Source organism: Lepisma saccharinum, chromosome 7 (assembly GCF_977018435.1).
Source record: "Lepisma saccharinum chromosome 7, izLepSacc3.1, whole genome shotgun sequence".
NCBI lineage: Eukaryota > Metazoa > Arthropoda > Insecta > Zygentoma > Lepismatidae > Lepisma > Lepisma saccharinum.
This window is the reverse complement of record NC_139235.1, coordinates 7,000,231-7,072,319: the sequence shown is the minus strand read 5'-3', so window position 1 is coordinate 7,072,319 and position 72,089 is coordinate 7,000,231. Positions and strand designations below refer to the sequence as shown.

General features: G+C 39.9%; 2 protein-coding genes across 3 annotated transcripts; one reads left to right on the top strand and one right to left on the bottom strand.

Annotated features, from left to right (window-relative positions):
- Window positions 1-18,916: 18,916 nt before the first annotated feature.
- On the bottom strand, window positions 18,917-38,363 carry LOC145989692 (uncharacterized). Of its 2 annotated transcripts, none has more exons than XM_083124918.1 (3): window positions 38,189-38,363; window positions 29,069-29,433; window positions 18,917-22,737 (listed from the first exon to the last, which is right to left on the bottom strand). In XM_083124918.1, the coding sequence occupies exons 1-3, from the start codon at window positions 38,331-38,333 to the stop codon at window positions 22,591-22,593; spliced, it is 657 nt and encodes a 218-aa protein (XP_082981044.1). In that variant the 5' UTR covers window positions 38,334-38,363; the 3' UTR covers window positions 18,917-22,590. The 2 variants fall into 2 exon arrangements, with proteins under 2 accessions (XP_082981044.1, XP_082981045.1); XM_083124919.1 differs by having other exon boundaries at window positions 22,591-22,737; window positions 29,065-29,433.
- Window positions 38,364-66,026: 27,663 nt separating this feature from the next.
- On the top strand, window positions 66,027-66,986 carry LOC145990077 (uncharacterized). Its single transcript, XM_083125731.1, has one exon. The coding sequence runs from the start codon at window positions 66,027-66,029 to the stop codon at window positions 66,984-66,986; it is 960 nt and encodes a 319-aa protein (XP_082981857.1).
- Window positions 66,987-72,089: the final 5,103 nt, after the last annotated feature.

Below are 72,089 nucleotides of genomic sequence, written 5' to 3'. Positions count from 1 at the left end.
AGTACAATTATATCTTATCAATTGTGAACAGCTCTGCTGCATGTTGTGATGATGAATATTTAGTCCCTAAACCTAACAGAGCTGTGCAGTGATGTTGTTATTGGGAACAGGATTCAAATCCTACACAGATTTATAGATAGGAGTGAAGAATTAATTTTTGCCATGAAATTATATCAATATCCCTGTGCAATAATGCTGTTATTGGGAACAGGATTCAGATCCTACACAGATACAGATTCTTGCTGAGCTTAATAGGTGATTGTCATGGAAGATACTCAATATTTCTGCTGTTATTAGGTACAAAATTCAATTACACAGACACAGATATAATATCTAGATAAATAATAATGCATACAGAACTGTGGTTTCTATAAATCTATACCTGACAGCTGTGCGGTGATGCTGTTATTGGGAACAAGATTCAAATCCCACACAGAAACAGATTTTTGCTGGGCTTAGAACTATTATGGATAGGTGAATGCCATGAAATAATATCCCTATACCTGACAGAGCTGTGCAGTGATGCTGTTATTGGGAACAATTTTAACAGAGCTGTGGTTTTCATAAATCTATACTCAATATCCCTATACCTGACAGAGCTGTGCAGTGATGCTGTTATTGGAACAGGATTCAAATATACAGATCCTTGCTAAACTTAGAACTATGCCATGAACAAAACTGTGCGGTGATATAATTATTGGGAACAAGCTTCAAAACCTCGCACAAATACAGATTCTTGCTGAGCTTAGAGTAAAGATACCAGTGATATAATTATTGGGAACAGGATTCAAATTTTGGAACTATTATGGATAGGTGATTACCATGAAGATACTCAATATTTTTGTTATTAGGTACAAGATTCAATTATACAGTTACAAAAATATTTATTAACAGAGCTGTGCGGTGATGTTGTTATTGGGAACAGGATTCAAATCCTACACAGATACAGAGCCTTGGAATTATTATGGATAGGTGATTGCCATGAAGATAGATACTCAATATCTCTTTACATGACAGAGCTGTGCAATAATGTTATTATTGGGAATTGGAACTTAGGTACAAGATTCAATTACACAGATACAGAAACGGAAATAATATCTAGATAATAATTTTTAACAGAGCTGTAGTTTCCATAAATTTATACTCAATATCCTATACCGTGCAGTGATGCTGTTATTTTGAACAAGCTTCAAATCTCACACAGATATAGAGCTTTGGAATTATTATAGATAAGTGATTGCCATGAAGATAGATATTCAATATCCTATTAGACACAAACACAGTATCAATAAATTTATAATTTAATAGAACTGTGCTGTGATACTGTTATTGAGAACAGGATTCAAATCATAGATAGGTGATTGCCATGAGGACAGATATTAGACACAGACACAGAAATAATATTTATCAATAAATTTATAATATCCCTATACCTGACAGAGCTGTGCGGTGATGTTGTTATTGGGAACAAGCTTCAAATCATGGATAGGTGATTGTCATGAGGATAGATATTAGACACAGACACAGAAATAATATTTTCCATAAATCTATACTCAATATTCTTATACCTGACAGACTGTGCGGTGATGTTGTTATTGGGAACAGGATTCAAATCATGGATAGGTGATTGTCATGAAGATAGATATTAGATACAGATACGGAAATAATATTTTCCATAAATCTATACTCAATATCCCTATACCTGACAGAGCTGTGCGGTGATGTTGCCATGCTGTTATTGGACACAAACACAGAGAATTAAATAATATTTAATAACATAAATCTATACTCAATATCCCTATACCTAACAGAGCTGTGTAATGCTGTTATTGGGAACAGGATTCAAATCATGGATAGGTGATTGCCATGAGGATAGATATTAGATATAGAAATAATATTTATCCATAAATCTATACTCGATATCCCTATATTTAATAGAGCTGTGTAGTGATACTGTTATTGGGAACAGGATTCAAATCATGGATAGGTGATTGCCCTATACCTAACAAAGCTGTGCGGTGATATAATTATTGGGAACAGGATTCAAATCTTACACAGATACAGAGCGGAATTATTATGGATAGGTGATTGTCATGAAGCACAAACACAAACAGATACAGAGCCTTGCTGAGCTTGGAATTATTATAGATAGGTAATTGTCATAAAGAACACAGAGAATGAAATAATATCTAGTAAATAAATTTTTGTAAATCTATACTCAATATTTTTTTGACAGAGCTGTGCGGTCATAATGTTATTGGGAACAGGATTCAAATCATGGATAAGTGATTGCCATGAAGAGGTAAATAATATTTATCCATAAATCTATACTCAATATCCCTATACCTGACAGAGCTGTGCGGTGAAGCTGTTATTGAGAGGATTCAAATCCTACACAGATACAAATTCTTGCTGAGCTTAGAATTATTATAGATAGGTGTGTTATTGAGAACAGCATTCAAATCCTACCCAGATACAAATCCTTGCTGAGCTTAGAATTATTATAGATAGGTGATTGCCATGAAGATAGATATTAGACACAAATTTTATAAATCTATACTCAATATCCCTATACCTGACAGAGCTGTGTGGTGATGCTGTTATTGGGAAGAATCTTTAATACTGAGCTTAGAATTATTATAGATAGGTGATTGCTATGAAGATAGATATTAGACACAAACACAGAAAATGAAATCATAAATCTATACTCAATATCCCTATACCTGACAGAGCTGTGTGGTGATGCTGTTATTGGGAAGAAGCTTTAATACTGAGCTTGGAATTATTATAGATAGGCATGAAGATAGATATTAGATACAGACACAGAAAATAAAATAATATTTAGTATTAATTCTATATCAGAATCAGATTATCAGGGTATGTATTATTCACATCTTATCCATAACATATCAGCAAGGGTAAATAATATTTTCAAGGCAGCCTACACAACACAGCTCTGTTAGAGATATGGATTATGACAATAACAATATCAACAAGGCTCTATATCTATGTGTGAGATTTGTACCTACACAACACAGCTCTGTTAGGGATTCATAACAGTTCCATGCTGTAGAAATATCAGCAAGGCTCTATTAGATGTTATTTCCATAGTAATCACCTGTTCATAATAATTCCAAGCTCAGCAAGGCTCTGTATCTGTGTGGGATTTGTAATTGTTAGAGATAGGGATATTAAGTATAGAATTAATACTAAATATTATTTTATTTTCTGTGTCTGTATCTAATATCTATCTTCATGCCTATCTATAATAATTCCAAGCTCAGTATTAAAGCTTCTTCCCAATAACAGCATCACCACACAGCTCTGTCAGGTATAGGGATATTGAGTATAGATTTATGATTTCATTTTCTGTGTTTGTGTCTAATATCTATCTTCATAGCAATCACCTATCTATAATAATTCTAAGCTCAGTATTAAAGATTCTTCCCAATAACAGCATCACCACACAGCTCTGTCAGGTATAGGGATATTGAGTATGGATTTATAAAATTTGTATCTAATATCTATCTTCATGGCAATCACCTATCTATAATAATTCTAAGCTCAGCAAGGATTTGTATCTGTGTAGGATTTGAATGCTGTTCTCAATAACACACCTATCTATAATAATTCTAAGCTCAGCAAGAATTTGTATCTGTGTAGGATTTGAATCCTCTCAATAACAGCTTCACCGCACAGCTCTGTCAGGTATAGGGATATTGAGTATAGATTTATGGATAAATATTATTTACCTCTTCATAGCAATCACTTATCCATGATTTGAATCCTGTTCCCAATAACATTATGACCGCACAGCTCTGTCAAAAAAATATTGAGTATAGATTTACAAAAATTTATTTACTAGATATTATTTCATTCTCTGTGTTCTTTATGACAATTACCTATCTATAATAATTCCAAGCTCAGCAAGGCTCTGTATCTGTTTGTGTTTGTGCTTCATGACAATCACCTATCCATAATAATTCCGCTCTGTATCTGTGTAAGATTTGAATCCTGTTCCCAATAATTATATCACCGCACAGCTTTGTTAGGTATAGGGCAATCACCTATCCATAATTTGAATCCTGTTCCCAATAACAGCATCACTACACAGCTCTATTAAATATAGGGATATCGAGTATAGATTTATGGATAAATATTATTTCTATATCTAATATCTATCCTCATGGCAATCACCTATCCATGATTTGAATCCTGTTCCCAATAACAGCATTACACAGCTCTGTTAGGTATAGGGATATTGAGTATAGATTTATATTATTAAATATTATTTCATTCTCTGTGTTTGTGTCCAATAACAGCATGGCAACATCACCGCACAGCTCTGTCAGGTATAGGAATATTGAGTATAGATTTATGGAAAATATTATTTCCGTATCTGTATCTAATATCTATCTTCATGACAATCACCTATCCATGATTTGAATCCTGTTCCCAATAACAACATCACCGCACAGTCTGTCAGGTATAAGAATATTGAGTATAGATTTATGGAAAATATTATTTCTGTGTCTGTGTCTAATATCTATCCTCATGACAATCACCTATCCATGATTTGAAGCTTGTTCCCAATAACAACATCACCGCACAGCTCTGTCAGGTATAGGGATATTATAAATTTATTGATAAATATTATTTCTGTGTCTGTGTCTAATATCTATCCTCATGGCAATCACCTATCTATGATTTGAATCCTGTTCTCAATAACAGCATCACAGCACAGTTCTATTAAATTATAAATTTATTGATACTGTGTTTGTGTCTAATAGGATATTGAATATCTATCTTCATGGCAATCACTTATCTATAATAATTCCAAAGCTCTATATCTGTGTGAGATTTGAAGCTTGTTCAAAATAACAGCATCACTGCACGGTATAGGATATTGAGTATAAATTTATGGAAACTACAGCTCTGTTAAAAATTATTATCTAGATATTATTTCCGTTTCTGTATCTGTGTAATTGAATCTTGTACCTAAGTTCCAATTCCCAATAATAACATTATTGCACAGCTCTGTCATGTAAAGAGATATTGAGTATCTATCTTCATGGCAATCACCTATCCATAATAATTCCAAGGCTCTGTATCTGTGTAGGATTTGAATCCTGTTCCCAATAACAACATCACCGCACAGCTCTGTTAATAAATATTTTTGTAACTGTATAATTGAATCTTGTACCTAATAACAAAAATATTGAGTATCTTCATGGTAATCACCTATCCATAATAGTTCCAAAATTTGAATCCTGTTCCCAATAATTATATCACTGGTATCTTTACTCTAAGCTCAGCAAGAATCTGTATTTGTGCGAGGTTTTGAAGCTTGTTCCCAATAATTATATCACCGCACAGTTTTGTTCATGGCATAGTTCTAAGTTTAGCAAGGATCTGTATATTTGAATCCTGTTCCAATAACAGCATCACTGCACAGCTCTGTCAGGTATAGGGATATTGAGTATAGATTTATGAAAACCACAGCTCTGTTAAAATTGTTCCCAATAACAGCATCACTGCACAGCTCTGTCAGGTATAGGGATATTATTTCATGGCATTCACCTATCCATAATAGTTCTAAGCCCAGCAAAAATCTGTTTCTGTGTGGGATTTGAATCTTGTTCCCAATAACAGCATCACCGCACAGCTGTCAGGTATAGATTAGGGATGGCCAAACGGATCCGGATCCGAAAAAGCCGGATCCGTTCGGATCCGGATCCGGATCCAAAAGTTACGGATCTGGATCCGGATCCGAAAATACCGGATCTGGATCCGGATCCGAAAATTCCGGATCTGGATCCGGATCCAATAGTTCCGGATCTGGATCCGGATCCGATAGTTCCGGATCTGGATCCGAATCCGATAGTTTCGTGTCTCAATCCCATTATAATATTACCACACCTTAAAAGGTATTATGATCTTCGATTACAAAGAAATTTTTCATTAGTTAGTCCTACAATAATTTTTTTCAAGTGTTCTTCCTAAAATACTTTGCTACGCATCGGCTAACACACTCGTGCACAAATGTCCGAAGTGATTTTGTAAATGCCATTGAAACGAATATGTATTCACTCGAATGTATTGGAAATGGAAACACACATAAATGTGAGACATTCCATTCCAGGATGAAACCTTTAACACATATAACAAGATAGAAATGTTATACAAATATTATACAATTGTTCTACAGTTACAGTTTTACAAATTAAAATAAAACATTATAATATATGTAGTGTTAAATAATTACAAAGTGTAAGACTAACAAGGGAGGTGTTCTAAGTGTCCCCCTCCGATTTCCATGAAAATTGGCAGGTTCATAGTGGAGCCCAATTGAAGAAATACGTATTTTTTTTTCAGCTAAAATACTGTCTTAGGGGCAAAACCCCCTCAAATGTCAAGATGAGGACAAATTGAAGTGAGGATCTGACCCCTGTGTCCCCCTCCGATTTCCATGATACTTGGCAGGTGTGTGAATAAACGGGCCCAAAGGAAGAAATACGTGTTTTTTTTCGGCTAAAAACTGTTTTAGGGGGCAACCCCCCCTCAAATGTCAATATGAGGACAAATTTAAGTAGGCATTTGACCTCCGTGTCCCCCTCCGATTTCCATGAAACATGGCAGGTTTATAGTGGGGCCCAAAGAAAGAAATACGTGTTTTTTTTGTTTCAGCTTAAAAACGGTTTTAGGGGGCAAAGCCCAATCAAATGTCAAGATGAGGACAAATTTAAGTGGGCATTTGACCCCTGTGTCCCCCTCCGATTTCCATGAAACTTGGCAGGTCTATAGTGGGGCCCAAAGGAAGAAATACGTCTTTTTTTTTTTTTGTTTCAGCTTAAAAACGGTTTTAGGGGGCCAAACCCACTCAAATGTCAATATGAGGACAAATTTAAGTAGGCATTTGACCCCTGTGTCCCCCTCCGATTTCCATGAAACTTGGCAGGTGTGTGTATAAACGGACCCAAATGAAGAAATACGTGTTTTTTTTTTGTTTCGGCTAAAAAACTGTTTAAGGGGGCAACCCCCTCAAATGTCAAGATGAGGACAAATTGAAGTGGGGATCTAACCCCTGTTTCCCCCCCCCCGATTTCCATGAAACTTGGCAGGTGTATAAAGGGACCCAAAGGAAGAAATACGAGTTTTTTTTGTTTCGGCTAAAAAACTGTTTTAGGGGTAAACCCCCTCAAATGTCAAAATGAGGACAAATTTAAGTGGGCATTTGACCCCTGTGTCCCCCTCCGATTTTCATGAAACTTCGCAGGTGTATAGAGGGTCCCAAAGGAAGAAATACGTGTTTTTTGTTTCGGCTAAAAAACTGTTTTAGGGTGCAAAACCCGCCTCAAATGTCAAGACGAGGACAAATTGACGTGGGGATCATCTGACCTCTTTGTCCCCCCTCCGATTTCCATGAAATTTGGCAGGTGTATAGAGAGGCTCTATGCCCCCTGTTTCTTCCTATGCCATATTTACTTAGTTTTGCGGTCAGATCCCCACTTCAATTTCTCCTCATCTTGACATTTGAGGGGGGTTTGCCCCCTAAAACAGTTTTTTAGCTGAAACACAAAAACAGGTATTTTTTCCTTTGGGCCCCTCTATACACCTGCCAAGTTTCATGGAAATCGGAGGGGGAGACTTAGATCTCCCTTGTAAGTGTATTAATTAATTACAAATCGCGCACGCGCACACACACACTATATATATGTGTGTGTGTATATATATATTAGCAGGTAACAATATGTTATAAACACATTCTTACTTTCCAAAGAAGCGCATGTGGGATGGCAAAAGGGATCCGGATCCAGAAGTACCAGATCCGGATCCGAACGTTTTGGATCCGGATCCGAAAGTTCTGGATCCGGATCCGAAAGTATCGGATCCGGATCCGAAAGTACCGGATCCGGATCCGGATCTGAAAATTCCGGATCCGCGGATCCGGATCCGAAAAATTTTAGGATCCGGATCCGGATTTCGGATCCGCCAGGATCCGGATCTGGCCATCCCTAGTATAGATTTATAGAAACCACAGTTCTGTATGCATTATTATTTATCTAGATATTATATCTGTGTCTGTGTAATTGAATTTTGTACCTAATAACAGCAGAAATATTGAGTATCTTCCATGACAATCACCTATTAAGCTCAGCAAGAATCTGTATCTGTGTAGGATCTGAATCCTGTTCCCAATAACAGCATTATTGCACAGGGATATTGATATAATTTCATGGCAAAAATTAATTCTTCACTCCTATCCATAAATCTGTGTAGGATTTGAATCCTGTTCCCAATAACAACATCACTGCACAGCTCTGTTAGGTTTAGGGACTAAATATTCATCATCACAACATGCAGCAGAGCTGTTCACAATTGATAAGATATAATTGTACTCAGAACAAACCTCTATAAGATATGACAACCTGCAACAATTTGGATGTATGAGATTTTATGTTTCTATATTTTTCAAGCTCTGCTGTTACAAACACTTCAGTCTTGTCCCTGTATATGTACTCAGCAACATATGGGCCATCACTGTAATAATATCTGCCACATGTTCTGTGATTATATGCTCTAACAACTTCATAATCTAAACAAAAAAATAAACCTGAAAACATATCTGTAATCTTATAATAATTATTCTTATCGGTGATACGAACATTGTCAATTCTAACAAGTTTAATTTTCAATAGGCTCTTCACATCAGTGCAACAAATTTTTGCAGATTCAATATTGGGCACAGTGGGTTGCCCGCACCTGCTCACATCTGTAATTGTTTTATTGTCATCCTGGAAATACATGCACATCATCAGGTATTCATATTGAATATTTGAGCACAGCCTGGGGAACAATATTATATTTTTCATCATCTTCTGTTATCAAAATTGTAAAATGCTCCATTATATTTGCATAATTTGTAGATAAACATCTTATGGCCTGTTTCTGGTGCACAGGGTCAAGTTCCTGGTCTACAAAATTACAAAATAAGGCCTTGCAATCCAAGCTATACAGGGCAATGACACAAATATTTCCAATCAATTTTGTTTGGCAATATTGATGACTGTGCAGAAGAAGTATCTGTATGTTTATATGTGAAGTATTGCATGCTATATTCTCTATGGCATTTTGGGCAAATTTTTGTGAGAATTCTGCTTTTATCTGGATTACAATTCTTTTGGTGCTTAACCCAATTGGGGCTGGATATATTCTTATTGCATTGATTACAATATTTTTGATTTGGCATTTTTGTTGTTGTTTATTATATACAATTTCTTGGGGTTCAAATCAAAATTATATGCTTAATAAAAAATATCAGTTGGGTTCAGCAGTGTGTTTTGTATATTTAGTGTGTGTGTGTGTGTGTATGTGTGTTAATATTTTTTGGCTTTGGTATTTATATAAAATTTCTTGGGGTTCAAATCAAAACTCTATACTTAATAAGACAGGTTGTAAAGCTAATAGCCTACAAGTGGAAAAAAAAAAATATTGATTCACACTGACCTTCCGCAAATACCTGCACGGACATGCATGCCTAGAATAGCAATGACCTAGCACTGAGTGTTATGTATTGATTTTTGTATAACAGGCTGGGACAGATATAAGCCTGACTCTAAATATAAGTAGATTACAACAAACAAGCTGGATGTAACAAATATCAGACAAAATATTGTTCAATATTTAATATGAATTAAACCAAACAGGCCTGTAAGTATGAGAAGCACTGTAAAAACACATCTGTTCTCCTCAGCCACTCTCACAATACTGGCTGATGCAATTTTGTTTGCACGCAAAGCTTCAATACTCGGGAATTTCTGTAAGCAATGACGCAGAGAAGAACCACTTGAAACATGCAAAGCAAAAATTCAATACTACCGTGTCGGGAATTGTACACACTGACACAGAGGAGAATTACTTGAAACATGCAAAGCAAAAATTCAATACTACCGTGTCGGGAATTGCCCACATTAATAACTTTGATCTAAACAAACACTAACACAGAGGAGAATCACTTGAAACATGCAAACATATAATATAAGAAATAAGAGAGTCACGGAGCAATTCTAGAAGGGCTCTGCATATTGCATTGTTTTAATATTAGATAAACAAATTGTACCTGGTATCCAATTGAACTTAAACCGGAAGTAAATATGTGTATGTATGTATGTGTGTATATGTGTGTAGGTGGGTGTATCTTGGCCTAGTTTTAAGTGTGGCCAAAAAAAAATATCAAGAAGGGCATATTTTTAACAAGCTTATGGACAACAATCTCACAGAAGTGCCTTTTATAAGTGTAGGCAAATCAATCTGAGGGGGTTCATACTTTCACAGGAAATTCCTGAGGGCATTTTTACAAAAATCTTGGATTAGAGAGGGTTCCACACTTGAGCAAAAAGCTCATATGCTCATGTTGAGCTAGTTTTAAGTGTAGACAAATCTGCCAGAGGGGGGTTCATACTTTCTCGTCCTGGTAATACAGTCAATACTACTACTACTAATATAATTGTTATGAAGTGATGCATAAGTAGCTCTAATTTCGAAAACTAATATGAAATTTTCGGAACTTTAGTAAAAAGAGTATTGTAAATTTGTGAATTGGTTCATTATGTCAAGTGAACTCTTTCATTATCCTGACGAGTGTATATTAAAAGCAGGACCCAAATCTTATATATTATATATTAAAAAAAAATGTTATCATCATTTTTTTCTTTACCAGGAGAAGGGGAGAGATTGAGACTGTCCTATTCTCAAATTGTCATGTTCAAAGTTAATATTATTTATGTTATTGATGTTGTTTTAACTTATGCATGTTTGTTTTATATATATATTGTTATAATCATCTTATCACGCTGTATAAAATACAAGAAATCAAATTGCTGTAACCATAGCAACGAGAAATAATAAGTACTAAAAATGGTGATGGAAGTAGTGAGATTTTCTGCGCCTGTATTGTATTTATTTTAAATATAACGGTTATCGTTAATTACGCAATTTTATTTGCATTGATAATCGTTCTGCAAGTTTAAGCGCAGCGACGGTTATCAACATCAAAACAAACAACTTTTCTCAGTAACATTTTTCTCGTTTGTGCGTCGTTTCGGCGCTACAGTCGTTCAAAAAAGCCCGTTTTGCCGCCTGAATGCTGGCAACCACACACAACATTTGATTGCGTTTGTGACGTCATATCCCGTCGTGAAGCGGTTGTTCTGGGTTGCCATAAACACACATACTCTGTGAAAAATGACATGGCTACAATCAGCCACATTATGTACCGTAACACAAAACGAGAAAACACGTTCAGTAACCTAACAGGAAGTAAACAAACGATACGAAAAATGGTAGAAAAGAAAATAGAATTCAAATGGAAGTGGTCATATCGAATTTTGTCTCAGCTTACATGTCAAATATTTGCAAATCTAGTTACAAAGTTGGCATCTACAATTTAGTCTATCCGCTTCGTCCTTCTGATACTAGTTGTCTGTGACACACTGAACAGATGACAAAATAGAAATGAAAGAACTCAAATTCCAAACGTAAGCAACATATAATATAATGTATATTCAGAGCATTATGAGTCAAGTGGCAAAAATGATTGAAAATACAGGGATATAAGTAGTAGTAATACAAGCCCTAAGACGACTATGTGTTTATCTATGCACCGGATACACATGTAATAGTTTGCATCTGTGAACAGGGCAGTATATTCGGTACTAATTCATCATTAGATTGTTATTGTGGTTGTACGTGTTTTAGTCGTAATGTAACAACGTGAACCTCTGATACTTCCGTTATCAGCACAAAAGTACCACATGGCATCTGGACACAAACCTGTAGATATCAACCTTGCAACGATATTTGCAAGTATTTGACATGTAGTTGGGCGTAAACATCCACGTGTAAGCTGTAAGTCCAATAAAATGTATTGTTGTTGATATTTTAGATGTAGGCTGAGACAAAATCCGACATCGACATTTCATTTTGAATACGTTTTTTTACCATTTCTCATATCGTTGGTTCACTTCCCCTTCCCCTGAGATGACTGCTAATCTTCTGGCTGGTAGGCTATGATGTTCGGTCTGCTGGACGCGTTTCTAGCTTCGTTTTACAGCTAATAATGTGGTTGGTAGTTTGTCATTTTTCACAAAATTTGTGTGTTCCTTGCAACCCTGCCGTGCGCTGTTTCGCCGCAGGATATGACGTCACAGGTACGATCAAATGTTGTGTTGGGTTGCCAGCATCCAGGCGGCAAAACGGTGTTTTTTGAACGGCTGTAGCGTCGAATCGACGCACCAACGAGAAAAATGTTACTGGGAAAAGTTGTTTGTTGTGATGTCCTCTATACGAATCTGTGGTCCGTGGGCGCCATTAAAATGACACCCTGTATAATAGCCACATTATGTTGTAGATTCAAATATGAGCATGCACGTTCAAGATGAAATCAGTCAAGTTCATAATTCATTTTAAAAAGAGAAAATCCTTTTAATTTGAACTAGGTATCAAAACGAAACAAGTATTTGATGGAATAAGTCAAAATTCGGACGCACACATACCGTTCTTATTTGTCATGTCTACTGGTCTTGAAGCTCTACCTAAGGTTTTGGGTTCAAGTTCTAGCCATGGTATGAGTTTTATTGTGTTTCATTGTCTGTTTTTTCATCAAACCATAATTCACCTTCATCACCGTGTTTAAACGAGAGAAGTTGAAGATTTAAGTTAGAACATTAAACAATACAAATGATAGTCTTGAATCTATAACTTCTAAAATATCTGTTAACAATGCATTTAGCATAGAAGGGATTTTTTTTTCATTTGGCATTGATTGTTTCGATTTTGTCTTAAAAAGGAAACTTGGAAGACGACGTCGCTGTATTGTCTGATTGACTTTTTCTACCTAATGGATTAAGAAAGAAGCGACAGAAATAAAGATTGGGGATTGCTCGTATACAGTTTTTTTTTTCCTTTCTTTACACAAACGCTTCAAGTTGAAAAACCGAGGGTTACCAATAGCTGTAACTGACAGCTTCATTCGACATCCGTGCAACCCTCTAATTGGTCCGAATGAGGTGACGCACCCACATTAAATTTTTTCCTTCTCACCTCTCCCGTTTAGGGTGCTTGGAACTTGACACTCATCTTGTTTCCCCAGGATGAACCATCAAAGCAATGCGAAGCAATTACTCTAACAGTATTGAAGAACCCTCGAAACCAGGTTTTTTCGTCTTACAGTCTCTCCAATGCCCCCTCTTTCGTTTGTTAATTAAAATGGAAGGACAAACACTTTCACATCTGCTTACTTTTTTTGTTTAAAGGTTGTCTCTTCGCTTCTTAGCTCTTCCTCGAAACAAATCCCTTCACCCTACTCGCTGTTAGGTCTTACTAAAGTTCACATTAAGTGTCAAATTAATCAAGTTGTCTCTGTACACACGCGTGTCGCTAGCAGATGTGTGGAAGAGCGCGTACTGCACGGTTAGAAACAAAAAAAAAAGTACTTCAAGAGGACTGCGAAACGCGTAGCTTCCCGTCATCATAGAAGTCTTTGTTCGTGAGAAGCTTTCTTCTTCACAGTCCATGGCCTACGATGGTGATAAAACGCTGTACTACTCAACGCCCCAGTGAAAAAAGTCAAGTCCGATTCCGAACACCAGTGGCGCTGTGGTGCAATTGTAAATTCAGGGTGGTGGAAGTAAGGAAATAAGCACAAAGATACGACAAAAACATTTAATGGCAGTCTCTAAGATTATTTTTTTTAAGTAATTCAGTTACAAATGTAACTTAGTTACTTTAAAATATAACTTAGTAATGTTTACAATTGTTTGTTGAAAAATGGATAACTCGCAGGACATGTTGCATGCATGACCTACTAGCGAGTTTATTTTATGTTTACTGTTGACCATGGGCGCCGAAAACGGAGGGGTGGGGGCTGGCCCCTCCCAGAATCCGGTTGACCCTTGCGAATATATTGGATGTAATTAGGCGCGTATCTAGAAATATATTTCGGAAGGGTCTTTGAACGCTAAGAATTTCACATTTAATAATAATAATGTCATATTATTATTGTTAATATGTGTATTGCTATTAATGATAATAATATTTATGACAAGTCGATGGGATCAAAATAGAGATAAATAACCTATATTCATTAATTATCTAGCTTACACCTACTTTATACAGTTTATTTCTAGTAAGGTCACAAAGTTATATTAAACAGCTATTCGACGAAATTGTTAGATTTATTAGATAAAAAAGGATATTTCTAGCTAATGATAAATGAACCCTGTGATAATTATCATCACCCAGCGTCGAATAACATGGGTACCTGGGGGAAACCCTGGGGGGTAAAAGCGGTCAGGGGCGTGATGCTGATCACATCACCCCCACTCACGACCGGATCAAGAAAGTGTGGGGCGTTACCCCCACACCCCCTATACGCCTTCATGGCGTGGTGCTATGCACAGGGGAGCACTTTACCTTTTTTATTATTAATACGAATTAATATCCGAACACAGTTTTAATACAAAACTGATTCATCAATCCGATCTTCAGGTACGTTCTGCAAATACGGTATTCTTCATATACACACGAGCGGAATTCAAGTATTTGGTGAACTTAATTTTAGTGCTGAGACGTCCATTTTACTGTTATCCCTCCAAAGAAAGTTATTTAGAACTGTCCTGACCCTCTGGAGCTCTCTAAATATATTCTTGGGTGCATTGACTCTGATCCTTCCCATTTTCTTATTAATGTAAGTTTTGCAATTATTGGCGCATTTAGTGCACATAATTCTTTTTGCTGTCCTCTCTATCTGTGTTGAACCACGAAGCCAGGGGTTCTAGGTTCGAATCCTTGTTAAAAGAAAGGAAGAGACAACACCTTCAAAAAAAAGTAGTGTGAAAGTTACAGCATTTTTACTGGCTGGAGTGGCGACAATTTTAAATTATCCCTGGTGTTAATGTACAGAGGATGGAAACGGACGTCAAATAAGAAGTGCAAATACAAATATGCACTAATAATAATAGAATCATCATCATGCAGGTTAGGTCTAGGGAGCCGGTTTTTCACAACAACGGTTCAACCCGAAAGAGGCTACATGTTCAGTACTGTACTCTGATATTGAAGAATTGAATAGCAAAAAGGACAGTGTTGATAGGCTGTTGAACTTCTCACTTCCACCTGTATCAGCACATTGAAATTGGCCCGCCAAGAATGTATTGATATATGAACCTCCTGGTTATGGCAAAACCATTTTAGCAGAAGCTGCAAGGCATCACAATAAAGATAGCAAACCCGGTGCTCAGGACCCAAATACTGCCCGTGGTATATTTGTTGAAGCGTAACTCCATCTGGATACTGTTTCAAAATGGGACGGTAGCGAGAAGAATGGACACAATTCTATTCCCAAACAGCTCCCTGAAAAGCCACTCTTCAATTTCAATTTCGTTGCTCAGAATAACGTGCGATTTCCTGCCCTGCTGTTTCTCATGCACAGTTCCACTCGCAGTAGCAATTCTTACGGGATTAGCATCGTCCCAATTCAACCCAGTTCGATCAACCACCTGCCACCAACCGTGAGTGTGCAAGGGCAAGCAAATAAAGCCAGCCCACTGGGACACCGTGAACGACTTTATAAAACATTTCAGTATGAAAATGGAACTCATCTTGCGTTCAATTATCCACGCAATCAAATCACTCGGAATTTGAAACCCGTGGCAATAGATGTCCTTAAAGAGCAACGTTTGTCTGAATTTATGAAAGCCGTTTCCGTCCATTGTCTCCATCCAGTTTGAATGGTAGCAATATCCCGTGCTCGATGTGACGCAGAACGGTGTAGTAAAATGCTTAATGTGAGTCGTATGAAGTTCATTGTGCGGTTATATACTAGCCAGAGGGTATTAATTGACCTTCTTCAATATTTATTGTGTTGGTGGGTTCAAAATGTACTCGTTGCAGAGGGAAATTTTCACTCGCGCAAACAGAACTAATATGTAGATATGCAAATCTAACACCAAAAATAAAGCACGATACTTTCTATATCATTATCTTTATCTCATTCATTTTGTTAGAAGATTGCTGTCAATTTTTACTTGACTTAACTGCTTTATTCTGTATTGCCACACTTATTAAGAGCCATAACTTTGAAATTCAGACAAAGTAAGATAGTTGTATTTATTCTTTGGCTTGATTGGCTTCATTCTTTGGCAATTTTGAGACCCTGAAAAAATTTTCCCTCCTGTAGAAAATGTTGAAATTCAAGGGCATATCCCCACATGTTTCATGAGAAGTGAAATATCAGTAAATTTGCAGTACTGCATCTTTCGAAAGCAACAAGCTAATCATGACGGTTTTGCATTTTTGTTGAACTTTCGGCAACATTTGTTGCCCTGCCTACTGGTTTGTTACTTATGGTCTTTTTTCCTGTCTTGGTTTCTTGTTTTGACATTTTCCCTTTTCGCACTACTGTCGTGCCAATAGGGAATTTAACATTGTATTACATTGTAGGAGTTATATTATACTAGAATTAGGTTAAGTAGCTAGACCTGATCATTTCTATTCTATTACAAATATTTGCGTTTGTATTTCTTCTGTAGTTGTCCTAAGTGATTTACTCAATTTATTAGTTACATATTGAACCTGGTATTGCGACGGCCACACATACGAAGATCGAAGAACATCCCAAACATTTGCTTTTATATGCTGTTAATGTAAGACTGTTTGCTTATAAACATTCAATTCTTCTGATGGGGAATTGTTGCTTTCCATTGTTATGTGGCAAAAAAAAGTGTGTCCAAAATGGAGTTTTTGCCTGTTTTGCTTTCTGCCCTTATTATCTTGGTTAAGCAACAATACCCCAAAAATTTGTATGCTTGACTGGAAGCTCACTATTAGGACCATCTAAATGACATAGCACATTACTTGGATATTGAGGTTGTTAAATACTAAAAAATAGCAACTTTTAAAATAGGCTTATCTAAAAATAATAATAATAATAATAATAATAAGCCCAGAAATAAACAAATTATGCCATCTTGTAGCTGAAGATGTGTACTAACATAAGGAAAAGAAAAAAACATTGGACCCTCGTGCAATTTTCGAGGAAAAAAATAAAATGTTAAGAAAAATTAATATAAATTATCACACTTTCTCCCCTATCATAAAGTTGAACAGCCTTTCTTCGCCCTTTCTTTGTTCCAAATGGAACAGTCCATATCTTGGCAACTTGTGTGACTGTCTTTGTTTTTCTTTTTTTGATGGATGGCGCAGTGGTAACGTCGTCGCCTTGTAATCAAGGGGTCCTGGGTTCGATACCCAGTGGAGAAACATAGTGCTTCGGATGCCACTTTAAACTGTAAGTCCAGTCCAGATTAACTACTGCCTGTGCAAAAAAATGGACTTTAAACAAAACAGTGTGAACGTAGAATTTCTAGTGCGTGTGTGAAACAAGTGTATAAAACATTGGGGCCTCCCGATGGTGTAGTTGTAACACTTTCGCCCTGTAATCAAAAGGTCCCTGGTTCAAACCGCGGTGGAGGTACAGCGGCTCAGATTACGATTTAAACTGTAGGTCCAGTCTCCATTAGCCTTCGTAAGCATAAAGTGGACTGCAAACAAACTTTAACAAACATTTTGGCAAGTTTAGAAACGCACATTGCGTCTGAAATATTCACATCGTGTTGTCATTCATGACCTACCACTGATGACGTTACATGTAACCGAAAAGAATCTGCACAGGCCTTGAATGTAAGAAGGTGTTGGCTGTATCGGAAACTATCATCCTCGGAAATGTCTGTTTAAGCCTATGAGAATGAAGTCAACGTGATTGTGAAATCAATTTCGATCAATATAAACTGTAAGCGTTGGAATGTGGTATATGCAGAATACCCACATATGGTGGGTAGGGGAATCAGTTGGACCCACAGTTCCAGGCTATAAAACGGTCCGTGCGACTCATTAAATAACATTAGGGGAGACCAGGGCAAAATGTAAGGTATATTACGATTTCGCATAAACATCGCAATACAGTAAAGACTATTGCACATATGTTTTTGTGCACAAATAATCTTAACTATTATTTAGAATTGGTTTGGACAGTTTTAATCTGAAATGTAACATCCAGTAAAGGCAAATATAAAATGATGCAAATGATCATTTTTCCCCCCCTGGTGTGCAGTGCAATATGATCCTCTGTTTCTTAGTATGTTTTAACAATGTAAATGTCTTGTCAAAAAGTAGAGAACTGAATTGTTACTTTAGAAATGAAAAAATAAACAGCTAGAGTATTGATTGATTGATTTGTTGTTTTAAGTCCACTTTATGCACAGTAAGGCTAATCGGGACTGGACCTACAGTTTAAAGTGGGATCCGAACCACTTGTGCCTCCACCGGGTATCGAACCCGGGACCCCTTGATTACAAGGAGACGACGCTACCACTGCGCCATCGGGGAGGCGTTTATAAGTAGGTTGTATATGAAAAGGATTTTTTTTTTTTTAATTTGGCCATTCCCCCTCCGGGATGAAGGCTCAAGCATTAATTTTTACATGCATTAATAATCTTTAACAAGAGATTTAGACTTGTTCTAATTATAATTAATGTAGTTTTTCATTGAATAAAAATATCTATTTTCTTAATATCCAACTATACCTAAATAGGATAACATTAAATAAATGTTAAGAAAAAGGGGGGAAGGCCAAGAAAAGGGAAAGAATTTTGGATTCGTTATTTTGGTAGATACCCTGGAGATGGACAACTTTTACAGTCTCCCCCCTCCAAAGATAACCCCCAAGTTCGATTCTGCCTCTCAAAATGAGACCCCAAGTTACACCCATGGTTTTGTACCTTTTTTTTTTTACCTTGTATAAAATAGGTTATACAGCTGACTTTGAAAAATGGGAAATATGGAAAAATAAATCATTAAATGCAAAGGTAGTGTTTATTTTATAATAATCAATCTCTTACAATTATACAATCTTTACACTGGTTGAAAGACGGCGGTAGCAGATTCTTGAAGGGTTATAAAAAAGTAAAGAAACACAGAAGCAACACATGACTGTACATAATCAGAGCCTCCACAGCTGCTTAACATGTGAAGGATGAAATCTCACTTGCATGAAAAGACAACACACTTTACAGCAAACAAAAAACACAGATAAGCAAATAAATCAAAAATTATTAATATGTGTGTTTTTCAACCAATTTTTTCTTGTATTTTCTTTCTAACGTAACTCAAACATTGTTTTTTTTAAAGTATGTATTCTCAAACGAAACCTTTTTTATACATAAACAATACACTGACTAGTGATATTTCATACAATAATGAAAAAATAATTATGCACATGGAAAGGCTGAAGAAGGATAAAAGATGCATTCAATCACATTATCGCTTTGATGGGCGAAGCTCTCATGACCATATTTGCAGCGTTTCACCAGGTTATATATGTAAATACACATATTGATTTCCACATATCAGCATGATAACTTTCACACTATTACATTGTATCCAATTTTTTCTAGCACAGAACTCTGGTGGATCTGTAAACATGAATCATGAGAACTACTATACTTATATCCTAAAATATGTATTAAAGTATATTTACATTCAACGTTGTGGTTCGTGGATGGTCAGTCAAGGAACTGGCGCCCGGGCTCGACCAGACTTTTGCAAACAAAATTGGCAGTACTTTATAGCTCAATTGTGAACACATATGCAGTACTATGAAATACTGTTTTTCGACTATTTGGTACTGGGCACTGTTACGGTGCCATGGTAAAGGAGTCATTGCTTATCACCTTTCACATATGAAGGCACAAGGATCTAAGGCACAGTTTTGTTATCAATGCCACACAAAAAATTGACACTAGTAGTATTTCCATGATAATAATATCGTAAACAATTCAGATATGTAACGGGCCATGATTTTTTGCAGGCAATATTGGTACTTTTGAAACTGGTGTTGAACTATGCAAGTATTAACATGTAAAAATTATGTCTCTGAACCAGTAAAAAATAAGTAGTGTCATAAATGTAGTATCTTTGAAAAAAATAGAATTGGTCCTACCTCCACAAATCTAGATATGCATAGATCAGTATCTAATTGTTCCCTTTTTCAATTTTGAGAGCACTGCAATAAGAAATTTCAGATATTTTTGTGTAATAATGAAGACATTGTCAAAATTCAATTGTGGATTGTACATAACGTTTCTTTTAAAGTGCCTCCTATGTGCAAAAGCTCTAAACAACTTGCCAGCTTTAACTGTACTGGTAAACCATGAAATGCTGAAAACTACATGTATATTTACTGCTCTTCTTGACCATATTGCACCATGTACAGCCAACTCTAACTTCCACAATGGGGAAAGAGACAAAAGTTGCGACTAAGAGCATTGAGCATGCCTCTTGGAGCCATTCTATTGAGCGTTGCAGATCCACGAACCAACACCGTATAGCCATTGCAGATTTTAACTTAAGTATTGCTGCCATATTTATTTCTTTTGGCTAAAAAAAATGAAAAAAGATATCAAAAATTTTTACAAACATTTACAAACCATCCTAAGCTCTTCTGCAATGACACAAAAATAACAATATCTACTAAAGAACGTGGCATCAGTTGAATATCATTGGCCTTTAGGTAGTAGGAAGGGCCTTTTTTTACCAAGAAAAATGGGTTAAGAAGATTTTGAAAAGAACACATGCCTAAGGATTGATTTAAAGGCACTTTAAACCTCCACCAAATAACCATTAATTCCCACGTTGCAAATACAATGGCCTCGTCCCTCTTTGCAGAAATATTTACGTATATAAGAACACTTTTTGCCGAACCATCATTCACAATACTGTATTCAACACCAATACAATACCAATATGATTCTACAGAAAAAAATATACTGTTGTCTGTAACTTTGAATACTATATTTCTTTGTGCACGGTGGACGGAGTAAAAAATAGCACATTTTAGAAACGGCCAATAGCTAGTTAACATTGCACCCTGATGGCACTTAGTATTTCCCTTAAGATCATGGTACATTTCTACCATGTTTTTTTTTTTTTTTTTGGTGCAAGATGCAATCACATGAACCACATCTACTCTTTATCATTAGAGAACATATCACAGTTTACACTTCAACTAGCCACACTACATTAGCATTGTGCAGAATATTGTGATACCTTTGCATCCATTGCAGCAAGAATCCTCATCATCAATTCTACAACGTCGAAAAATACTGGACGGTACAGTAACTCGATCAAACCTGGCACTACCCTACAAACATAAATCTAAGAAATTAATAGTTTGGTTTTTCAAGTCTTAACCATCCACTGATTTGAGATCCATCAATTCAACAACAGACTAGATCAGATACGTCGTTGTAGCCATTTTTATGCCTTTCGATGTTTGATTTTTGCCAGTTAGGATGGTTATTGCAATGGATGCCAATTACAGCGATTTGTATCTTGCACCAATTATGATACTTTAACATTGTGTACTGTGAAAAGGGGGAATGTGCGTTAGTTTCAAGCAGCAGAAAGCTCTAAACATTACCAAAATGGTCATGGAGTATGCAGCCAATTGCAACGCTGAAAATTTTAGCCTGTAATCAATGCTACATCGTGAAGAGAACAGTGTTACACTGAATTGTTAGAAAAACGTCATACTTCTGTATATTTTCAGTAACTTAATACTTGTGCAATGCTAACCATTATTTTTTGGCACCCCTATATAACCCTTGCCAAACCATAAACGGGGTGACCTTCTAAACCCAGTAAGGAAAAATACTTCAAAATGGCAGTGAGGTCCCTCCCTCTACCGTAAACACTTGGCCAAGACTCAGTACCTGTGCCACAATCCTATTCTACCTATTGGAGATCAGGGAAAACTTACAGAGACATATATGACTCCCTGCATATTATATGTATAAATGTATATGCCTTAGAAACATGGCAATACTAAAATTACAAACAAAAAAACTTTATATATATTTATATAAAATAAATCAATCATTATTTCCTCAATCTTTAATATTCTTTGATTTATTAAAAAATGATCACCTGAGGAAGTAACATCATCTTTTATTTTACTTTGAATAATGAGATCAACATTTGAAGTCTGTTTTCTTTGGAACGTGCAAATCAAGATAAATGGTGAAAACACTCAAATAAACAATGATAGGTGTTTCCAAACTTAAACAACATAAACTAAGTATAGAAAAAAAAATATTACTGGCAAGTTTCTCACACTATCATCGCCACTGCTATCTTCTTCGATGTTCTTCCAGTACTTACAATCTAAAGCATGCAAACTGAACCAAAAACTCATGAAAAAAATGTCCTGATTACTCCAAAATGCTTCAAAAAGCTTGATCCTTTTAGCTCAGTGTTTGTCTCAAAACAGACAAAAATTGTTCTGACCGCTAGGAAAATATCACTCATCTGCTTATTTTAAAAAACGGGCCTCAGTGCCACAACTGGTCTGGATACACATTCATGAAGTACTTTACAAGCTAGATTCAGCATTCCATTAACGTACTGCGAACTCGCTACTAATTCGGAGCCTTTCCTCCATAGTAATGTTGAAGTCGATGGCTTCCTTCCGACTGTTTAAGGATACCCAAAGCAGATCTTCATTCTCCATCTCAGGAACAACAAGATCACTGTGCCAAGGGAGATGTTGAATGGCAACGGGAGGAAAAGTAATAGTAAAGATCCTGTTACAGACATCTTCTGATCTCTACCGCACTTGTTGTTCTGCAAGTACACAGAAAAGAACTGATTGTTAGAAGCAAGAATGAACTTAAATGATACCCATTAACACATGCATAAGACTTTAGCATAAACATCAGTGGCCGCGATTAGAGGGGGCAGTTGCCCGCCACCTTTTGCCCTCGCATTATGGGCCCTTAATGCTAACTCTTGCCTATCAAGAAAAGGTCCTTGCCCCCAGTTTTGGCCCCCAATCGTCCCTACTGATAAACACTTTGCATTCATACATATTTTGCACGATAATATAAACAAACATCTTATAAACATTAGCAGTTGAAGTTATTCGTTAAAAAATTGAGAACTTCTATGTAGCGGACTAGCGTACTTCTCAGAAAATATCGAAATAGCTGTAGCTAGTGGCACCCAAATGTCAAGTTGGCCATTTTGTTCAGATGGAAGCATGAAAATGGCTCCTTTTAATAACAATTAACGTCATCTAGTCATTCGTGGAGTTATATTAGTGAAACTCTTTAATGTCAAATCACAAAACATAAGATTTCATAATCAAAAGTGACATTGAGAAATATGTCCATTAGAATTATTCTTTATTAAAAAGGAGGGGAGGGTTTAAGCAGCAAATTTCGATTATTTGAAGAGATGGACAATAAGCTATACTGAATGCTGGTTCATACAGAAACAGGTGAATATTGAATTTCAAATATTTCAAATGGAATATTTGATTAGACATGGAGAAAAACTAAACAATAATTTTCCTTCATTTCTAACACAATACATGTTTTAGAATTAATTCGATTTTATAAATAACTGTAGGAATTGAATTGATTCTGCTTAAAAAAATCGACTTTAAAAGAGCACTGCCTATACCGTTTTTTAAGTTTGTATACATTTGTAGACAACAGATACAGCCAATCACAAGCGTTACTGAAGATTTAACTTCTTCACACCACATTTGTTCGGGAGAAATAGGGCCTTGATAGTCGTAGCAAAAATGCAAATCACAATAATACCCCATTGCGCAAAGCTATTGTAAATAACGTCACAATTAGAGATAAAGAAAAATCTAGAAGCGGCGCTTAAAAGTTAGTATTATAGTAATCTTTCCCAAAGGAATATAAAAATCATTATCATCATTACCGTTAGGGTGAGAATTGAAGAAGAAACTCAAACTGATCCAAACGCAATCACTCCCCCTGTCTCTTTTCACCCAAACAGCTATCAGATGACAAAAACCCATCGCTCGGCCATTCAATTGTCATATTAGCGGGTCGCAACCGAAAAATAGAATCTTCTTCAGCCAGCCACAGACAGTACCTAACACCAATAAAAGCACGATAACAATCAAGCGTGCCGATATGCAACCACCGAAAGTCAATTGACTATCAGAGAAACTCGCCAAAATGCACTTCCTTCCATTTCCTATTTCCGAATCAGAAGCTTCCATCAGTGAAAGAGGGGGCGGAGGGGAAGGCAAACAAGGTTGCCAAATCTTAATTTTATATCGTAGCATAAGTGTAACCAGGAATTTACTAAAGGCAGGAAAAAAATGTGAATGCAATTGTGGATCAAATTAACTTCCAAGAATATAAAGTAAAAATGAGGAGGGGCTGAACTTATTATTTTTATTACTTCTTGCATGGAACTTGTTATTTTCATTATGCTTGTTGTGTATACACAAAGTGCGTTCATAAACTTGAAGTAACAGTGCACAAACAAGTCCTGTGTGTAGGGACGTGAGATCGAAATCTGGTTTTCACTATGCAGCATTTGTACTGTGCATTTTATTAACCCTTTTTTATTATTTTTTCTAAACATTATCAAAAGATTACAGGACGAAGACTGGCATCTGGTTGATTGAGAAAAGGAGCCCATAATGCAACAGTTCGTAATCTAAAGCTTGTCCAAGATGGGTGCATGCAGGTGAACCAATTGAATGTGGCGGACAATCATTGGATAATGAAATTAACTCACTTTTGAGGTGTGCGGGGGGATATAACAAAAATGTAAATCTTCACTAAGCCGATCACTCGAAAGCGTATTTTATTGAATATTGTGCACTTGTCTTCCGAATCCTCTTGCACTATTTCCACCCGTCCACCTAGCGGCGCTAGTGATTTCCGTATCAACGCTTCAAATGTAAGTGACGCATCCTATTCTAGTAGAATGAGCGAAACGATGTTTTCTGATAACGATCTGGCAACACTAGGTTCAAGGGCAGTAGGGCCAGGAACTTACTCTCGCCAAACGATGTGGCCAAGCACACCCACGATAATAAACCGCTGCATTAATAGGGTGATCAGCCCACTCGGCCACTCGCAGTTTGTGTCCATTATTGATGAATTATATCCTGATTGTTGGTCTTCACAGTATCGCCTGAACAAGGGACCCCAAATCACACCAGGCTGTCATAAAACTGACCGCGGGAAGGCAAACACCCTGCTGTGACTTACGCGTCTGGTTGTGCTAAGGAAGATTCACTGTTGCACGGGGAAAAAAGCACTTGGAGAGGGACAGTGTACGAGCTGCATTAATACCCCCACGGTAGCAAATGGCGGTAGTTCGGGTTCTTTTACGCCTATGTTGCGTTTTACGAGCAAATAAATTTTCCCGCCAGGAAATGGGGAAGAATATCCTGTGAATTAAGTCCTGCTTCCTGTAAGGGGAGGGGCCTGATACATAAATGTAACTTGATCTGGCTTTTGGTCATTCTGAAGAAGGACTAATCATGGCTTGGCATTGATAGTTCGGTGGCAAAAAAAGAGCACAGATGAATACCATGGTTTGTACCACCACACTTGTTATTATTATTACTAGTGCTAGAGGTGGTTCAACAGGCAGGGCGTCTGACTGTTGTGCCGGACAATCAGGTTCGATTCCCGGGTTAGGTGATCTCAAGTGGGAATTTTTAAATCAATATCCGTGTATAAATAGCTTTAGAATTCACCCAGCCTCTGATCAGCGGATGGCAGTGGCGTGCTCTGGATTTTCGTAGGGTAGGAGTATATTTTCTCACATATTGCAAATTTGTCTTTTTTTTCGGAATGCTGAGCGAAAGGGGCGTTATGGCCACAACTAACCCCTCCTTGGGCACGCCACTGATGGTTGGTTGAGTTTGTAGTCAGCCCACTTTGCGCACATAAAGGCAAATAGGGACTGGACCTACAGTTAAACCGGGATCCGAAACATTGTCTATGTGCCTCCATCGGATATCGAACCGGGACCCATTGATTACAATGCGACGTCGTAACCACTATGCCATCGGGGAGGCAACCCTTGAGAGTAAAGGCGAACGGAGCGTCGTGCCCATCACACCACCAGCACATCTCCCATGTGCCTTCACGGCACGGTACAAGGCATATGTAATATACTTGTGGTGTTTGTTCGAGTGTAAAGTCCATCGTTATGCGCAAACAGGCTAATCGGGACTGGACCTACAGTTTAAAGTAAAATCCGAACCACGAGAGTTACAATATAGGTTGTGGTATGTTACAGAAGTAGCAATTGTAGTTTTTTTTATTGTTTCAACTTGGATTACATGCCATAACTGCTACAACATATACATGTAAGCCTTATACATTGCATAAGCGCATTATGGGAAGTCGGGCCATTGCCCCCGTCTCTCAAAAACGTTTACCAGTATCCAAAGAGCAAGTTACGCTAACCACTACGCCAATGAGGCTGGCAGGATAATTTATGTTGTAAGAGATAATTCGGGTATTTCTTCCTTACATTATTGCTCGCAAATACGACAATCGTAAGATCGTGGGTTATCTGGATTGACAGGTTAAATGGCATTAGTAATGAAAATGGACGAAAACAGCCAAAAATGTTGACGATCTCTGTCAACCACAATACATTCATCATCCAGGAATCTTAAGCTTTTCATTCTCTAGAAATGTTACACGTCACCGAGGAATTTGACCAGGCAGAAATCGACCCACCTGATGTGAACGTCACAGAAGAAAAATGTTGAAAATCGATTTTTAAGACAAGTCACACATTCCACGTAACAAGCCCAATCACAAACATTCCACAGTCCACCTCTCGATTCTAGAATGTACCTAGTTATGGTGTGCTGGGAGTCTCATAAGTGTTATGTTTAAGTGTCGTTTCGGAAGGTCCTAGGTTCGATATCCCAATCCAGGCATGATTGTTCTTTTTGTGTGGCCTCTTCTCTATTCCATCTAATAATTGTGTTTAATTTACCGAAATACAAAGCTAATGTAATTATAAAAATGAAATTTTAAAACGACGAAAGAAGTTTTGATAATGTACGTACAATGGTATACATTACCTACTGGTAATGGTACTGTAATAAGTATTGCTCAGCAAATTGTCCATGACTATTTCCGTTAATTTTTATCTTCATCCTTTTACGTATACTGGTTCACAGGTTCTAAGCAGATTGTTTGGGGGTTTCGAAGCTCTCTTTGCATAACACAAAGGGTATAAACGTTGTGATGAACAATTTGCTTGGCAATACTTATGGATCCCTTGTACAGTGGGATCCATGAGTATTACCGTGCAAATTGTCCATCACCATGTTCGTGTACTTTATTTGACCCAATAGGAGCTTCAAGAATTAAAAGAAAGCTCAAAACAAGCTGTTGACAACTTCTGCACCATTATACATAAAAATCCATCGCTTAAAAACACATGTGATGTAAGATAAAAATTAATTAAAATGGTCATGGACAATTTGCACGGTAATACTCAAGAATCCCACTTTACCACATATGCCAACTTATAACAGTATTGTTCAATTGTTATATGAGCAGAAAGTCAACGATAAAATCCATACATTACTTTGCAAATACTCATTAACATTTAAAGAATATTCATAGGAAAGGAAACGCTACAAGCGATATATTAGTGAGGAAAAGGAGAAAATAAAATCATAATGTAAATCCAAAAACAATGTGGTCGTTAGTAGAAAACCCGAAGATAAATGTGGGATTTCTTATTGACCTGTTCACTAGTGCCACCTGGTGGAAACACTTGAAACTTCTTTTCTTAATTTTCCAAACGCTCCTTTAAAAAAACATCTTTCTAGTGCTAAATAACAGTTAACATTGTACCCGCTGCACCGTAACGGCAAATAGAGGATCGTTACGTCACGAATATTGCACTTTACGAGTGTAAACAGGCAATCAAGACGAGCAAACAACATCCTGTAACGAAAACATTGAGATTTACATCGCAAGAGTCGAACTAGTTCGGCCGCACGCCAAGAGATGGCAGGACGAGCCTCGCTCTGGGACCAGCTGATCTGAGGGGAAACAACTCTACCAGCTGTTCCGTTGACCCAGTAACACCGCGTGTGTGAAGCATGCGTCAGGAAAAGTCGATAATCGCCGCCGCTTTGGGGGAACACCGCCAGAGCCGCAGTCAAACGGTGGAATGCCCGCCTAGAGCGCGAAAGTGTTAGAAACTGCGTCAGTTAACTTTAATAACGCTGAAGTTCTTTTAGTCGGAACTGATTGCGAGAAGTGGGAGAAATGAAAATACTGCTGCTAGATGCCTCTTACCAAATAAGGACAATTTAGTACAATTATAATCACGAATACGTGATCTTTTGATAAATAACAACGTCTGCACTAGAGAAAGTATCAATCCGCCACATCACTTTTATAACGCCCGATGGAAGATTCTTTCTTATAGGCCAACTTCACCCCAGCTTTCAGTAGACAAAACAGTAGCGGATTTATCACTGCGCACAATTGCTGGAAAAATCTGTTGGCAACTCTAGAGGGGGACAAATTATTATCAGTAAGCCTCGGATTTCTATGTATAGACAAAACATGCGAAATGTGTACATCAACTAGAAAAGTACATCGGTCATTTCCTTCATACAAGTACTTACGCTATTTTCGAGGTACCTGGCAGCAAAACTATTGTCATACTAAACATTTTTTTCAGATTTTAAGAAGTTCTTTCGAATGGCCAAGGATTAATTATGAAATGTGACCGTAGAGAACAACAAAGTACACACAGAATACACATTCGTGGCTTTAAAAGATTAGGTGAACGCTAGATGGCGGGCCTTTCACAATTACGTAAAAGTGACTACATATTTGGAGAAATCATATTTATGAATGTCTTTCCAACACAAGTATCTCCAGTACTTAATGAAAACTAGAGAAATTGTTGCAAGATTTAATTTTATGTAAACATTTTGGCGATAGTGATGAAATATATGAAATGTCTCGCGATATGCAACGTAGAACTCTGTCTATATAATTCCGTTCTAACAATGGTGATTCGCCAACAGCTTGGCTACATACACTGCATATAATTCCATAAAAATGCGTTAATGAACACAACAAACACAGAAACCAGAACATAAAGACCTACCTACCTTGTCTTGCGGTCTTCCGAATTCATCGGCTATCTTCCGCAGCTCACGACCGACAGCGATCCACTCGTCCTCCGGACTTCTTGCCATCTTTGCAGGAGGCAACTCCACCCCGGTGGGGAAGGGGACGCGGTCGCAAGCCCCCCACCTTCGTCTGCTGCTGCTGCTGCTTAGAGGCTGCTTCTCGGAGGAGATCCCTCTGGTGCGAAGGCGTGCAATATCGCCGTTCTTCGTAAAGACCCTAGCCGTGAAAACCTGGTGGTTCACGGACTGAACGAGATCTGGTAGCGGCAACTGCGATGGGTTCTCGCTAGATTGCAGCGGTTCTGGTTCGTGGTCTCTCACCCTCCTCCCCATACTATTGCGACCTGGAAGGATAAAAGAAAAATCAAGATAAGAAGTCATCAACGAGTTACTGAAAGTGAAATCAAACTAAGATTTTCACCAACGTCAGATCCTGAACTCAGTAGCGAAGTGTTTTATCACATCGCGCTACGACTCCAGGGGACCCGTGTTGGAATCCCGACCGCCTGGGCATGTGTGTTCTTTGTTTCTGTTCATCAATGTCTCCGTATCACTCATCTTCGTCTTCGCGAGCAGTGGCAGAAAATAGAAGTTAATTCAACCAAATCAATCAATAAAATCTACAGCGATCGTAATACAAACATACAGCAAATTTACTGGATTAATTCGTAGGAAACAGTCCGCCCCTACCAATACAACCCACCTACAGTGCTCAATAGACCAGTTCTCCTTGAAACAGTACCTGGAAAGTATTAGACACAATAAAATAACAACTAATTACAGATAATACAAAGACAAATCTCTCATATATGTTTGTAGGACCAAGAACTTTTCAAAAATATATGTAGAATTGTACTTGAAATTGTTACTGTACGTTTTAATAGTGACCGCTCACCAGCTAAATTTCCAGGTTCGAGTCCCGGTCTTGTACAGGTGAGCTTTGTGAGTGTCCTTTCATCAATTTAATCTAATCATCGCCGCGATTTACCAAAAGTGGCATAAACTAGTAAAAATACAAGTGAACAGCTACGAACAGAAGTATGGACATCATGAAAGTCGCCAGAGCCTCGTCAGGGTGTGCTCTTTCTCTTTCAGTTACTTTACGACACCTCTTTGGTTAATCGCGACGATGAATGATGAAATGAATGGCGGGGAAAACCCGATTCAGCCGTCCCTAATCCAGGGGTAGAAGCCTGAACCTCTACCTTCGTAGCGCATTACGGTAACCATTTCGCAAGACAAATAACGTTCATTAACAATAGTACAAGTTCGCATGCGTTCAATCTCTTAGCACGTTAGTAATCTCAAAGCCAGATCAATAAGTGAATCAGCGAACTTTATCAGAAAATACTGTCGCAATTCGAAAGAGTTCGCTTGATATAAGGAATACGCCCACCTCGCGAGAAAAACTAACAACTGTTGGCTACTGTATGTCATGCAATTTCAACACTAACGGGATATCATCGACGTCATACTCGGCTTATACGTGACATTGTCGCGAATTGAATCATCAACAATTTTATTGGACTTATAGCTTTGCATTTGTCCGTTTACGCCCAGCATACATCTTGATTGGATCATCGCTAGAGAATATGCACTTCTAGTCCAAGGTGTAAACATACAGGTTATCATCCCCTCCGGAAAATTCAACGAACATGTTTGATGACGTCATTTCAAAGAGACGTCTTTCTCAAGAATATAACTTCTAATTATGTAAAACAATTTTCATTTTGCGCAGTTAATTCACCACTAATGCTTCAACTAGGTTATATTAAACTTCGAAACCTTTAATTTTAAAGAAAGGTGTCACAGATGATTGGATTTTTTAAAATTTACGAACCCCTGTAATCTACGTCACTGGAAGATTTCCGAACACAAAATAATCGTGGGACACACCTCTATGTATTGCGCCTTACCAAGATACATTTAGCATTCAATAACACTGAACTGCAACATGTTTGGTAGTGAATAAGTGTTATTATCCTAGTAGCAATAAATTTACTTCCCTTTTCATGTAGTTATGTCACATTTCGAGCTTTATTTAACTATAGCAGTGGCAAATTATGGGAAACTTAGAATTTTTGGAGCGAATAGGTTATCAGAGTGTAAGAAAGTATAGCAAATGACCCAGGGTTCGTATCAGATGGGCTAAAAAGCAATTTAGGTGTGACAAGTTTATTTAAACAAGAAAAAACTCACAGGGTAAGAGTGTAACTTTCATGCGCATGGCAGTAAACATAGGTTTGTTGCTCGTTCAATGACATTTGAACTCAGGAACTAACTAGGACATGACAGGTTCTTCCACCTTCATAAATCTAGTGCCTTCAAAGTGATTTTTAGCTCCTTTTCAATAATCTAGTATTGCAACACTGAAGCCGGTACAATACCGTATTCTATGCAGGTGGATTGCGCGGAATATACTCGACATTTGTATTAACATCATCAATATTTAGTTATCTGCTACTGTTCTTGCAAAGGCAATGAGAAAATGCTAGTAAGGACAACAATATCGATCAAAAAAACTCCAAGATAAGATAGGAAAGTGACGTGACGACAATGTCCGAAATGACCACAATTTTGATTTCAAACGAAGGTCAGTGGACAATCAAGGCCACAGAGGCTAAAAATAATATAGTGGGCGCGCTGGGCGCTGGAACGGACATGCTAAATAAGGGCAAATGCACGAACATCCACCCCCCAGGCACCTTGCGTTTTGTAAGCCCTGGCCTCACCTTGCCCGACGAGCAGTGTTGCCAACAGCATGAGAGAAAAACGGGCTAAATTGCACCCAAAATGGAGCTAAAATTGACATCCAAGGGGCTAGATTTACAAAGGTGCGGCTGCACACTGAAAAAAAATCTGGTTCTTAATTCTTTGGGTGTTTTGGTGCAAAATTTCTGAAACTCAAGAACCACAACTAATCAACTGTCAAGATGAGGGGCATACGCTCAACTAAATTAAATTTTCTTAACTTAAATAATTTATTTCCCCCTTAAATTAAATTGTGGTGCAGTAGATTACACAAAAGCATTACACATTTTCGGCATATTCCTCCTTCATAAATCTGCACACGTACACTCACACACACACAAACGGCCGCACGCACGAACTAGTCTCTGGGCGAGCCTCACTGTTACGAACGATTCCGCACCGCACTTCTGTGAACTTTCAAGAACCAGATGCAATGCAGCTGAACAAAGATTCGCATTTTCTAGAATCAACGTTATCCGTAATTCGCCTGGGGTACACAGCATACCAAAACCAGAAACAAGGGGATAAAGTGACAATGTGCACTTGCTACCTGCTCCCCAGGAGGGGTCGCAGGACGAGCTTGCAGGTGCAGAGGAGGGTCGGTTAAGTGAATTCTTCTTTGCAGTTTACTGAAATGCCAAAAAACATTTCATTACTGAAAGGGCTAGATTTGTAGCAAGATTTCTCTCTGTAGGGCTAAAAAGCCCCATGGGGCTTTTGCTGAATTTTGGGGCTGAGTACGTACTGAAAAGGGCCAGTTCTGGCCCCAAAAGGGCCAACTTGGCAACACTGCCGACGAGCTATCAGCTGACTGCGGGAAAACACTCTTCTTCGTGCGACGTTGCCAAACGTCACCACCGTCTCTAGTCGAGCGTTGAAATTTCAGTCACGTACTGTCTGAAAGCCCGTCACTTCAGCTTCAACAAACCTCTCCCTGTTAATACAGTAGAAAACCATACGACGGCCGTCCTTACAGCATGTAGATTTGCGCTGTCTTGTCAGATGTTTTGATAGGAAGGTTAGGCCGCCATACAAAAAGCAATAGCATAACCTGCTACGAAGGCAGAAGTCCTGGGTTCGAATCCTTACTACGGCATGAGTTTACCATTTGTTCCCCTCTCCATTTTCAACAGTTCATAACTCTGGATGTAATACAACTGAAAGCAGTAGCAGAAGCAATTGAACTCTGACATCCCAAAACCCTAAGGGTTTTGCTGCAGACACATAAGTCACATGTTCCCATCATGAGCAAGATCAGGCCGCTCTTGGCCATACTAATTAATTTATTTCTTTAATATTGTCATTCCATCTTGGTTTGGCCTTCCTACAGATATTTTACCACTAGATTTCCCAAAAATGTTCCATTTCTCCCATGCATGCTATGTGGGGAGAATTATTAAGTAGAAGAAGTAATAATCAAGAATTTCACTATTTTAAAGTAATAATACATACATCCTTCACAAAGAAATAACAAAAGAAAAGTTTCTGGTAACCAAATATTTGTTTAAATAGGCGACAAACAAATGATTATTCACCAGAACCAAAATTCTTTTAGGAATTGTTCATTACAAGAAAAATCCTTTTAGAAATTGTTCACCAGCAGAAAAATTATTTTAGAAATTGTTCGCCAGAACAAAAATTCATTTAGAAATTGTTCGCCAGAACAAAAATTAATTTAGAAATTGTTCAACAGAACAAAAATTATTTTAGGAATTGTTCATCACAAGAAAAAAATATTTTAGAAATTGTTCACAAGCAGAAAAATTATTTTAGAAATTGTTCACAAGCAGAAAAATTCTTTTAGAAATTGTTCACCAGCAGAAAAATTATTTTATTAATTGTTCACCAGCAGAAACATTATTTTAGAAATTGTTCGCCAGAACCAAAATTCATTTAGAAATTGTTCAACAGAACAAAAATTCTTTTAGGAATTGTTCATCAGAAGAAAAATTATTTTAGAAATTGTTCACAAGCAGAAAAATTATTTTAGAAATTGTTCACCAGCAGAAACATTCTTGTAGAAATTGTTCGCCAGAACCAAAATTCTTTTAGAAATTGTTCACCAGAACAAAAATTATTTTAGGAAATGTTCATCAGAAGAAAAATTAATTTAGAAATTTTTCACCAGCAGAAACATTATTTTAGAAATTGGTCACCAGCAGAATAATTATTTTAGAAACTGTTCGCCAGAATCAAAATTAATTTAGAAATTGTTCACCAGCAGAAAAATTATTTTAGAAATTGTTCACCAGAACCAAATTATTTTTAGTAATTGTTCATCAGAAGCAAATTATTTTAGTAATCGTGCAGATTTGTTTAGAGTTACCAAATAATTCACCAAATTTAGTAAATGCTACTATTTTTTTATGGTTACGAAAAGCCTTAGCCAAACGTGTTTTGTTAATACATTAAGTGTCTTCTATGTTGGGTAGACCTTTAATTCAATACAGTAGAAGAGCGAATTTGTGGCACAGCTGTTTGTTTTCAATATTTCAAGCCATTATATTTAGGCTACTTATAACTTAGCGCACTTGAATTACAGAAAATCTTTGAACGTTTAATCACAGAGTTTGTACTGTGTGTCCTCTCACATAAACATGCAAAAATTTCAATTTGGAAACTCGCATAGAACAATTTATTCTCGGAACTGAGTAGCGAAATGTGAAAACGACAAGTTCTGACTTAGCTTCTGTTATTTACGCTTCTCTTCGAGAACATTATTTCCTTCGGTTTGTTTTTCCATCACCGAACGAACCATGTCAACTAACACGTTCGCTCTCGCCTCTATTTTGTCGTCACTTGTTAATCGCACTAGGTTAACCACGACGGAAGATGACAGGGCAATAAAGGGCTAAAGCTGATGCCATGAAGTTATCAGCACCACGCTCCGGCCGCCTTTTACACCCAATCCTCTAAGTAAAGCCCAGAGCTGCTACATACAGGGGCATTAGTGGGGAAACATTTCCCACTCGAAATCATTCAACCCGGGAATCGAACCTGGGTCTCTCTACCGACTGGATAGCCGCAGGATAAAAAATTAACTCTGTGCAATAAAATGGGCTAACCGGGGAACTGGACCTACAGTTTAGACCGAGATTGGCATAGCTTAGACGTTTTACCGCCGGGAATCGAACAAGAGATAATTCAAAGAGGGAAGCATATGTAGAAGGCATAGGTGGAAGAGTTCTGCATATTTGCAGGCAGAATATTTCCACTATGCAATGAGGATCAGTTGTTCACACGGTAAGGTGCAAGTTGAGACATGTTCAGTAAGAGTACCTCTGACTCTCCCTTACGCACATTTGCACTTTTTCCATCGATACCAAGAATGAGAAAATCATAGCTTCTTGAGCACTCGTTCTTTGAGTTAATCGCGACGCTGAGGATGAAAAAGAAAACAACAGAATTCCTCTTGTCCGCCTCAACCTGGCGAAATTGTGACGAGTTCGAAGCGTGGATAAACTATAGAAGATGACGTAACTGCAGAAGTATAGTCGACGCGTGCCACTGTATAGAAGTAATGACGTGTCACAGTGCGTAAAATCTGAACGAGCTAAGATAACATGCTGCCAAGATAAGAAGAAAATTTGCTGCGAAATGATGTCATGTCCGAAGTAGATCCATTGCTGGCATGTAACGGCTCAGCTAAATAAGGCTAAGGTTCTGGATTCGAAACCTTGACACGTTTTGTTTCGTTACGCTCGTATCGACACTAAACAGGGAGCTTTTGCGTTCAAATACTCTGAGCATACATTTAGTAGTTTCTTCTCCAACTATCTTAACGATTCTCCATAAAATGCAGTGCTCACGTTGGCCTGGGACATTTCAACTTGCGGATGTATCGGTAATGTTGCACCCTTGTAATTAAGAGGTTCCGGGTTCGATCCCCGTCAGAGGCACATTGCACAGTGGTCTGTGTTTGTATTCTTGTCATTTAACGTCGTCTTTCTACCACTAAAGCTAAACGCGACCATGAGAATGATTGATATTAAAGAACATCCATACCTAGGTCGGGAGTCGAACCCGGGACCTTCGGTGGCGAGATCGAAACCCACACGAGGTGGATTCCCCGCCACCCTACCCGGGCATAAAGTGAACACAACCTCTTGGCGTTTCGATACTCAGAAGGCTCGTACAGACTCGTAAATACAAACACTCGCGGTGTTGTTCGCGCTAACTTTCGTCTCAGAAACACGCTTGTGCAGCTAAAGGCAAGGCAAAGCGCTACTCCCAGCTTCTCGCGAGACTGTCCGCTAAGGCAAAACGCTCTGTCGGGGAGAAGAGACGTCCCGTCCCGCGCAAGCCCGCTGTGCTCTGCCGACCGCTGGACCCAGACAGCGTGGCTCTACCGCTTATCGCTAGTGCATCACTTGTCACACGAATTGGCACCACACACTCCCGCGTAGAGCCGAGATACAGTTATCGGCCAGCACCTGCTACGGTTGCGGGGGAAAGCCTACCCAAGCAGCCCGGACATCAAAACACAACGTGCATCCTTGCCGTTAAAGCTTAGCGCAATAACTAATAAAGCAGTGGGCACATGTTCAAATCCTCGTTAAAGTGTTTGCAAGTACAGGGGAGTTGTGAATTAAACAAAAGATAAACGGGACTCTTAAAATTAATCTCCAACCTCCGTAGCGGAGTGGTCAGCACAGCGCGCTACGACGCCAGGAGACCATGCGCGTTCTTGGTGAATGTCGCTTCATCAATTTCACCATATCGCACATCCTCGTCGCCGCGATTAACCAAATGCGAGGCTAAATAATAATCAATGCAAAATCGGGCTGTTGTCGAGATTACTGATTACGAGCCAGCTACGTTCACTCTCACATTCAAACGGTAGGATTTGTACGTACAAAGTCTCTCAAAACCGCACTACGCGCTCCGAGCTATATACCCGCGTTCGTCTGCCGGACAAGGCAAAAGTACTAACTTACTAAACATTGTCATACTTGTAATCGCACCGAACCATCATCGCGGTTAACAGTTGTGTAAAATCAAGCGGGTTACTTAACCGCGCGTTCGCACAGTTTTCCTCTATCGCGAAACAGAAACCGTTTCTTTACGTCAGGTAATACATTCATGAGTATATTCAACAAGACTGTATTGAAACACTTGCAAGAAGCTGCCAAGCTCATGTTTTGTTCCTCCCATCACAATTCTTGCAGCGAGATAAGATAACGTATCGAGGGACAGCTGTAGCGAACACATTTAGGACATGTTTACTTTTAAAGTATCGTTCCTTGTTTTGTTTTCTAAACAAACTTTGCTGATTTCTGTTCGTTATCGAGAGAACGGAAGTGGAATAAATCTCGAACTTCCAATTGTTGCAACAGCGTCATCTTTCAGTGCTATGTAAACATATATCTCGTAGTTTCAATGCGATTTTGCGAATGATAGAGCTAGAAAGGTTTTTAACCTCACGTACTTCAGGATGATGCAATAATTGGTGCGTTCTCGATAAGTACATACAAACTGATTTTAGGATCAGCACAAGTCCCGATTAGCCTTTTTGTAACCGCACAGGTCACAATTGGTACTTCGCTTGACTTTTGGCGTGCGAACAGTGACTCGCGTCATACTTGTTGTATCCGGATCGAACTTTCCTTCGTATTTAGAGAAAATATATAGTAAACCGAGGGAGGCTTCTTGACACAGCTGCAACTTACTAGCAGAACAAATTTCCTCAATATATTTTGCTGGACAAAACTTCTTCAAAACGTAATAGTATCCAGAACTTCGAAATAAAAACTTTACGGTTTCCAAGTTTCAAGCATTATTTAGCATTCAGACCTTTCTTGTAAACACTTGTGCCATCTATCGTACAATTTGCGAAAATAGCACACGAAAGTAAGTTCGTCACCTTTTCAGTTTTTCGCCTTAACCGTGTAAATAAGGAGCACGCATCAATATTTACAGCTTATCCCAGGATTCGATAGAAGATTCGGCAGATTAGCGGTCCGGCACGCTATACGTTGACCGCACTTGGGGGGGAGGGGGGATATTGCACCTACATCACAAAAACTCGACTTTACATTACGCAAAGTTACGCGTTCAATTTTGAAGTTCAGGGCCACGTACTGAAATTGCATATGCACCGCGCAAGGCGAGGTTCACCGACCTGTTGGCAAGTCACGTGCCGATTACCGCATGTCCGAACTTGCACTTCCACAACACGAAACGCAGCAGTTTTGAACTTCACTTAACACTTCGTCGTGTTTTTCCTCTATATCGCACACACTCGCACCATTTTTTATTTCTCAAGGGGAGAAATCACATTCACAAACACACTTCCGATGCACTTTTTCTTTCCGAGGCGAAACAACGAAAATTAATAAACTTACTTACCCGAAAGATTATTATTTCCAGCTGGCCTTCGTCTCCTACGTCCACGTCCAAGTAATAACAAGCAGAGATCCAAAACAGTTCTAACGAATTCTTGAAACTCCTCTTCGATCTCTGAAGGCTCCGGTATATAAAACGGGATTGCCATGATTGCATTCGTACGTCTACACTCTTCAAAATTCTGACACCAACTAACACGACGCGATCCTCGCAGTGTAGAGATCCTCGCCAATGGAGAGATCAACGCACGAGTCACGTCACGCGACGATCGACCAATGGCGAAACGGTAGAGGCGGAGAGAGCAGGCAGATAGTATTTGTAAACAAGAGCCATGTGCTACATCGGGCATGTTCGGTAGTGTTCGTATTACGCGCCCGAATCCCTGACGTCAGATCTCACTAGCCCTGAAGTCAGGTGATCCGTGTAGCCGCGAAAACGTGTTTGTACACGCTGAATCACGAGAACCTGTTGGCTGGGTGAACCAAAATCACTTCTCAGAGTCCAAAAATAAACTCTGAACAATTACATTACCGTTCGACAGGTTCATGCACTTTTATCACGGCCAATACAGTTATGTAACTAGTCAATAAGTTCGGGTCCCTCCTGGGGCCTGTGGTAGCGTAGTGGATAACACTATCGCCTTGTAATGACAAGGTCCCTGGTTCGATTCCCGGTAAAGGCACGTTGTACATTGGTCCAGATCTCAAATTATGATGTAGTTCCAATCCGAGCGTATAGAAGTCTTGAAACAAAACTTTCGACGAGTCCAGGAAGTGGATGCCCCCCCCCCCCCCCCCACAAGGCCAATGGCGCGTCCTTCCAGATCATGTCCATGCCACAATCCCCATAAAGTTTTTTCACTGCGACAGCGTGTCTACTACTCTTGTTTATTAATTTGGTTTATTTTACTTCGCTTTTCTGCCACTTTTGGCTAGTCGCGAAGATGAGAGAGTGATGATATGATGAAATTGATGAAGTGACACAAAGAACCCTCAAGCCAGACCGTGGAAATTCATGTGGTTTTTCAGGGGACAATCTTCCGATTTTTAAAAATCTTACCTGGCAACACTGCGGCACCTAAGCCCCTCATGCCACTCTTGGAGACAGAACGCTTACTCCCGTCAACTACCATATTGTAAGAGCTACCACCTGGCGGCGAAAAGCGGAAGCTATCGAATGCCGTGCAGAACGAAACGAATAATCAAAAGTTTCTCTGTCCACGAGTGGACCTGTGATGATAAAACTTTGACACCTCGATTCGACGCTACGGAGGCTTCAATAACACTTTTATCCTGGTTTTATGTAACCACAAATACAACGACAAATTAAATAACTTCGCAATTACGATAAACAAAATGTATGACCTTTCTGCTCGGTATATCTAAAAAAAACTCACGGAGAAGAGTAGATTTATTTTCCTGATATCATATGCTACATATGGTACATATGCTTACGAAAATCTCGAACGGAACCAGGTCTCGAGTCGAGCGTAAATGTTTAAGATCCTGACGTCACGCGAAAATTACCCGACGTTCACAAAGGTTGTCGATTGACCTACCTGTATGCATTCAACTTTTTTTTTTTAATCGCGCTTATTTATTTCCTTCAATATTTTCCTATTCCGCAGTTGTTCCTTTGCACAATGTTGCATAATCACAACCAAGAAGAAAGGAAGAATTTGAAAAAGGAAGTAACACATTCGATGTTATGGCTACCGATTTTAAAACTGATACCCTTTCATCGTGACGATCGGCTCTAAATCGTAGTTGATTTTTTAATGTCGTTTATTCATATTAGGATATAAATCGCGACGTAGAGAAGAGAAGACGATGGGCAGGTAGGTGACATATTTTCAAAGGTGCAATCACAGATATTGGCTTAAATTACGGATGAAATCAAAGAAATATACTGATATAGGGGTTCAGTAAGAGGAACAAAGCCGTACGAGAGATTTTTGTAAGGATATTTAAACAGAAAGTTAAAGGGGAGGATGTCTTTGTTTAGGAGCAAGTTCGCTAAACACTCCTCTTAGTGTTGCCCACGAGACGAGACTTTGGCCTGTCTCGTCTCGTGGAAGTCTCGTGGAAATACTGTCTCGTCTCGAAAATATTCGTTTGTCTCATGACACATGGTAAATCTCGTCTCGTCTCGAATTTTTAAAAACCTGTCCCGTCTCGTCCCGTGGACAACACTAACTCCTCTATGGGGTTTATCATGAAACTAGAGAATATAAACATGTAGATTTGTGGTGTTCCCGGATAGCGTAGTGGTTAGAGCACTTGCATTGTAGTCAATCGGTTCTTGGTTGGATCAACCTATTTTTAGTTTTATTTTGTAATTATGTTCTTTTACGTCGCTTTTATGTCATTTCTGGCTAATCGCGACGATGAGGATGAGTGATGTTAGGGTGAAATTGATGAGACGGCACTAACAAAGAACACCCATGCCGGAACTAGAACCCAGGAACTTTGGTGGCGATAATGACTCGATGTGCAATGAGGGAGACAGGCCCTCGTGACTGGAGGACACCGTTCACCCCCCCCCCCCCCTTCAACACCCTTACGAGAGATACGAAGCAGAGGAGTCGTGGTTTGGTTTCACAACCAGTGTTGCCAGGAAAGATTTTTTAAAATCGAGATATTGTCCCCTGAAAAACCACGAGATCTACTTTAAAAAATCAGAATATCTAATTGTAAGGGATTAACAACGTTCTGGGGGAGGAGTGGGAAAAGCTTACTCCACACTACCTATATTGAAGATTAATTATTAATTTAAAATGTCAAAGGATAAAATTATTACTCTTATGTTCATACATCTTTTTATGAAAAGTCAAAGGGTACGATAACCCCTCTCCCTTAATTCACAAGGGTCTCCCCGATGGCGCAGTGGTAGCGTCATTGCCTTGTAATCAAGGGATCCCGGTTTCGATACCCGGTGAAGGCACACAGGGGTTGGGATCCCACTTTAAACTGTAGGTCCAGTCCCGATTAGCCTTTCTGTGCATAAAGTGGACTTAAAGCAATAAATCAATCAAACCTTAATTCACCTAAGGCAGGGTTCTCCAAACTCAAAGACCCATTATTGAACAACTTCTCAGATATGAAATACATGACGAGCTACCAAGTGTGGATTGATTTTTTGTGATCATTTCTTGGTTTATAAAAGCTTTAAGATGTATAATCAAATTATTCTTGAATTTAGCTACAACATAAAAGGATGGCATTTCTTAAGGAGACTTTAAAGACATGGAAAAAAATCTCAAGAAACAGAAAAATCATTATCACCTAGCTTCTTACTAAGAAGGATGACTGACATTTTCATCCACATTTTATGTTGAAAATCAAGGGATCCATAGGCGTAACTTCGAGGGGGCAATGGGGGACACTTGCCCTCCAAAATTTTCAGGCTTCTAAATTTAAAACTTAAGGATATTTTTTTTAACCTCCTGAGACGTGAGTAGCAAAGTATTAAAAAGGATATTTTATGATTTTTCAAATGTAAGCTATTTAGCAAAATAGTTATGGACTTTTTACGGGATGGAAAACGTGTCGATCCTGGCTGGCTCCTTAAGTCTCAAGTTTGATTCTGCCCCCAAGAGTTAAGTCCCAAGTTTGATTCTGCTCCAGAAAGTTAAGTCCCAAGTTTGATTCTGCCCCCGAGAGTTAAGTCCCAAGTTTGATTCTGCCCCAGAAAGTTAAGTCACAAGTTTGATTCTGCCCCCGAGAGTAGTGTTGCCCACGAGACGAGACTTTGGCCTGTCTCGTCTCGTGGAAGTCTCTTGGAAATGCTGTCTCGTCTCGAAACTATGCGTTTGTCTCATGACACATGGTCAATCTCGTCTCGTGTCGAATTTTTAAAAGCCTGTCCCGTCTCGTCCCGTGGACAACACTACCCGAGAGTTAAGTCACAAGTTTGATTCTGCCCCAGAAAGTTAAGTCACAAGTTTGATTCTGCCCCCGAGTGTTAGGCTAAGTCCCAAGTTTGATTCTGCCCCTGAAAGTTAAGTCACAAGTTTGATTCTGCCGCAGAAAGTTAAGTCACAAGTTTGATTCTGCCCCCGAGTGTTAGGCTAAGTCCCAAGTTTCATTCTGTTCCAGTAAGTTAAGTCACAAGTTTGATTCTGCCCCAGAAAGTTAAGTCACAAGTTTGATTCTGCCCCCGAGTGTTAGGCTAAGTCCCAAGTTTGATTCTGCCCCAGAAAGTTAAGTCACAAGTTTGATTCTGCCCGCGAGTGTTACGTCGCAAGTTTGATTCTGCCCCCGAGAGTTTAGTCGCAAGTTTGATTCTGCCCCAGAAAGTTCAGTCCCAAGTTCGATTTTACCCTTCCAAAGTTAGGGCCCAAGTTACGTCCATGAAGGGATTCCCCAATTCGATACCGATTAAGTATGCAATCAAAATTTCACCTCGGTGGATAGAAATACCCCGTGGAGGCACATAGTGGTACGAAGTCCCGGTTAGCCTGTCTGTCCACGAATCGGACTTAAAAACTCAAGTTCAGCTCGAATCAGCCTTACGTCCACGTTGAGCACTCGAAGACCGTCTCAAGGTTAAAAGCCGGGGTAATTGACCTTTGAAAACTTTCTCAACCCTTGCACAGCATCATGTAACACCATTTTGAAAAAAGTCAGTCGCAATGAGTATTGAAAAAGACCGTTATAAGTGAACGCTCCTTCAAGGACAACACGCCCACCTAGGCTTCTGGGTCATCAGGTGACTTTCTGCAATAAGCAGTGGAATTCAAAAGCGTTTGCAAGCCAGCGTAAAGCTCCCTATTTTCAAATGCTCAATTTTTGATTGGGCATCGGACTGGTACGAAAGAGACCTGTGTTCGATTCTCAGGCGAGAGATGCAACTAGGGATGCTGTCTACAATATCCGGATTTCGAATTATCCTATATCCGTTTCTGATGCAACGGATAATCCGTACATTCGGATAGTATAGATTTGATTGAACTAATGGCAAAATCGCTGCACGTACTGAAGGATCATATCACTCACTTTGTAGAACTGTATGTTAATATTCTTATTATTATAATTGTTATCATCGTTATTATTTCTTTTGTTTTTGCAGTTTCATATTTGTGTATCCATTTAATTTTGTGAATTATATTCAGGTATACGTGTATCATTTTACATGTAACTTATTGATCCATATGCAATTCATCGTATATGTTGAGTTGAGTTGGTGTTGTAAGTCCACTTTGTGCACAGTAAGGCTAATCGGGACTGAACCTACAGTTTAAAGTGGGGTCCGAACCACTATGTGCCTATACCGAGTATCGAACCCGGGACCCCTTGATTACAAGGCGACGACGCTACCACTGCGCCATCGGAGAGGTCCTTCATCATATATGTAACATTACATTAACAAGTGTTGGGTGGCAGAACTGCCTTACGATGAACCTCGCCAGCTTAATAGAGAAAATGTATTATTATTATTATTATTATTATTATTTTTATAAAGCATTGTAGAAAATTCGTACAGTGAAATACGAACATGACAATATGTGGATATCGTGTTATCGGATAAAGGATAAACTGCCCGTATAATGCACATATGGGATATCCGGACAATTCGGATATTAGAATATCCGATATTCGGATAGAAAATTATCCGATATCCGCATAATATTTTATCTGGCTTTGGACATCCCTAGATGCAACCATCATCAGTGTGGACAGTGCGCCGATTAAGGTGAGTGCTATTGATGCTGCAGTAGCTATTAGGCCCATTCCTGAAATAAGGCCAGATGAAAACAGACGAGCATTTTCCGAAAGCTGAACAGTTTCCTTTTGCTATATTAACCTGAAAATAAATCTTAGAATGAAATTTGGAGCCCCAATTTCGGACGCCTAGACACAGCGTTACTTATTATACAGTTACTATTATTATTTGCGCTTTGACGTAATTATAATGTCGTTGTGTTTATTCTTCACCGAAGATTTCAAGTTAATGCTATCAATTTTACGCATGAGGCCCAATTTCGACTTAATCCGGCCCTGAGTGTGGACAGCTCGTGGCAATGATAAGTATTTGCGTTTCAAAATAAGAAGCTTCCTGGTGACGCAGTTGGAACACTCGCATTGTTAGCAAGGGCCGACCTCTGCGACGGTTTGATTATCGCAGCGCACTTGTTAAGGGTAATCTTTTTAAGAGTTTCTTCATTAATTAATGGAGTGGGCTCAAGCCCCTCAGGCCTACATAAGTTGGCCTGTGAGATACGACAGTGCAGCTCGACGTCAGTGTGACGGTCAACACTTTTTTTACGTGGTGTAGTTCGTTCGTTTCCCTGTGAAATCGAGCAGTAAGAAAGATAGATAAGCGTGTTCATAAAAAGAACAAGTGAGCATCAATCGCAAACTCAAACCAGTACAGTAAGTTCTACAATCTTGCAGAAGTTAACATGTTTCTTTCCATCTCCTTACACTCATTTTTTTTTTGTACACAATCTCTTCGCTGTCCGCAGCTCGAAATCAGGGAAATGGGGAGGTGGGAGGAGAGGGGAGGGGGGAAGTGGCATCACTTCTTCCATGCGACGTTGCCACGCGTCGGCAGGAGTTTGACCTTGACGACCCTAGCGGTCCCTATTAGAAGAGTTTAATAACGGGGCGAACTAAATGCACAAAACAGGAGAACGAAGAAAGCATGTTTCTTGCATCACTTTTTCCTTTAAAATTTGCACTTATAACTTTGACACGACTTTTACGTCACGACATAGGCGTAGCAAGGGGGTGGGCAAAGTGGGCAACTGCCCGGGGCCCAGTGATGTGCCGTAGACTATAAGTTTACGTCTACTTGCGTTGTCTACACGTAATATAAGCGTAGATTACATTGGGTTGTAGTTTACATAGACTACGTAGACAATCTAAAGTGCATTAAAATTAATTTTTAACGGTTTCATGAAAAGAAAGGGACATTTTCAACTATATTGGTTCCTAACGAACTGAAAAGAATCCTATTTACAACAAAATTTCTCTTCTCTTGTATTATCAACTATGGAAGAAGATAAATAGTATGCAAAAGACAACAACAGATGGCAGTCGTGAGGCAACATTAGTCTTTTCCCCATAAAACACTAGAATATAGAATATTAGCTATATTAGGTTTCTTCCTAGGTGAGAAATTGTTCGAATTTGGAAGAAAGAGTATGAAAAGTTCTTCTCACACATAAGCAACTGATACGCAGTATAATTTTGTTTTAATTCCACGGCGCCCTTTGTTAACTTATCACCTTTCGCCATGTTGTTTACATAGATTACGTAATCTACGTGTATAAAATAGTCTACGTGTAGAATGTAGACTATCGTTGTTTACGCGTAGACGCACATCACTGCCGGGGCCTCGCCATCCGTTGCGCTTATGCAAGAAAAATATTGTAGTAAATACAAGTGAGAAAAATAAATGGAAAAGGCTAATTCTTGTAGGCAATCGAAGTACAACATTCTAATTTCATGCCACTCAGTGGCGTATATGTGATTTCATTACAGAGGGTTGATTTTTTGATGATATGCAAATTTGTATATGCTACCAGCCAATAAAATAAACTAGGTGAAAAAAACCACACGGATAGAAATCAGGGTTGTTGGTCCAGGAACCTATAAATTCTATGGGTTCTATTGGGTACCGCTGCAGGACCGGAACCTTTTTTTCTCGCACAATTTAAATTCGGTCCAAGTTGCGTATTGTTTCATTGAAAAAAGGTTCCTGGACCGCATATAAATTGAGCCTGAAAAAAAGGTTCCTGGACCGTATTTAAATTCATCAGGAAAAAAGGTTCCTGGACCGTATTTAAATGATCTGGTAAAACGTTCTTGGACCGAACTGAAATACTTTACAGATGAAAAGGTTTTTTACGGTCCAGAACCCATTTACGCTTGCTGATTTTCTCTCCTGGACCGGAAATGAATTTATTTAGAATTCCTGGTACTTTCACAACCCTGATAAAAATGTTTACTTTGCTGGGGATAAAATGTTCTGTGTTGGCGGGCGGAGGGGGGATCCCCGGAATCCCTTCCGCACACTGCATATTTTAAATAAACCGGCTCGTAATAGTTCGATTTTAGAAGCTACGGTGCTATGAATAAAATAATTTCTCATATCGAATCTGTGATTGTTCGTGCTATGCAAGCCTTTTTAATTAATGTCGAAAGTGATCGTTTAGACTTGCACTAGGCAACACATGCACATTGAACGTTGTCACATCATGCATCGACACAAGCGATTCGTTACAATCTGCTCGTTTTGATTGATTGATTGATTTGGTGTTTTAAGCCCACTTAATGCACAGTAAGGCTAATCGGGACTGGACCTACAGTTTAAAGAGGGATCCAAACTACTATCGCCTCCACCGGGTATTGAACTCGGGACCCCTTGTTAAAAAGGCGACGACGTTACCACTGCGCCATCTGGGAGGCCCAATTTGCTCGTTTGGTTTGACTCTCCACTAGTGTTTGGCGATTGAAAACATATAGCCCAGGCGATATCAACTAGACGATATATCGACACGATACTTTGGCGATATATCGTGTCTGCGATATATCGTTACGATTTTTTGGCATTATATATCGTGTCGGCGATATATCGTCACGATATTTTAGCGATATATATTGTATCGTTGATATATCGTCACGATATTTTAGCGATATATATCGTGTCGGCGATATATAGTCACGATATTTTGGCATTATATATCGTGTCGGGGATATATTGTCACGATATTTTAGCGATAGGATCGTGTCAGCGATATATCGTCACGATATTTGGCGATAGAATATATGTCGCGGAGACGATATATCGCCGATATAACGATACGGAAAAAATATCGTATCGTATCGGCTGTCACGATATTTTCTTGACGATATATCGCGATATGAGATTTCCGATATGGTCCCTACTCCACCGTATTTAGTGTCCGCTGCTGTATGTGGGTGCATCCAGATATCGGTAAATGGCGTAGTGATATTACAGTTACCAGTAGGGTCGGGTAGAGATCGCGATGTGGGAAGAAAGTTCCCATCCGGAATACCTAAAAGAAAACGAAAGGATGAAATAGCAAAGCAGAATAAAGTTTAAGTCGGTCGCTGATGAAATATTTGAAAAATAAATTATTGAAAACTGTTGCAACTGACGTGAATATACAGTACTAGATTACCAAACAGGCAGAAAAGGCATCGGTCTATGGGTCCAACACACTGGCGTACTCGGGGGGGGGGGGGGGCTGAAGGGGATATAACCCCCTCCGAAATTTTGAGAAAATCCACATTTTCAAATAAAAGCAGGGAAGAACTTGGGGAAGAGTGGCAAGTATAAACTCGACTGAAAATGATCCCCGATTGACATATTTCGAGTGAAAAGTTTTTAATACCTGAAATATCTTATTGTGTATGGCGCCCCCTACAAAGCAGCTATGTCCTATCCACCTTTACAATTACAGCCCCTCCTGAGAAAACAATCCTGCGTACGCCAGTGGAGTGTATAAATGAATATGGTGTTCTTATTTTGCTGCATATTTGCGATTTGAACCGTCAACTCGAGTCAACGATTGAGTAAGCTTGACCTAATCCGGTCCACTCCACAAGCTTCCGTTGTGCGTTCCGACTTTTTCCCGAACATCAGATGTCGCTAGCGTTTATTTTTCTCAGGGGAGGGGGTGGGGCGTCACTCGTGTGCTGAGAGTGCTTAAAAAGCGCTCAGGCGAATGAACGATGATGTCAGCATAAACCTGCCTTCTTTTGTTTGCCGGGAAAGCGCGAGGAATCTGAGGACTAGCGGAGATAAGAGGGGTTGTTTATTCAAATCTCTCCTGCCGCGTCCTCTTGCGAATGGCGTGTGATTCAACATCGATGTGGCGTGTTCTTGAATGTCACCCACCACCCACGTGCGCCTTTCCCATGTACGGCACATCGCTTTGAACTTTACCTAATGTAATTTTCGTTTTCTCGCCTAGTTACGTCTTAGAATATAATTTGTGATCAGGGTTGTTGAAGGTCCAGGAATTTTAAATAAATTCAATTCCGGTCCAGGAGAGAAAATCAGCAAGCGTAAATGGGTTCTGAACCGTAAAGAACCTTTTTATCTGTAAAGTACGTATTTGAATTCGGTCCGGGAACCTTTTTTCCGGGTCAATTTAAATGCGGTCCAGGAACCTTTTTTTTTTTTTTTTTCAGATGAATTTGAATACGATCCACGAACCTCTTTTCCGGATGAATTTAAATACGGTACAGGAACCTTTTTTCAGGATGCTTAAATAGGGTCCAAGTTCCGTATTGAATTGAAACAATACACAACTTGGACCGAATTTAAATTGTACTTGTAAAAAGGTTCCGGTCCAGTTGCGGAACCCAATAGAACCCATTGGAATGTATGGCTTCCTGGATCTTTAAAACCCTGCTTGATATCTCTACAGTTGGAAAATTGTACACTTTATTTTCTGGCAGTAATTTGGGCGTTTCAGGTTTATAATATTGATTTTTCAGAGGTAGCTGAAATGATTAATTTAGCAGCTTGCATCAATGTTCACTTTTTAACCTTGTGAAGTTCCACCAAGGATTGATTATATATATAGTTCCACTTCATGGAATAACAACGACCTAAGTGAAAAGAAAGAACTCATAGATGCAAGATGGGTGCATACAGGTGAGTAAATTGAAGACACTGGACAATCATTTGTTGACTACATGACCTCACTTTGGAGGTGCCTGAGCAAGAATACAACAAACAGGAAGCCAAACCCTAGTCCTGTTGTGTAAATCAAAGATCATTAAAAGATTCATAAATTGCGCATTCTTTTCTCCAAGTGTTGTGCACCATTCGTCGTATCAGTTTTATTTAAATAAACTCCTTCGAAGAACTGTATTTGGAGTCAGAGCGACATATCTCCACTTCTAATCGTTAGCAGTAAGGTAACGTCACATATCTCCAATGGACATTTCCACTTTGACATGAAAAACGTTTTAAATCCATTCATTTTACAGATAATGACACAAACATGAGATGTGCAAAATATCTCGGCGATATTTGTTTCGGTTCTCGAGAAACACGCCTTCAAACATCGCTGAAATTCACCTACTACGTCACGGATTTGAAAACGTCCTCTCCACAGACAGGAGGTCCTCTAACGTCATCACTTAGAAATGCGTGCAGGCGGGGCTTCTGCTCGTCCCGTCAACTTAGCATGAGCCGCGGAAGCGACAGACAATTCACTTGTTACTGTGTAAAACAAGTATCTTACAACTTCCAGTGCAAAAATCTGTGCCCCATTTCTTGGAGATGAATTATGCCCTAGCAGTATAGTAGTATTTACTATAATTCAGCCACTCGGTAGAGGGTTTTCCCATTAGGGTGACAAAGCAAACCTTGTATCAGTCAATGGCTGAACACGTGAACAGCCTTGTTCATTGCGAATACATAGGTTAGTTCTGACTGGCAAGAACTTAATGTTATAGGATTGCTTTTTCTGGAATTACAGTTATTTTCGTCATAATATTTTCTTCACAAATTTTAAGATAATACTTTTAGAACCCACTGGTTTACACGCCAATTTCTGCAATATAAGAGGTGATACGGTATAAAAAGGTACGGTGAGTTTTTCAATTTCCTGCAGTAAATGACAGTTTTCTTCAGTTAATATATATATTGCAAATTTTTGTATTTAGCCTACTTTTACGTCGCTTTTCCGTTCACTTTGTTTAACCGCAACGATGAGAACGCATGGTTAATTTATTATAAATTATTTATTATTTACACTGGGGAACAGTGAAATTGCGGCACAGTGTTTGAGAGCTAATTTATGTCAATTGCATGCTGCTGAATAATGATATAATAATATATTTCCTGAATTGGCTCTAATTTATGAAATAAATGCAACTAAACCAAAATGGCGGAAACATAAGACATACATATAAATGAACTTCCAACAACAATTTAATATTTCTTTTTGTGATTACAATCATTATTATAAAAATAAATTTATATAGGCCTATGATTAAAATAATTAAGAAAATATGTACACAATGAAGTAACAAACTATGTGAAACGTTTTCTATACGATTTCCTGCTGTATTGCTTTTGAGGACAATCCCTCTGTAAGCTCCAACAGTAGTCGGCCATCACGTGGCGATCCCATCGTCCCTGGTACCTTTCTTCCATTATCCTTATATCCTGATGGAACCTTTCTCCCCGTTCTTCACTAAAATCACCAACCAACGTTCTCAGGGAATCTGTCAATGTGGCTATGTAGAAAATGTATCTTCACACTCATATTAGCTCCAAATTTCTCAAAGTTTTTCAACATATTTCCAACTATATCGGGGTACTTTTCTGCTCTGTGATTCCCCAAAAAGTTTTTGACGACGGACACAAAGCTCAGTGAGGCCTCAGATTCGATGTAAGACATGTAAGTTGTAAAATTGGCATCATTTATGAGTGTACGAATTTGTGGTGGTCCGTCAAAGAATCCTGCCTTCAATTTTTCAATACTTAGTCCTGGAAAAGTGTGGCATATATATTTGAAAAATTCACCACTTGTATCTAAGGCCTTGACAAATTGTTTTATCAACCCAAGTTTAATATGCAGTGGCGGAAGGATGATTTTGTCCCTATCTATCAGCGGTTCATGAATGATATTAGCTTTTCCCACTAATATTTTCCCTTGGGGGCCAAACTTTTATCGTTTGCTTTTCTCTAGCACGACTATCCCACAAACATAGAAAACAGGGATACTTTGTGTACCCACTTTGCTGTCCTAGTAAAAAAAAATCACCATCTTCAAATCCACACACACGAGCCACTTATGTTCAGCATATTCATTTTTCTCCTAAAACCATTTTTATGTTTTGGTATTCTTCCTTAAGGTTTGTTGAGTGTCCGATATATTGCCTAGCAATGCTTCATAAGTTGCCTAGCAACAATTTACAAATAAATAAATAAGTTTATTATGGGAATTTCAGCCCATTATCAAATTTTGATATTACCGAGAAAAGAGTAGAGTAATTTTACCTCCTATATTTTCCATGGTGTGTTTATTTTTATAACTGGAGTCAATTCAACTGAACCAATCATACAATTGGCAATCACAGCTGTTTTGTGTGCTGAAACTGTTATTAAACGTTATGCCGCAAAATAAAATCTTTTTTTTGTTCCCCAGTGTTATCATCTCTAACATCACATTTCTTCCCACTTTTGGCTAATCGCTACAATGAAGATGAAGAACTACAAGCCGTATTCGAAGTCGGGGTGCAGGATCCCCCCCCCCCAACACACACACACACACTACCACCAACTGAGTATCACCCAACCTGCCATGATAAGAGACGAACATTTTCTTCTGTCCCATCTCATTTCGAAAACATTCACTTGTCCCATCTCCTTTTATGAGACGAAACGGAACATGCCTCGTCTCGTGAGCAACACTAACATTAACAATAGAAGCATCCCCCTAGCTGTCCCCAAAGTCTCGAGCAAACATCCTCCCATGTAACAATTTCCAGTTCAATGAAATGTCACTCACAATGAAACAGTCATGCCCAGGTCGAGAGTCAAACCTGAACATGCGACTTCCTCAGATACATCATTAATTTTGTGTATAATAATTACAACGCCAGTTCATTCCTGGTAATTCTGAATCTGCAGTTTGGTTTGCATATATAAGCAGGATAATATTTAGTTTTCGAGGGCTGTACCGTCGAAACGAGGAGTCAAAAAAAATAATAAAAGAGTTTTTTTTGTATTTATAATGATAAGCCTTTGCATACGTTGTTAATTCTATATTTTTCTAGACTTGAGACGAGAACGAGAATTACCCTCCCAAACCGAGACGGATGTTTATAAATTGAGACGAGACTGTCAATGAGACATTTACAAATAAACACGAGACAGACATTTACAACTCTCAACGAGAACGAGACCAAGGCTGCCATGTCTCGTCTCGATAGGATCCTTAGTGGTGAAGTTGTGAACCAACCAATTAATGCGTTCGGGGTAACGAGATGAGGTGGCTTTTTTCGCAGTACAAAATTCAAAATAATTATATCGTACCATTTCAGTATGGGATATTGTTATACACATGGGCGTATATATAGTTCACGGGGGGGAGGGATGGATCAACATTTGGTATGATTAGGGTTGCTTTATTTCGTAAGTGAAAAGCCAGGACACTGCTGGCCGGAAACTTGTTGGGGAGCATGGGGGGAGGGGATGTTGGACCCGACAAAGTTGTGTGTTTGTAGTCACGAAGTATTGATACTTTTCTGTTCATCTTGTGTCACTACGTTTTGAAGAACCAAATTTCTTTAGTATGATTCGAGGGAGAAAAAATAACTGATTTGATAGTCTCAATGCAGTTTCTTATCGCAGAAATTCCGAAACTATCAGGAAATTGCAGATGTTGGTCTGCAGTCCCATCTGGTGTGTGGAATTACGAAATTTCCTTCCCATCCGTATCCCGTCCTATACGTCTCTAATTTAAGAGAATGAAATAAGTCCGAAGGAATTTTTTATGAACAAGCGGAAAGAACAAGGAAACTGGTAATTTTAGTGAACCAAAAAAAGACGGGGGTTGGACCCGTTGAATGCCCCTTAAATACGCCCATGGTTATACACATTATTAGTGTTGCCCACGAGACGAGACTTTGGCCTGTCTCGTCTCGTGGAAATGCTGTGAAATGCTGTCTCGTCTCGAAAATATTCGTTTGTCAAAGGGACACATGATCAATCTCGTCTCGTCTCGAATTTTTAAAAGCCTGTCCCGTCTCGTCCCGTGGGCAACACTACACATTATTTCCTTGTAATAATTGGGGCCTCCCCCATGGCGCAGTGGTAGCGTCTTTGCCTTGTAATCAAGGGGTCCCGGGTTCGATACCCGGTGGAGGCACAAGTGGTTCGGATCCCACTTTAAACTGTAGGTCCAGTCCCGATTAGCCTTTCTGTGCATAAAGTGGACTTAAAACAGCAACTCAAATCAAACCTTGTAATAATTATACGTACATAAACTAAGAATAGATATGTACTGTGCAACTAATGTAATCTTCTCAGTGTATTTTCTCTTATCTGCACAAACATATTTGATCATAATTTGCGCAACAGAAATGGAACACAAACTGAAGTTGCTTTATGCAAAAGAAAGTTAAATAGGTTTTATAAATAAAGTGAAGAATGTGAAAATTCCTATCTTGCACTACATAGGTTACGGTAAATATCGATAAATATAAGTTTAAAAATTATTTTTGAGTGTCTGGTCAGCAACCAATTTTATAAGCAATATTTTCGTATGGCCTGAGAACACACACGCAACTGAACCCTTCCATTTACCTTGCACGTGAGCAGCACGGATATTTAATAGAAGAATGATCATTACAAAGCATAGCTTTCCTTTCTCCTATCGCTCCTCCTTCCAGTATTTAAATCGGTACAGATTTGTGAAACTGCTGCACGTGTTCGCTCACCGTGGGCTACCCATCCGGAACTGGACGCTCGAAGCAGACGACAAACGAGCTCTCCCTAAGGAGTGACGTAGTAACATGGCGGCGGCGTGTTTTCAGCGCAACGCTAGTCTCGCAACTTTGGAAGTCTCGTTTCTGCCTTAAACTGGACGCAGAGAAACGCGAGAACTTGCAGGGGTCATTTTTCCAGGGTGTAGTTTTTAAAATTGTTGTAAAAAAAATTGAGTGGAAATGTCCATTTACTCTTTTTAAGAGTCAAACGTATTCCTAAGAATACATTATTTTTCTCTGCTGTAAATTTGGTAAATTGGAGTTACGTTCTTCTGGTTCTCACACGACGCATTATCCAATTGCTTCTCGGTTGACATGTTCGAACCACCCGCTTGGCGACGCTAGTAACTTCCGCATTATCCTTTCAGGAGTAAGTTGCAGGTAAATTGTACGCATGAAATGCGATTTTTGATCTTGTTTATATTATTTTGGCAAAATGTGAAACTGTGGTTTGGAAATGATTAGATTATGGCACAGGAAAGCCGTTATGCCATCCAATGTGCGACACAATAACTAATGAGATTTAATGATGAAGTGAAATAAGCTAAAATATGATTCATAGTCATGTTAACCAAGTAACGCTTTTTTATGGATGTTAAATATGATGCACAGCGTTAGATTTTAAAGACAGACCACCAGAACTCAGCATCTGTGTCAAATCAACCAGTCACTTCATAGAAATCTAAGAAAAATATTTCTATTTTAAACCTCTATCGTGACACACAACGCAAGCATTCAAAGAGACACGTTTATCTTCGTCATCCTTAGACAAGTTGGCGCCACTTTTATTATTATTCTTTATATCACTGAGATAAGATTAAATTATTTGTGCAACTGTTGAACTATGATCTTGGATTGCTACCGACGTGTTGAAGCTCTCGTAATGCGAATTTCAAATTTTAAAAAAGAAGCACCATCGAAAGTCGTGATAAACTTTACTTCCATACAGGACATTCTTTTACCATATTTGTACATAAAGCAGACTTACAATTGATGTGCGAACGTGGGTAGCCAATTAATTGGTACTGTTCAAGCCACATGATAACTTTTACTTCACACACGCACTGTTTGTTATTCTCAATTATGATGTCTTGTCTATAATGAAAATATGTTGTAGCGTAACAGTCCATAAAATCATCGCATATGTTAAGTATACAAAGAACTCCAAATTCCAGACAGGAGATACATCTAAGGAATGTCTTGTCAGACATTGCCGAGCTTCCTTGATGGCCATCGTTGTAAACAGACGTAAAACAACCGCAATAAAGGAAGAGACTACAGGTCTGACTCTGCATTTGTTTAGTAAAATCAATTGGAATAAATATCTGGGTAGAGAGAGGTCAGTGGTCAGTTCTGAGCTGTCAATCGGAGGGTGCAGAAGTATGAGCAAGAGTCTAGGAGAAGGGGAATGAAGTCTGGGCATTCAGACTTGCACTACAAACGGACACCTCGTTTATTTAACCAGTCCGTAGTTCGATACCTCGAGGGAGCACTTCCACAGTGAAAGACAGGTATTACCATACACCATGCTGATCCAGTCTGTAGAGGTTTAAACTCAAGTGTTGTGTTTTGCCATTTAAGTGTGTAGTTAGTACCTCTCGCACCTTACCATCAGGTTTGCCATGAACAGCAAGTATGCCAATGGTCAGGATGAATGATGAATGAGCTACATCACCCAAGTTCGATCCCACATACCGTAGGGTATGATACGTAGTGATAGATGCTGGTTTTAGCGCGTTGCTTTTCTCGTAACGCCTAGAATGCTACGTGGTAGAGATGAGGGGCAACGATCTGCGTACCTCTGCTAATTTAATCACTCAAAATTCACACTTGCATTATAGGCACTATACATAAGTGTTTTTCAATCACTGGGCCCTGGCGCTAATTATACCAGGCCGCGAGAGGTTCTGAACTTTGCAACTTGCAGCCCGAACTGGCAAACACCTGGAAACATGACCTTTCTTTCGTGGTTCACCAACGATACGAGGAAATCATTCCTCGGGTCGCCAGTTCTGGTGAGAAATCAAAACAGATGAGAGGAGACTGTCTTTCGTGCAGCCTCCACATTTTGAATTCTAACTGTGGGGTCTTTTTTGAATTTGATTTCGACTGTGATAGGGCGGGAGTTGTGACCCCCACAAACTCCCCTTGGGCACGCCACTGCTTGGTGAAAAGACTGTTGCGCTACAGATAGAGCCGTAAAAATCACTTTTGCACAAAAATGTTGATTAGTAAGCGGAAATATTATAAACGCAACTATTGATAAATCTATTTTGATACGAATGAGTTAACCCAGAGCTATTGTACATACATCGTATGCTGTTGCACAAGTGTTACGAAACCAAAAAAAAAGGCAAAAATAGCAAGATGAGTCACTCAGGAGGAATTAAGATCCCAAACAATATACCGATGGTTCAGGAGATAACAGCTACCTAAACATTCCCACAACAATGTCCTACAAAAACTCAGAGAGGGGGAGGGGAAAAAAGCAAAACGGGAAGGTTAGATAAAGGTTATTGTTTGAACAAGCTGGTGCAAGAATCCACAAGGATTGATTCTGATATGCCACGAAGTCGACGCCGACCAACTTCCCGCCTGTAGCTAACCACTTCCTGTCACCCCACACAAGCTTCTTTCTTCTTTTATATTTTTTAATTTGTTTTGTTCTGGACAACCGGATTCTGTTCTACTCCCTCACCTACTAGAATCTAACTACGCAGATACAAAAATCTGTCTGCTTCATTTCCGTTGTTCTTCTTAATGTTTCCTCAAGTTTAGTCAGAAGCAGTGATGTACCGTAGACTATAAGTTTACATACGTTGTCTACGCGTAATCTACATGAAGATTACATTGGCGTATAGTTTACATTGTCTACTGTAGACAATGTAAACAACAGGGAAGAAAGACATCCGGTGCTCTTTGAAAGGGAAAGTATTTTTTTCTTCAAACATGTCGATAATCTGGAACTATAACGAACTTAAGACCATCTGCGGTAATCAAAGTTATCGAATTTTCACGAGGATAAAAGGGACTACCGGAAGAAAAACAAATGACAGCCATAGTGAAAACTGACATTATTTTTTACACTGACAAAAGGGAAGGCCAAAAATATTTTTTTTGTCTTATTACTGCATAGGAAAGTGCATGTCTTTAAAGTGGAAGTCTCTAAAGCAGATTTTTCCACGTGTGAAATGGTGGAAATAGAAGTTAAACAAACCTTGTCATTCTACGGACATCGCATTTTTTTGGGTATGTCGCGACAAGTTTATTTTGCAGTTCAATTAATACGTAGTAAATTGGTTGAACGTAAATAAATACTTAAAAATTTATTCCTGGACAGTGGAATACTCCACGCTCTCTATGTCCACCTGCCGATGCTGGTTGCTGCTTCTAGAACGATGCACGGAGAACGCCGAGCGCCATGCTGTCTACGTTGATTACATACAGGGTTTGTCCGGAAAGTAATAGGACTGATTTTTTTCGCCGCGACTGTACTTCGGAGCGCGCGCGCACTGACTGTATTCGGTAGAGGGGGTTCCTACCTAACCCACAAGCGGCTAGTCAGTTGTCTCCGAGCACCCGAAGAGTCAGGACAGGCTTTTTCGCGCGACGTGTTTCTGTGAGTGGTGCAAGCCGAAAATGCAGCGTTCGTTAGAGCAGAGGTACGCGATTAAATTCTGTGTGAAACTCGGTAAATCTGCGACAGAGACGTTTGATATGATCAAGCAGGCTTACCCAGATGATACTTTAGCAAGAAGTGGTGTGTTTCGGTGGCACAAGGCCTTTTCGGAGGGCCGGGAAGAGGTCACCGATGAAGACCGTGCTGGAAGACCTTCGACTTCGACAAACACCGACTTTGACATCTTTTTTGACATCAAAGGCATCGTCCACCATGAATTTGTTCCTCCTGGATAAACCGTCAACGCCAAGTGTTATGTGGAAGTGCTCAAGAGACTCAAACGAAGGGTCAATCGGGTCCGACAAGACATCGCAGCCGACTGGAAGTTGCACCACGACAACGCCTCGGCTCACACCGCCTTTCTTGTGACCAGCTACCTGACCAAGGCAGGCATCCCAACGCTTCCGCAGCCGACCTACAGCCCAACTGTGGCCCCCCCGGACTTCTTTTTGTTTCCTCGCCTGAAAAGGCCGATGAAAGGCAAGCATTTTGAGACGACAGAGGGGATCCAAGCATCTTGCACCGCGGCTCTAAAGGCTATTCCGGAGAATGCCTTCCGTGACGCCTTCAATGATTGGAAATCGCGCTGGCAGCGCTGTATCGACGCAGAAGGAGACTACTTTGAAAGTTTTTAAAGAATTGTAACGATTGGCTCAATAATTTTTTTTAAATCGACTCAAACCCTGTACATTAAGTCTACATCGTCTACACGTAGAATGTAGACAATCGTTGAATACGCGTAGACGCACATCACTGGTCAGAAGTACTACATTGACACGTGTGTTTATGGCATTCCAGAGGAACCAATGAAATGTTTACTTTATTCGCAAAGGCTAATCAGGACTGAGTTTCTCATGATATCGCAGGAGAAATACATTAATCGGGAGTCGATTTACTAGACAAATAAGTCAACGGGGCTTCTTGGTTACAATGCAATAACGTTAACCGACAGACACAAAGCGAGAGCATTCAGTAGGTAAAATATTTCGGATGTTTAGAATAGAATAGAAATGATCCTTATTTAAGCAGGCGTGTTTCGGCCTCGTGGGACGTTCTTACAACCAACCCTTGTCAGAGATGTAATAAATGAATAAAAACAAAGAGGAAAAACAACATAATGATTATGATAATACAATAAAGATAATATAAAAATATACAATGATAAAATAATACATTGAAGTGATTAGTATGTACACTGTGGAGTAAAGATAAGTAATATCCAGGGATAGGATTTTCATGACTTAGCATATTTTTTTGGTAAGGGTGATAAGTTGCCTAAATATTTAGAAATTCATATTGTGAAGAAACTAATTGACTTAAGATGATGCTTTTTAAGGGCATAATTTGGCATATTGGGCCATTTCTAAGTGATGGATTTTCGGTCATATTCATCATATATTTCGCTTTCTCAAGAAATATACAGTCATTTTCGAAGTGGATTCGTTCTTACGCCCATGTTTACTCGAGGGTTTGTCTTTTGACAGCAGCAAAATCTTTTTCGCTTTTATTTGAAAATTTACAGAAAGTATTCATTGTGCATTGCAACTCAGGGCCCATAGAGTGAACTAAAAATAGTACGTATGTGAAAATATCTCAGCATTTAGATATTGATGTTTGAAACAGTCTAGTTACAAGGGCATATTTTTCAAATTATAGTGCAAATTTTGTAAAATTTTAGGTCATAAGAGCATATTTTATTTTGCATATTTTGGTGATTTTAAGGTCATGAAAATCCTAGCTGCATTGTGTGTGTTGGAGGGGTGGTGGTGTACATGTAAGATATGTAATGACGAGTTTCGACTCAGGAACTGAATTCTCAAGCTTAACCCTTTCTGCAATCATTGTTAATATTTGTAACGGTCAAATATTGAGTGACAAGTAATTAATCTAATTGCCCGTTAGTATGAATTAATTGCAATTGGTAATATTAATATCCGTCGCGAATACAGGTGTCTAGCGAACTGCCTTAGCCAGCAATAGCTTGCTCAACCACCGTTTTTCGCCCGAATTCGGATTTACATGCATTCTTATGGGAATATCAAGAAAAATGCAACTTCTAAACCAATGGACCGAATTGGATGAGATTTTCACCAGCGGAAGACCACATCATGAAAGTACTGATTCCAAGATTTGAGCCTAATCAGAACAGAAATACGGGAGTTATGATTTATTAAAGATTCATCGCTGGATTGAATAGAAGACGGAACCCTACTGAGTTGGCCTCTCTGAACGTGTCGAATACAAAAGAGGAAGAGTTAGCCTAATCTCTGCGCGAGGAGCTGCTGCCAGGGGTTAAGGACCTGAGTGAGCATTGGCCAGGATAGGAGGACAACGGTCAAAGCACCAGAAACAATAAACAAGCACCTGATCATAGAGGGTAGCGCGTCACTACGTTCAAATCTGGAATAAAAGGGATGATTTGGAATAGAGAGTTTTACACAGTTTTGCCTACAATCGCCACCAGAGTGTGAGCCACGCGCAACCGAGCTGCGAGTTGCAAGCAGACTCATGGTCTGGATTTGTTTTTCCTCGAGTGAGTGTTTCAGAGCCATGGAGTAGAGCAGAATAGAACCAGGGGGTCCTCCTCCCCTTGCCGTCAACGCATCCGTGCACATACGTGTGGTTATGTGAGAATAACGCCAGACACGTCCACCTGTGTCAATCGTCCGAAACAACGTCCTAAGTAGTAAAAGTTAATAACATTTGATATCCATGTGAAACCGCGAATGGCTCATCCCGCATGTTCGTCTCATCGCCCAAGTCACGCATCTGTATTTACGAGTGACCGCGAAGAACTGACCTATTATTGCGCAAGTTGTCGTATGGAGTCGACAGTGTGCGTGTACCGTCCTGGACGTCCCTGCGAAGTGAACGAGTGAAGCCAGGATCCGATGATGCCAGATGGAGCTGCCGACCGATCCACTTTCGCCAACCCGGATAACCGTGAAGTGCAACCCTGGAGTGCGGAGGCCTTCCAGAACTGTAGGACCACTTTCACCCAACCCAGGTCAGACGGAATGCAGCGAAGGTAAGATCCAACCATGTGCGTGTGTGAGAAAGATGACGACTATCTACCGCGAATCTGCGTAAATCAAATCATTGCATAACTTAAATCAGTGCTATGGCAACCCTAGACATCTGTTTTCCGGCGGAGTAATCAAATGTTAAAGATGAGAGTTTATGTTAACAGCAAAGAATAGTTCATTGAATATAATTATACCTTCAGAAAAGATAAAAAGGGTTCGCACGAAGAACAATTATTCACTTTATACTTAAAATCCTAAACTATAAATTGTAAAAGGCAATGTAGCCAAGACATAGCAAGAGTATGGTCAAAGTAGTAATTAATCTAACCTTTGTATTTGTCATATTGTCGCAATATGCCATAGAATGAGAGAATGAATGTGAGATCGAGTGAAAGAGGGCAAGATGTAATGTGTATTTATCTGTGCTTTAATATATATGTATATTCAGAAACACCGTAGTATTATGTAACGTCATTTCAGGTATTTAAAGTCAAATCCTCCTAGGTTTATTCTCGGTAACTCCGACTGTTAGGCACTTATCCTGACCGTATTATAATTCATGTAATGTTTAATTCGCCCAGCAGGTGAGGCGAGAGATTCTTCGATGTTGCGTTGCTAAGCTCAGTTCAGTCAAGTTAATTGAGTTAATTAGTTATTAAATTAGCAGCCCGTGACATATTCTAGATCTGCATATGTTTCTCGATATTTGTCCCAGCCTTATCAAAGGTGTGTAGCTACGTCTTCGCCAGTTTAGTTGGATCAGTGAATCCAATATGGCGGATGCTCCTCAGAGAGCTCCTGTTTGAAAAGAGTCGTTGAAATGAAAACTCAGAATATAAAACCGTCAGATTTAGAAGCATTGACAAAGAAATACTCCTAGCCCATACATCATTGTTGGAGATTTTAATGGTCATCATAACATTTGGGGCTCACAATCATCAGACAGACTTGGGTCCAGCATTGCCGACTGGATAGAAAACAACTCATTTATTGTTCTAAATGATGGATCGCCCACCCACGTCCCACGCAACGGAAATAATCCCTCATCAATAGACCTCACTATAATATCAGAATCATTATTACCAAGATTTCAGTGGACCACAGCGGAAGAAATGTATGGTAGTGATCATTATCCCATTTATATTCATTCACATTTTATATTCTCACAACCAATTCAACATATCATATTTCCCATAAATCGCTGGAAAATTAATAATATATCATGGGAATCATATACAAGTTTAATAGATTCTTATATACTTAAAGAACAAATAAATTCCTCTCAATCGGTTTCATACTATACACTACTCCAATATATCACAGAAGTTTTAGACATTCTCAGTTCACGAAAAAGAGTAAATTTTTCACGACTAATTTTTCCAAAAATTCATTGGTGGACTTCGGAGTGCGAGACAGCAAAAGCCAACCGAAAAAGGAGTGAGAATCATTTTGCTTCATATCCCACCCTTGAAAATCGAATATTATGGAAAAAATCAATAGCACAAGGAAAAAAAATATTTCTACAAGCAAAACGTGAAGCGTGGGTTAAATATTGCAATTCAATAGACATGCAGGAATCATCCCGAAATGTGTGGCATAAATTTAATTCCTTACGTAAACCATGTCCACCTCGTAGAAAACCTATAGATAATAGTTGGCAAGACCAATTTTTAATGCTTTTGGCTCCACCATCAGTGCACCTTCCATATAAAAAAAAAGAGGAAAATATTTCTAACTTTTCACTTGAATTCCCTCCCATTTCTACAGAGGAATTAAAAAACATAATTAATAATATTAAACCCACTGCACCAGGTTTAGATGGAATACCATACCAAGCCATAAAATATCTACCTAAAGCAGGTTTAGATATTCTTGTATCTTTTTACAATAACATATTCCGTACCGGTATAGTACCGAGGGAGTGGAAAGATTATATAGTTCTCCCAGTTTTAAAAGCAAATAAATCACCACATTGTGCTACATCTTACAGACCCATAATGTTAATTTCAGTCTTGGAAAAAATATTCGAACGAACGATATACCTCAGAATTACCTGGACACTAGAACGTCAACGTTTCTTTTATCCTACTCAACTTGGCTTTAGAATCAATTATGGCAGTCAAGATGCAATAGCTATCCTAAGCACTGCAATTCAAAATAGCAAAATTAGTCGTTCACACTGTTATAGTCTTTTTATAGATGTGGAAAAAGCATATGATTCTATCAATTTACATATGCTCTGTAACAAATTAGAAAATCTTTTCATTCATCCTCAATTATCGTTAATCATATGGAACCTATATTCCAATAGAAAGATATATGGATGGTTCTCAGAAACAATTAGTGACCCTCGTTTCACTACCATAGGAATTCCTCAAGGTGCACCCTTAAGTCCTTTATTATTTAATATTTACACAAATGAAATTCACTCCTTACCTCTTTATCCGTTCCAGGTAGTACAATACGCAGATGATTTCTGTTTTTACTGTACTACAGATGATGCAACCCAAGGTATAATGAAAACACAGAGATTAATTAACACCATTAGAGAATGGTTTCATAATGCAGGATTAACCCTTAGTGAAAATAAATCCAAAATCATTTGCTTTAATAACAAACGCACAGATAGTTATCCCAATAATATTTTACAAATTTCTGACATCCCAGTGACAGATTCTCACAAATATTTAGGTGTACATTTTGATAGACGTCTTACATGGAATACACACATTTTATATTTATTAAACAAAGGTCAAAAGTTTTTAAACATAATTCGTAGCATGACAACAACCAAATGGGGAGGCCACACAAAAATTTTACTTCTCTTTTATAAAAATTGCTTTCGCTCATTTTTCGACTATGCAGCTTTCAGCTACGGGGGAGCAAAACCCAGTCTACTCGACAAAATAGATATATTACAAAGAAAAGCATTGAGAATTTGTCTAGGTCTTATGCAATCAAGCTCCAATGTAAGTGTTTATATGGAGAGTAAAGAGACTTCTTTGAGTCACAGGCGGATTCAATTAACAATAAAATTCCTCCTTAAATCATGGGAAAATCTTCCTCATCCATTTAATAAATTGTTTGAAATACAAAAACAATGGGCTGCAGCCGATGTAATAAATCCTCATACCACCTCATATTTCCTTGTATACTGTCATTACTTATTTCCAGAACTTCGATCTAATACTTTCACTCTCTTACATCCTTTGATTTATCAACTAGATATTCCATTATATACTCAATGTTCAATCCACTTCAGAGATCTAGGTTTACATGCATTGTACAGAGAAAAATGGCCAATGCATGTAATGATTTACACCGATGGTTCTAAGAATAACAATAGTGTAGGATGTGCCTATTACATCCCAGAGAAAAACATTTATCAACAATTTAGATTACCTATAGATTCATCTATTTTTACTGCGGAAAGTTACGCCCTATACAAAGCCTTACAATATGGAATAGCGGAAGACTTTAAAAAAATTCTTCTCCTTACAGATTCTCTGAGTGTTCTTCAAGCATTATCTACATCCTATCCCAAATTATGCCACCATTATTTTAATTATTCAACAAATTCAATTTGCTTGCAAAAGAAACATTGACATACAATTCATTTATGTCAAAGCACATAATATTAATGTAGGAAATGATAGAGTGGACATATATGCTAAACAGGCCAGAGACTTACAACTCATAAGTTTCAATAGGTTAATGTATACTGATTTATTACCACGAGTAAAAATCAAAATTATGGAACAATGGAATGAATGGTGCAAGGATCAATTTAAGTTTGTGGGCAACACATATAGATGGATTGCAGAATTTAAATCTAAAGTCCCTTGGTTCAATTCATACACACTCCCACGGCAAGTCATAGTTTTTATTAATAGATTAAGAACAGGACACGTACGTACACCAGCTCATTTAGTAAAAATAAAAATTAAAACTCAAGAAAATTGTAAATGTGGCAATAATAACCCTGATGCTCAACATTTAATTCTAGAATGTCCAATCTATTCAGATCAACAAATCATACTCTACAAAGGTTTTCAACGTTTAAAAATTCCATTTCCAATATCACTATCATCCATTTTAACAGATTTATCCCCTTCATTGATATGGATGCTATATGCATATTCTCGAAAATGTACAATTGAAATATAAAGTGATTTTTAAGAAAATGGACAAAAAAAGTGAATTATTTATAATAATTGTTATATATTTGTGATTCCGATTAATTTGTGAGACTAACTATCAACCTTAGAAGAAAACATTAAAAAAAATAAAAAACAATAACGATGTCCAAAGTCGACAAGATAATGTTGACAGGGACAAGAAAAAGAAGAAGAAGAAGAAATGAAATGAAAACTTTTCAGGTGGGGGGAATTACCGTTGTTACGTTCCCCGGTTTATTCTGAATGGATCAACTTACTTTTTATTCCTCGACGGCGAGCATGAGACTTATCAGCCTACTTTGAAGCCCTCAGGTAGTGGGAAATCAGATAAAGATATGTTAACGTAAACCTTGCTAACTCTCGCACACCAAAAATATATTTAGATGTCAGTTAATGTTAATATATTACACTTGGACTCGCAATTAAACTCCGTATTACAAACAATATTGTATTAAGATCATAATAGTTCTTGACTACACAAATTAACACATTCACATTTCCAAAATCACTTCCATTATCCAGCAACATTTATCATATCTCTCACCTCACAACCCCACAATCAAATATTTTTAAGGTTAGTCCATAACCATAACAGACTACCCAATTGAACAAAACAAATTACGTCATCATAGACAATTAACTTGGGTCATTCCACGTCAAATCGTCCAGGCCATGTCACCCACCATCTCCGATTTTGATGAAATTCGCTATACTTATAGAACTTTTCATGCTGATTACATAAATGACAACTTTTTTGAGTTTGGCCAAGGGGTTCAGAAATTACGGGTTTTTAAAAATCTCTGTGTACGCCACTTGCGGCTCCACTTTGAATGACACGCATTAGGTTATAAATTATAGTAGCTTCTCTCAGGTTTGCCGTAAAAACTTCAAGTTTGATTTCTTTTGCTCAGGATAGTATAAGCTTTTATTTAAATAAGGTTTCAGATCAGTGTATCAATAATCATGTATTTTATGTATAGTTTCATGTATTTTTTTAGAAAAATAAATGACTAACTTCAGTAGCGTGTAGCGACAGCCACTGTGGTGCAGCGAAAGCCGCTGACTTTTGCTGCCACCTAACGGGGGGAGAAGGAACTTTTTCCGCCTTACCAGACGCGAGGGATTTGACCCCTGGAAGCAGGGGTGAAAGACTGGGGGACGAAAAGAGCTACAGAGGGAGAAGTCAGCCATCTCCAGGACAACGACGGGAGCGGTCTCTTGCAGTATTACTTAGTGTTTGTAGTGTTCATCTAGCTGTAGTGTTCATTTAGAATAAACAACCAGGTAAGCCAACACCCTTTAATTTGGTGATTATTTCCCAAACTGGTGACCCCGACGTGATCGTTTTTTTGGGGGGGCCGTGAATCGTGATTACCCCCCTTTGTGTACCATACCAGCCGGATCGAACAAGTTCACGCTAGACGACGCGCCCAATCCCCCTTTTGTTCTGGACGCACCAACTACACCGCGATGACAGAGGAACTTCAAGCGCAGCTCGACCAACTCAGGCGGGAAAACGAGCAACTCAGACAGCAAGCACTTCAACCGAGGACTCCAGCACCGCACGCAGTACAATCGCAACAGGACTCCGTACATCGAGTGAGTGTGAAGCTCCCCCCATTCTGGCCCGAGGACATGGAATTGTGGTTCTCCCAAGTGGAGGCCCAGTTCACCATCGCCCACATCACCCGGGAGGAGACGAAGTTCGCATACGTCGTGGGACAGTTAGAAGGTCGGTACGCGTTCGAAGTGAGAGACATTATACGTACACCACCGGCAACCGACCCTTACACCCGGCTGCGGACGGAACTCACGCGAAGATTTTCCCTGTCTGAAAATCAGCGATTGCGGCAGATCCTGATGGAAGAAGAAATGGGCAGTCGCAAACCGTCCCAGTTCCTACGTCACCTCCAGTCACTCGCAGGCACCACTCCCATGCGTGACGACTTGCTGCGCACGTTGTGGCTCCAACGCCTGCCCGCTCAAGTTCAAGCGATTCTGCAGGTGCAGTCTTCGGAACTTCCGCTGGACCAACTTGCCACGCTCGCGGACCGCATCGTGGAGGTGAGCCCCCCCATGCTCACCCCCGCGACAAGCAACATCGCCGCACAGTTCGTCTCGCCCAACCCGCCGGCTATCTGCGCGACCGCGACGCCACTCGCGCCCGCCTCCGACACGGTTCGGCTTCTCCAACGCGTCGAGGAGCTAACTCGTCAAGTCGCGTCCCTGCAAAGCGACTTTCGCGCCTTCCGCGGCCGCTCGCAATCGCGTGACCGTACCAGCCCGCGCCGCTACGGCCGCAGATCGCCGTCAAGAGGAAGAGATGAGGGAATATGCTGGTATCACCACCGCTTCGGCGACCAGGCTCAGAGGTGCAACGACCCATGCACGTACGCGCCCGCGACAACAAACACCAACGGCAGCCGCTAGTCGCGGCAAACGGCTGCCGTCCTGGTGGAAGCCGCCTGTACGTGACCGACCGCTATAGCCGCCACCGCTTCCTCGTCGACACAGGGTCGGATATTTGTTGTTTCCCGAGACGTTTGCTCCCGGACCGACGCCATCCGACCGACTACGTGCTCAGTGCCGCAAACGACTCGACGATCAACACGTACGGAATTCTGCCCCTCTGCCTCAAACTCGGCCTGCGTCGCGAGTTTTCATGGCGTTTCGTCGTCGCGGACGTTTCCGTGCCCATCATCGGATCGGACTTCCTGGACCACTTTGAGCTGCTGCCGGATTGTCGCAACAAGCGCCTGCTCGACGGACGAACGGGACTCTCGGCTCCCTGCCAGCCAACGAACACTATGCAACCCAGCATCAAGGCCTTGTCGAACGATTCTTCATACAGCGACGTCCTAGCCGAGTTCCCGACGCTCACGCGTCCCGCCGGCACGCCGCGAGAAGTTCGTCACTCCACGGTTCACTACATCCGGACGAACCCGGGCCCCCCCGTGTCCAGCCGACCTCGCCGCCTAGCTCCAGATCGCCTACAAATAGCCAAGGCCGAATTCGACTCCATGTTGCGCGAAGGCACCGCACGTCGCTCCGACAGCCCCTGGTCTTCGCCGCTGCACATGGTACCCAAGAAAACGGAGGGCTGGAGACCGTGCGGGGACTACCGTGGCCTCAATGCCCGGACGATTCCGGACAGCTATCCAGTGAGGCACATCCACGATTTCAGCAACCACCTCCACGGATGCACCGTCTTCTCGGTCATCGACTTGGTCAAGGCGTACACACAAATTCCTGTCAACCCAGACGACATCCCGAAGACAGCGATCACCACGCCATTCGGGTTGTTCGAGTTCCCATACATGACCTTCGGACTACGCAACGCCGGGCAGACGTTCCAGCGTTTCATCGACGAAGTGCTCTCAGGACTGGATTTCTGCTTTCCATTCATCGACGATATACTCGTCTCATCACGCAACCACGAGGAACACCGCGAACACCTACGCGCCCTCTTCGGACGTCTCTCGGACCACGGCATCCTGATTAACACCCAGAAGTGTGTGATTGGGACCCCCTCCGTCACGTTCCTTGGGTACGAAGTCTCCGCTGCCGGTACACGACCGCTTCCCGACCGCATCGCAGACCTACAGGACTTCAAACGACCAGCCACGGCTCGCGGCGTGCGTCGCTTCCTCGGCATGATCAACTTCTACCGTCGTTTCCTGCCATCTTCTGCCGAACACCAAGCTTCTCTGCATGCTGCCGTCACCCCCCTCCGAGGATCCCAGCCATTCCCATGGACGCCGGACCTGGAACAAGCTTTCGAGGCCTGCAAGACCAGCCTTGCTAACGCCACGCTCTTGGCCCATCCGCATCCCGAAGCCCCGCTGGGACTTTTCACCGATGCCTCCGCCACCTCCGTCGGTGCATGCCTGCAACAGTTCGCCAACGGCTTGTGGCAACCCCTCGCCTTTTTCTCCCGGAAACTCACCACCAAGCAGACCGAGTGGCCACCGTACTACCGCGAACTTCTCGCAGTCTACGCAGCCGTTCAGCACTTTCGTCACATCCTGGAAGCGCAACACTGCACCATATACGTGGATCACAAGCCCATCACCTACGCCTTCCAGCAGCGGCGTGACAAACTACCTCCAGTGCAACTCAACCAACTTTCCTTCATCGCTCAGTTCACCACGGACATCCGCTACATTGAAGGCACCTCTAACGTGGTGGCGGACGCGCTATCGCGGGTGGACGCAGTTCGCGGGAACACCCCCTCCCCCGATCTGCGCTCCCTCGCCTCCGCCCAAGAAGAGGACGATGAGCTCCGTGAGCTCCTGAACGGCGATTGCGATCTCCACCTCCAGCTCATGGACATACCTGGCACCGAAGTCAAGCTCTTCTGCGACACCTCCACCGCGAAACCCCGGCCGTATGTACCCGCCGCATTTTTGATGCCTTGCACGGCCTCAGTCATCCCGGTACCCGAGCGTCCGCGCGCCTAATCGCGTCGCGTTTCGTCTGGCCCAGAGTCAAGCAAGACTGTCGCGCTTGGGCCAGATCGTGCCAAGACTGCCAGCGCACCAAAGTTTCCCGACACGTGCACGCACCATTGGGCAATTTCGTTCCTCCGTCTGCAAGGTTTCAGCACGTGCACATCGATCTGATCGGGCCTCTCCCATCAGCGGGACCCTATAAGTACTGCCTGACAGCCGTGGACCGTTTCACCCGTTGGCCCGAAGCCTACCCCTTGGAACGCATCACCGCGGCGGACGTCGCGACGGCCTTCACATCGTGTTGGATCTCGCGATTCGGTTCCCCCGCCCGCATCACAACAGATCAAGGGCGGCAATTTGAATCAGAACTCTTCCGCGAACTAGGACGGACCATCGGCTCCGAGCGCCATCGCACCACCAGCTACCACCCATGCGCCAACGGCATGGTCGAGCGCTTTCACCGCCACCTCAAGGCAGCACTCATGTGCCACCCTGGCTCCACCTGGATAGAAGCCCTGCCCCTCGTGCTCCTTGGGATTCGCGCAGCCATCAAAGATGACCTCGCAGCATCGCCTGCCGAACTGGTGTACGGCGAACCTCTCCGACTCCCAGGAGAGCTCATCGTGCCACCAACAGCCACCCGGATGGAAGACCCTTCCGACCTGGTTTCCAGACTTCGGCAACACATGGCTCGCCTGCGACCACAATCCGGTTCCCGTCACAATCAACCCAGCACCTTCGTCTTCAAGGACCTGTCAACCTGCACCCACGTCTTTCTCCGTGACGACTCCGTACGAGGCAGCCTCCAACCACCGTATTCCGGACCCCACCAAGTTATAAGCAAAAACGACAAGACCTTCACCCTGCGTCTCAACGGTCGTGAGACCCGCGTCAGCATTGACCGGGTCAAACCAGCCTACACCTGGACGGAGGACGTTCCACCAACCAAGAGTTCCTCAGAGACACCAACGCAGCCCCCCACCAACCAACCACCATCGGCGCAACGGCAAGAGAGTCCGTCACCAAAAGGTGACTACGTCACCCGTTCTGGTCGACGCGTAACATTTCGCCTCCCACACAAGGTGTAACCCTTTTTCTCCGTGGGGGGCTGGTGTAGCGACAGCCACTGTGGTGCAGCGAAAGCCGCTGACTTTTGCTGCCACCTAACGGGGGGAGAAGGAACTTTTTCCGCCTTACCAGACGCGAGGGATTTGACCCCTGGAAGCAGGGGTGAAAGACTGGGGGACGAAAAGAGCTACAGAGGGAGAAGTCAGCCATCTCCAGGACAACGACGGGAGCGGTCTCTTGCAGTATTACTTAGTGTTTGTAGTGTTCATCTAGCTGTAGTGTTCATTTAGAATAAACAACCAGGTAAGCCAACACCCTTTAATTTGGTGATTATTTCCCAAAAGCGAATTTCGTGCAATGCTCCCCCTTCAATTTCCCCCAAATTTTATATGCAGGTAGCTCAGAGTGGGTACTGATGCTTGATGGAAAAATTGGGATGGGCGGTTCAGAGACAGGGTGATAAAAAAATCATTTGCATTAAAAGTTAATCTTATTATTAATCCTTATGTATTTAGCACAAAGTCTGAAGTACAATATGTTTTGAGGTATAATATTCAAAATTTCTGTTCACTATGTGTGAAGGTAAGCATATGCGTAACCTTGCGGGGGCAAAGGGAATCATTTGCCCTCTCCAAAATTTATAAATTAATTAAACCCTACAAATAATAATTGCAGTGGAACCCCGATTTCAAGTTCCTCGATTTTACATTTTCCTGCATTTTACATTCAATCTTGGTGGTCCGAACATAGCAAATTGCTAAGAAATTTTCCTCGGTTTTACATATTCTCGCATTTAAAATTTTTTCAGCTTGGTCTCCTGAATAACGTAAAATCGAGGTTCCACTGTATCTAAGTTAGTTTCGACTGTCTTCAATTTTTAAAAAAAATATAATCATCAACTCTTCACGGAGATACATAGTATGAAGTAAGAATTAATAATACACATTTGTGCTGATTGAAGTTTTTCCAAATGGAGCTTTTCTTGCCACATACCACAGAAAATCTCCTTGTGATGGGGTGGTTGTATCACTTAGAGGACTTGTACAGACATCAACAGTATCAAGTAACAAGTGCAGCAATGAAGTACCAATTCCATAGAAATGACAACAACCCGCAGTACAATTTGTCAGCGATTGCAAAGTACTTACAACAGCACCAGGAAGATTAAGTATGCATTGTTTTGAACTTAGGCTACAGGTTATTTACAGTGTTCGGTAAGTTACTTTTACAAGTAACCGAGTTTCAGTTACTCATTTAAAAAGTAACTCAGTTACAGTTACTGTGAAAGAGACTTACAGTTAATGATCATTGATTTGTGTAAAAATTACAAATTGCGTTTCTAGTACATAATATCTCTTCATATACTTACATCACTACTGCAAATAAATGATGAAACACAGAGTCAACTTTGCTTGAACGATTTTAATTAAGAAATCATTTGTATGCTGACCATGGTATTTTGAATATGGTGTCATTGATTCCACTTGCACCTATTTCTTTCTCCTCCATTCCAAGTTCAACAAAATCCAAAGATCTACTCCTTCAACGATGACTTTTTCCTAGCTCGACAGTCCACGTAAAACACTGAAGTTTTCACATACAAGTAGATATGAATTGAAGTAAAGCGTGGATGAAGTTAGCATGCAACAAAGCATAGCTTCCTTGCCAGGCCAGCAATTCCAAGAAAATCCTTTTACGTAGCATCCAGAGAAGGTACAGATATATTTTTTTTACAGTTGGGAACAGAAAATGTGAACGGCACAATTTATAGTGCATGAAATTTTGGCAATGCATAGAATACAATAGAGTAAATATTTTTCGGTACTATCTTCATGGACGTAACTTGGGAACTATCTTTGGGTTTAGAGAATCATAAATTTTTCCGTCCCATAAAAATAGTGTCAAAGATTATTTGCTAAATACATTTGAAAAAATCACAATAATTACTCCTTTTTCGTTTGTTCCTCAAGTGTCAGGAGGTTCACAAAATATATTTAACTTGTAGGTTTTAATT

Coding starts and splice junctions, on each gene's coding strand:
- LOC145990077 (XM_083125731.1), top strand. CDS start 66,027: ATGACAGAGGAACTTCAAGCGCAGCTCGACCAACTCAGGCGGGAAAAC.
- LOC145989692 (XM_083124918.1), bottom strand. CDS start 38,333: ATGGCAATCCCGTTTTATATACCGGAGCCTTCAGAGATCGAAGAGGAG. Junction 29,434..38,188: donor TGGAAATAATAATCTTTCGG/GTAAGTAAGTTT, acceptor TTATCCTTCCAG/GTCGCAATAGTATGGGGAGG. Junction 22,738..29,068: donor TCGGAAGACCGCAAGACAAG/GTAGGTAGGTCT, acceptor GTGTACTTGCAG/AACAACAAGTGCGGTAGAGA.